Source organism: Coregonus clupeaformis, chromosome 6 (assembly GCF_020615455.1).
Source record: "Coregonus clupeaformis isolate EN_2021a chromosome 6, ASM2061545v1, whole genome shotgun sequence".
In the NCBI taxonomy this organism is placed as follows: domain Eukaryota; kingdom Metazoa; phylum Chordata; class Actinopteri; order Salmoniformes; family Salmonidae; genus Coregonus; species Coregonus clupeaformis.
In genome coordinates this window covers 14,134,709-14,206,797 of record NC_059197.1, presented here as the reverse complement: position 1 = coordinate 14,206,797, position 72,089 = coordinate 14,134,709, and the positions used below count along the sequence as shown (strand labels likewise).

At 42.2% G+C, this 72,089-nt stretch overlaps 2 protein-coding genes across 8 annotated transcripts; one reads left to right on the top strand and one right to left on the bottom strand.

Annotated features, from left to right (window-relative positions):
- Nucleotides 1-4,961: 4,961 nt before the first annotated feature.
- On the top strand, nucleotides 4,962-8,014 carry LOC121567771 (ATP-sensitive inward rectifier potassium channel 1-like). Its single transcript, XM_041878033.2, has one exon. It carries the CDS (start codon nucleotides 6,637-6,639, stop codon nucleotides 7,735-7,737), a length of 1,101 nt encoding a protein of 366 aa, XP_041733967.2. The 5' UTR covers nucleotides 4,962-6,636; the 3' UTR covers nucleotides 7,738-8,014.
- Nucleotides 8,015-36,618: 28,604 nt separating this feature from the next.
- Nucleotides 36,619-71,850, bottom strand: LOC121567772 (Friend leukemia integration 1 transcription factor). Of its 7 annotated transcripts, none has more exons than XM_041878035.2 (10): nucleotides 71,765-71,850; nucleotides 68,348-68,463; nucleotides 58,659-58,870; nucleotides 58,169-58,326; nucleotides 57,204-57,407; nucleotides 50,196-50,264; nucleotides 39,608-39,667; nucleotides 39,179-39,238; nucleotides 38,981-39,028; nucleotides 36,619-38,597 (listed from the first exon to the last, which is right to left on the bottom strand). In XM_041878035.2, the coding sequence occupies exons 2-10, from the start codon at nucleotides 68,417-68,419 to the stop codon at nucleotides 38,068-38,070; spliced, it is 1,413 nt and encodes a 470-aa protein (XP_041733969.2). In that variant the 5' UTR covers nucleotides 68,420-68,463; nucleotides 71,765-71,850; the 3' UTR covers nucleotides 36,619-38,067. The 7 variants fall into 7 exon arrangements, with proteins under 7 accessions (XP_041733969.2, XP_041733970.2, XP_041733972.1 ...); XM_041878036.2 differs by lacking the exon at nucleotides 71,765-71,850 and adding an exon at nucleotides 71,030-71,202 and having other exon boundaries at nucleotides 58,169-58,323; XM_041878038.2 differs by lacking the exon at nucleotides 71,765-71,850 and adding an exon at nucleotides 71,030-71,202 and having other exon boundaries at nucleotides 58,169-58,323; nucleotides 68,375-68,463.
- Between the last annotated feature and the right edge of the window lie 239 nt (nucleotides 71,851-72,089).

Below are 72,089 nucleotides of genomic sequence, written 5' to 3'. Positions count from 1 at the left end.
CAGCCACAGTGCGTCTGAGGAAAGCCTCCAAGCCACGTCAAGGTCTAACTGGAACAGCCTCACCCACCTCATCCACAAAAAGACATCATAACTGTATGCCCCTGTCCTAGAATCATGTTGATAAAAGCTTGCTTTGCTGAACGTTTTCATTTTTCTCATCTGTCAGTGAAATGTGTGCACCGATGCATTCAGACAATGAGGCAGCTACATGCCAAACAAATCATTTTAAAAGTGAAGGACTATTTGTATGATCAAAAGCAGCCAATAATTTCTTAGTGCGACCCAATTTTCCATGTCAGACAATGCTTTGTATTTGAGAGCGTAGCAGCCTACCATTTCTACCAGAGACTCTGCGGGGCAGACATGTTTGAGGAATATGAATGTCCCTCAATGTGATAACTCTGCATAAAGCTTCCCTGTAGAAAAACTGAACTATTCAGAGCAAATCAAGCATAGCATGCATACTTACACTCATTGCTGAAACCATCATGTGTGACAACAGATTTTTTTAATCATAAATGAAAAAGGAAATAATTTGTTATGAAAAAGCCTAAATTATCCTCTAACTTCAATTAATTGCAAGTCTTTGTGGAGCGCTTGAGGCCAAATTTTGCAGTTAGTTTTGATTGTAGGCTACATTAAACGGATTCTGCTCTGCTGAACGTTGTAACTTAGTATTTGCTCTGACCTGCTTTTCTGACCAAAACTTCTAAACATTCCATGAAAAAGAGCTGGAAATATCATTGATTGAGTGATATTACAGAATGGGACAGCCGAGTGCTAAAGCGCGTAGCGCATAAACATTGTCTGTCCTTGGTTGCAACACTCACTACCGAGTTCCAAACTGCCTCTGGAAGCAACGTTAGAACAATAACTGTTCTTCGGGAGCTTCATGAAATGGGTTTCCATGGCCGAGCAGCCACAAACAAGCCTGAGATACCCACGTGCAATGCCAAGCGTCGGCTGGAGTGGTGTAAAGCTCGCTGCCATTGGACTCTCGAGCAGTGGAAACGCGTTCTCTGGAGTGATGAATCACGCTTCACCATCTGGCAGTCCGACGGACGAATCTGGGTTTGGCGGATGCCAGGAGAATGCTACCTGCCCGAATGCATAGTGCCAACTGTAAAATTTGGTGGAGGAGGAATAATGGTCTGATGCTGTTTTTCATGGTCCGGGCTAGGCGGTTCGACGAGCAGATGTCCACATACTTTTGGTCATGTAGTGTATTATTAACCTTATATCAAGATCATACTGGCTCATACATGCTTATAACAGGTAATAACGAATTATAGCTTATACAGGTTCAGGAGTAATGCTGGGAAAGGTACTTTCTTGTATATTGGAGCCTCAGAGTGGAATGAGTTGCCTCTTCCCATAAAAACAACGTCCTCTCTGGGCAGCTTTAAAAATAAAGTAAAAAACTGTTTGATGCTTTCTGTGCCCATATGAATGTACCTTACAATGTAACTGCAATGATTATATATATGTTCTCCATTGTTTTAATGTTTTATTATCTCAATGCCAGACTGTGTTCAAACGTGTTCGATCTTGCCTAGCCATCTATGAAATATGGTCCCAGACTTTATTGAGTGTTATCCTCGATGATTTTACTCATGTGCATGTATGGCTTTTTCAAGTTTTATGTGCGCTTGTTTTTTTAAATGGTCGAATTAATAAACTAAACAAAAAAATACCTGGTCGTCACTAGTTACCACATCCACAAAGTCATAAACCCCGCCTATTTCTTCAATTTCTCTTCTTAAAATGTGATTTTAAACATAAACCTAACCTTAACCCTAGCCTTTACCACACCACTAACCTTACGCCTAACCCTAACTAGAAATGAAGACCAAAAAGCAGATATTTGTTTTAATTCATTTTTACGATATAGCCAATTTTTTGGCTGTGGTAACTAGTGGAAACCATTATACAGTGGGGGAAAAAAAGTATTTAGTCAACCACCAATTGTGCAAGTTCTCCCACTTAAAAATATGAGAGAGGCCTGTAATTTTCATCATAGGTACACGTCAACTATGACAGACAAAATGAGAAAAAAGAATCCAGAAAATCACATTGTAGGATTTTTAATGAATTTATTTGCAAATTATGGTGGAAAATAAGTATTTGGTCAATAACAAAAGTTTCTCAATACTTTGTTATATACCCTTTGTTGGCAATGACACAGGTCAAACTTTTTCTGTAAGTCTTCACAAGGTTTTCACACACTTTCGCTGGTATTTTGACCCATTCCTCCATGCAGATCTCCTCTAGAGCAGTGATGTTTTGGGGCTGTCGCTGGGCAACACAGACTTTCAACTCGCTCCAAAGATTTTCTATGGGGTTGAGATCTGGAGACTGGCTAGGCCACTCCAGGACCTTGAAATGCTTCTTACGAAGCCACTCCTTCTTTGCCCGGGTGGTGTGTTTGGGATCATTGTCATGCTGAAAGACCCAGCCACGTTTCATCTTCAATGCCCTTGCTGATGGAAGGAGGTTTTCACTCAAAATCTCACGATACATGGCCCCATTCATTCTTTCCTTTACACGGAAAAGTCGTCCTGGTCCCTTTGCAGAAAAACAGCCCCAAAGCATGATGTTTCCACCCCCATGCTTCACAGTAGGTATGGTGTTCTTTGGATGCAACTCAGCATTCTTTGTCCTCCAAACACGACAAGTTGAGTTTTTACCAAAAAGTTTTATTTTGGTTTCATCTGACCATATGACATTCTCCCAATCCTCTTCTGGATCATCCAAATGCACTCTAGCAAACTTCAGACGGGCCTGGACATGTACTGGCTTAAGCAGGGGGACACTGCAGGATTTGAGTCCCTGGCGGCGTAGTGTGTTACTGATGGTAGGCTTTGTTACTTTGGTCCCAGCTCTCTGCAGGTCATTCACTAGTGGTTCTGGGATTTTTGCTCACCGTTCTTGTGATCATTTTGACCCCATGGGGTGAGATCTTGCGTGGAGCCCCAGATCGAGGGAGATTATCAGTGGTCTTGTATATCTTCCATTTCCTAATAATTGCTCCCACGGTTGATTTCTTCAAACCAAGCTGCTTACCTATTGCAGATTCAGTCTTCCCAGCCTGGTGCAGGTCTACAATTTTGTTTCTGGTGTCCTTTGACAGCTCTTTGGTCTTGGCCATAGTGGAGTTTGGAGTGTGACTGTTTGAGGTTGTGGACAGGTGTCTTTTATACTGATAACAAGTTCAAACAGGTGCCATTAATACAGGTAACGAGTGGAGGACAGAGGAGCCTCTTAAAGAAGAAGTTACAGGTCTGTGAGAGCCAGAAATCTTGCTTGTTTGTAGGTGACCAAATACTTATTTTCCACCATAATTTGCAAATAAATTCATTAAAAATCCTACAATGTGATTTTCTGGAATCTTTTTTTCTCAATTTGTCTGTCATAGTTGACGTGTACCTATGATGAAATTTACAGGCCTCTCATCTTTTTAAGTGGGAGAAGTTGCACAATTGTTGGCTGACTAAATACTTTTTTCCCCCACTGTACCTAGGATGATTATGTAATAATTTCAGTCAGCCATGATCCTTTCTTGTGTTTCAACAGACATGTAGACTGGCTCTCTAGGAAACACATATGTATATAAAGGGGAATATTTATTGGAGCTTTCTGGAAGATAAAAACGCCACTTTTTTCTGGAAACAATACGAGGTGAAAGACGAGACAAACAGCAATTCACACCACGTCTACCCCCTACCCCACGAATTCACACATCTCCTCCACGCACCATGAATAAAGATAATACCAGTCTTACCCAAGAGGGCTATCTGTTTTGATCTAGGACATCGTCTCTTTCTTTCATCTCCTTTCTCTTTCAGTCTAACCTATGCATGTTGCTAGCTTTACTTTTCATTCACAATGGGGATGAGCTCACCAGGCCTTAGAAATATTACAGTAATCTGTGAATAAGGAAATGCGAATGTGCAGTCACAACACTTCAGGAGCTGTGAGCTACGGGTAGATCAGGGGAATGGGACTGTGCATCATAAATGCTGCATCACTGTTTGACGCAGGTTGACAATTCAATAGCAGATACAGCTCATATCCTATGTCACACGTATTATCACAAAACCTGGCTACAAACCAAGATCTTTATTTCCCCCATTGTGTGTGTCTGTGCATGTGTGGGTACTGTAAACAGTGGCACACAGCTTCCTCTTGATCTAGACATTGAGAGCCCAGACCCAGACATGGGTGGTGTAGCAGGGGGCAGTCAGGCTGGACCTGGGAACCAGCACTGTGTGGGCTAAACACATGCCCACTCAACAGCCCTGCTGGAGGGCTGTACGGGTAGCCTACTTTATGTTTGTGTGTGTGTAAACACAGTGATTCCAATCCCATCAGTACAAGGCTTTATAAAAGCACACACAGCTGTAGCACTGAGATACTACAGTTCAGAGGGCACACCATCAGAGACTGGGATCCAGGGTGCAACACAACTTTAGATTTCCACAGTTTCCACACTGACAGGTAAGCTCAGTTTGAGTGAGAATTTCATCTTCTGTAGTTGGGCCATTATCATCCAGTGAGTCACTTGGTATTCTCCTGTTATAACAACAGTGTAATGATGATATTTATCATGTTTAAATGCACCCACTTTGAGCATAGGGTGAGCTTGTCGTGTTACAGCTACTCTCTCCTACAAATATGTGATGCATATATTTTTTAATTGGCATTCCGCTAATGTTCTTCTTGCTTCCAAGAAGCACTGCTTCCCAAAACACTATGAGTGAAAAGTGGCATGTCTGCCAGTAAGCATATTATATGTAGTATGATTGATCTGACTCCACTCCAAACTTTGTGTGCAGGTGCATGTATAGGCTAGTTTGTGGTCTTGTATATTGTTGAGGCTGTTAACATTAAAAGGAAATGGTCTTGGGAGAAATATATATTTTTATTGTTATGGTTATTTGAGATATTTACATTAGCCACAGTCTCTCTCACAAAAGGTAAAATAATTTGCAACCTTTCTTACCTCTTGTTTTAGAAGCAAATTATACAACAGGTGCTTATCAGTGTAAATATTGAGTGAAGTATTTAATTGGCTCAAACATTAAAATGTGAATAAGTGTAGTCATAACATTGCAATTAATCACAAACTGATGATTACAAGGGTGGAAATGGTCCCTATTACCTTGGCATTGGTTGCAGAACAGTGTGTAATATGCCTAAATAAATGATTTAAAGATTTTCCTGAGGAAATCATTCATTGTTGAAGAGTTAATACTGACAATGACAACTGAACCATACAATACTCATAAAAGTATCACTATTTCAAAAGTATATAATTGAAAAGCATCAGCCAAGCATCGTATCAAAGTAAACCTCAAATGATCTCAGCATTCATTACATCACGTTACAGTAATAATGGGGAAGAAATCATTATTAGGTGTGAAAGGCTTTGTGAGATCCAAAGGGAAAAGCTTCACAACAAAGCATAGTGTGTGATTATCTGATTTGTGTTTGTGAAATACAGTACAAGACGTTTCAAAGCTTTGAGCGAAGAAACCAACACACTAGCTTTACTGCACTGGTCATTTTGAACACATCCCTCCCTAACAAGCGCACCACCATCCAACTCACTATTTGGCATAGCTTAGCAGCAACACAGGACAGATTTATTCAGAAAACTCCTATGCCTTTAATCTTGCCAAGGACCAACCATCCATCAAATACATCTGTGCTGTACCCTACCAGTGATTACTATGAGAGGGCCAGTTTATATGCAGTTATATGGTTGTAGTTGGCTAGATGATGATGGTTTTAGGGAGGTTATAGTGTTCTGACTGATTTGGGCCAGTGGAGTGATATATTTCAACAATAACTTTCTTTCTGTAATTACTTGGGGTCTTAACTATGGCATGTGCCCAGGATTACAGGATTTAAGTGTGGATTAAAATGTGCAAGTGATGCATAGCAACTGCTAGTAACTAGAGCAACACTTTACAGTTAAGTTATAAGACTGATGGTTGGGGCAGGTGAAATCATTTCATTGATCATAGACTGGCTGAGGTGTTTGTGCTACTAAATTGTTTCATATAATGATATTTTGATGGGAATTAAGGTCAGTGGGACTTTTACCTTGTGTTTTACCTAATTAGTTCAATAACGATGTGTGAAGTCAAGTATTAAAGGAGGTAAAACATTAACTATTTCACAAGTCTGGATCCAAGAGTGAATGTTACACAACTCCATTCTCAACTCCATTCTCTCTTACAGCCTCATTATCGCTTTTAGAAAGTTGTGAAGGGCAGCAATTTCATCCGAAGACCAATGATTTTGAAAGATAAGAACGTTATTAATCATTGAATTCTAGTTCATAATATTTGTTCCATTCAATTCAAAGCATCCAAGAGCCTTGAACAAAATATGAATATTTAATCTGCAGTTTTAAGACACATTGAATTTCATGACTGGCATTGAGGGAAGGATAGGTTATAGGGTGGGATGAAGACTTATCTTGGAAGATTAAACATATTCATTCTGTATTAATAGTATTCAGTCTGTATATATCTAGCAGTTCTTGGATGACAAGGATATTTATTTATTTGTCTGGGTGTGTACTAAATGTAAACAACATATTCTCTAACAGACGACAGGACCTAGAAAATGGTGTTTGGCATCCGGAAGCGCATCCAGGACTACCAGGTGGAGCGAAGAATCCGCAGAACCCGGCTGGTGACCAAAGATGGCCGCTGTAACATTGAATTCGGCAATGTGAAGTACGGCAACCACTTTGCCTTCCTCGTGGACTTCTGGACGACCTTCGTGGAGTTCCGCTGGCGCTTTGTCCTCTTCTTCTTCATCGCCTCCTTCACCCTGAGCTGGTTCATCTTCAGCCTGCTGTGGTTCTGGATCGCCCGGAACAATGGGGACCTGAAGTGGCAGAACCCCTCAAACGACCACACCCCCTGTGTGTGGAACGTGTACAGTCTCACTACAGCCTTCCTCTTCTCCCTGGAGACCCAGACCACCATCGGGTATGGTGTACGCGCTATTACCCCTCACTGTCCTGGTGCTGTAGCCCTCATCATTATCCAGACTCTCATAGGGGCCCTCATACACTGCTTCATATGCGGAGTCATCGTGTCCAAGATATCCCTCCCTAAGAAAAGGGCCAAGACCATCACATTCAGTGAGATGGCTGTCATCTGTCCTAAGAAGGACTTCCTTTGCCTCATGATAAGAGTGGCCAACTTACGCAAGACCTTGATGATCGGGAGCCAGATCTACGGCAAGCTGTTGAGGACAACCGTCAAACCCGACGGGGAGACAATCATCATGGACCAGGTGAACATTGAGTTCATGATGGACGCTGGGAAGGACAACCTCTTCTTTGTGTGCCCTCTCACACTCTACCATGTGATTGATAAGGCTAGCCCTTTCTTTGAGATGGCAGTGGACACGCTCCATAAGCAGGAGTTTGAGCTGGTGGTCTTTCTGGACGGCACAGCCGAGACCACCAGCTCAGCCTGCCAGGTCAGGACTTCCTTCATCCCTCAGGAGATCATGTGGGGTTACAACTTCCTGCCTATTATCTCCCGCAACAAAGAGGGCAAGTACAGAGTGGACTTCTCCAACTTCTCCAAGGTGGTGGCCGTGGCCACTGCACACTGTGCCTACTGCTTCCACAACATGATGGGACACCACCTCCCCTCAATTAACGGAATCGACAACGGAGGATTTGAAGTGATTGGTATCCTAGAATAACCTAATATGACCAAGATGTGAACTTTTGGAGGTAATATGTGATATTGTAATATTTATATATAAAGTAGGATCCGAAATTAAACATACCCTTGATAAAGATGAGCAATAATGACTGTATAAAATAATTCAAATACTGTGCTATATTGCATACAATGTTTTGGGGGGAAAATTATAATATTATTTCCGATACAACTGCTCAGAGAAAGAGATTTTGTTCAACAAGTAATGTATTTTTTCTCAATAAGGTACGGGTCAAAATGATTGACACCCCTAAGATTCTTATAAATAAAGTAGTCCAAAGTTGAGTATTTGGTCCCATATTCCTAGCACGCAATGACTACATCAAGCTTGTGACTCTACAAACTTGATGGATGCATTTGCAGTTTGTTTTGGTTGTGTTTGAGATTATTTTGAGCACAATAGAAATGAATAGTAAATAATGTATTGTGTCATTTTGGAGTGACGTTTATTGTAAATAACAATAGAATATGTTTCCAAACACATCTACATTAATGTGGATGCTACCATGATTACGGATAATCCTGAATGAATCGTGAATAATGATGAGTGAGAACGTTACAGAGGGTCAAAGATCATACCCCCAAGACATGCTAACCTCTCACCATTACCATCTTTGACCCTCTGACGCTCTCCTTCTTTCGAGAGACTTAAAAAGCTGCAATATTACATGCCTTGCAGAGACCTGGCTGGATGACTCTATGTACATAGGACTCCATGCACTGGCACAATCAGACGAAGGCGGCCTCGGGCTAGTCCAAAGGGGGAGGGGTGTGTCTCTTCATGAACAACAACTGGCGCGCTGCATCCAGTGTGAAGCAAATCTCGAACTTTTGCTCACCTGATATAGAATACCTATAATAATATAATATAACATGCCATTTAGCAGACGCTTTTATCCAAAGCGACTTACAGTCACGTGTGCATACATATTTATGTATGGGTGGTCCTGGGGATCGAACCCACTACCCTGGCGTTACAAGCGCCATGCTCTACCAATTGAGCTACAGAGGACCACATATCTCATAGTAAGCTGCAGACACTTTTATCTACCAAGACAGTTCTCATCTGTAGTCATCACGGCTGTATACATCCCTTCACAAGCCAACACCACTCTGGCACTCAACGAACTGTATGAGGCCATAAACAAACAAGAAACCGCTCACCAACTGATAGATGCATACCTCCCTCTGTAATTGGATCCTGGACATCCTGACGGGACGGCCCCAGGTGGTGAAGGTAGGCAACAACACCTCCGCTACATGACGGTGGTAGGCCTGATCACCAACGCCGATGAGACAGCCTACATGGAGGAGGTCAGAGACTTGGCAGTGTGGTGCCAGACAACAACCTCTCCCTCACTGTCAGTAAGACCAAGGAGCTGATCGTGAACTACAGGAGAAAGAGCACACAGTGGTGGAAAAAGTACCCAATTGTCATACTTGAGTAAAAGTATAGATACCTAATAGAAACTTACTCAAGTAAAAGTGAAAGTCACCCAGTAAAATATGACTTGAGTAAAAGTCTAAAAGTATTTGGTTCTAAATATAGTTAAGTATCAAAAGTCAATGTAATTGCTAAAATATACTTAAGTATCAAAAGTAAAAGTAAAAGTATAAATTCTTTCAAATCACCTTATATTAAGCAAAGCAGACGGCACCATTTTCTTGTTTCGAAAATGTGCGGATAGCCAGGGGTACACTCCAACACTCAGACATAATTTACAAACTATGCATTTGTGTTTAGTGAGCGCCAGATCAGAGGCAGTAGGGATGACCACGTGTTCTCTTGATAAGTTTGTGAATTGGACCATTTTCCTGTCCTGCTAAGCATTCAAAATGTAACAAGTACTTTTGGGTGTCAGGGAAAATGTAGGGAGTAAAAAGTACATTATTTTCTTTAGGAATGTAGTGAAGTAAAAGTAAAAGTAGTAGAAAAAATATATAAATAGTAAAGTACAGATACCCCCAAAAACGACTTAAGTAGTACTTTAAAGTATGGAGCGGGTAGACAGCTTCAAGTTCCTTGGCGTCCAGATCACTAAGAACTTAACATGGTCCACACACACCTGCACAGTCGTAAAGAGGGCACGACAGCTCCTCTTACCCCTCAGGAGGGTGAAATGATTTGGCATGGACCCTTGGATCCTCAAAAATGTATACAGCTGCACCATCGAAAGCATCTTGACTGGCTGCATCACCGCTTGATATGGCAAATGCACCACCCTCGACTGAAAAGCGCTACAGAGAGTGGTGCGGACAGCCCAGTACATCACAGGGGCCGAGCTCCCTGCCATACAGGACCTCTATATCAGGCGGTGTCAGAGAATGGCCCGAAAAAATTGCCAAAGACTCCAGCCACCCAAGCCATAGACTGTTCATTCTGCTACTGTCTGGTTAACGGTACCGGAGCATAGGCTCTTGGACCAACAGGTTCTGAGACAGCTTCTACCCCCAAGCCATAAGACTGCGGGTCACAAAATTTCATCAGCCGGTGATTGTCAAGCAAATAACTGTCAGTCTCATGGTAATTGACCGTTAATTAACATAAACATATTTAGCATCTCCTGGCTTCCATACATAGCCTACAAGCCACTGATGCAGACCTTTGGAATATCTACATTTGAAAAGTCTAATAAATCCATGTAATATAGCCTACACCTTCACAATAAATCAATTACTAATTTTAGACAGGTCTAAAGAAGCATGATATAAAGAAAATGTAGTCCATTTCAGAAGAACAGAATAGCATACTCTGAGTTGTCCTTATGTTAGCTCCTGATCTGGCTATGCCAAATGGCTGTGAGCTACACTAGTTCATTTACCAGACAAGATTTGCATAGAATTCAATTTTATTTTATGGTATGAAGAATACTATTGAACAAAGCTGAATAAAATAGAAAGGATATTTTCTCCAAATAATTTGAGGGAGTGCGTACATGCGGCTATCTGTGTTGAGCGGTAAACAGGAAGCAATTATTCCTATATGCTTAATTTCGAGTTATTAATGTAACTTTAGTTGTTCTACAAACGTTGGGCTGTGTGTTTAGATGTTTTAATACATTGTAAGGCTGCATGATGCAACTCTAATGATGATTTGAAAAAAGTCACTTGAACGGCATGAGCTCTGCTTTGTTTCTTGCGCAGGCTGTACACACTTCATAAGCCTCTCATTCACAATTTGAAAAGCACTTGATAATGCCGCAAAATTCATGGTGGCATCCCCTTTGTGTGGCCGTAATGCACCCTAAAAAAATCAATGCCTTTTGCGGCCAGTGGCCATTGTGCCCTTGGCCCGGAGTGCTGCTTTGTGCCCTTCTCCCTGAGTGCTGCGCACTCCGAAGCACCTCTCACTCACATGGCTGTCCATGATCGGGTCTTTCTCACAGGCTACAAGTGAAGACAGACACATCGGGGACGCAAATGCTTGCATCCTTATCCAATTCCGAGGTGCATATTGAAGATATTGGAAGAACTGTCCACATTTACTTTTCATCAGCCAACAATATGAGTAGGCCTAATGAACAGCAAAAGCACGAGCCTACAGTGGCTTGCGAAAGTATTCACTCCCCTTGGCATTTTTTCTATTTTGTTGCCTTACAACCTGGAATTAAAATAGATTTTTGTGGGGTTTGTATCATTTGACAACATGCCTACCACTTTGAAGATGCAAAATATATTTTATTGTGAAACAAACAAGAAATAAGACAAAAAAACAGAAACCTTGAGCATGCATAACTATTCACCCCCCCCAAAGTCAATACTTTGTAGAGCCACCTTTTGCAGCAATTACAGCTGCAAGTCTCTTGGGGTATGTCTCTATAAGCTTGGCACATCTATCCACTGGGATTTTTGCCCATTCTTCAAGGCAAAACTGCTCCAGCTCCTTCAAGTTGGATGGGTTCTGCTGGTGTACAGCAATTTTCATAAGTCATACCACAGATTCTCAATTAGATTGAGGTCTGGGCTTTGACTAGGCCATTCCAAGACATTTAAATGTTTCCCCTTAAACCACTCAAGTGTTGCTTTAGCAGTATGCTTAGGGTCATTGTCCTGCTGGAAGGTGAACCTCTGTCCCAGTCTCAAATCTCTGGAAGACTGAAACAGGTTTCCCTCAAGAATGTCCCTGTATTTAGTGCCATCCCATCATTCCATCAATTCTGACCCATTTCCCAGTCATGCCGAAGAAAAACATCCCCACAGCATGATGCTGCCACCACCATGCTTCACTGTGGGGATGGTGTTCTCGGGGTGATGAGAGGTGTTGGGTTTGTGCCAGACATAGCGTTTTCCTTGATGGCCAAAAAGCTCAATTTTAGTCTCATCTGACCAGAGTACCTTCTTCCATATGTTTGGGGAGTCTCCCACATGGCTTTTGGCGAAAACCAAACGTGTTTGCTTATTTTTTTATTTAAGCAATGGCTTTTTTCTGGCCACTCTTCCGTAAAGCCCAGCTCTGTGGAGTGTATGGCTTAAAGTGGTCCTATGGACAGATACACCAATCTCTGCTGTGGAGCTTTGCAGCTCCTTCAGGGTTATCTTTGGTCTCTTTGTTGCCTCTCTGATTAATGCCCTCCTTGCCTGGTCCGTGAGTTTTGGTAGGCGGCCCTCTCTTGGCAGGTTTGTTGTGGTGCCATATTCTTTCCATTTTTTAATAATTTAATAGGGCTCCATGGGATGTTAAAAGTTTCGTATATTTTTTTATAACCCAACCCTGATCTGTACTTCTCCATAACTTTGTCCCTGACATGTTTGGAGAGCTCCTTGGTCTTCATAATGCCGCTTGCTTGGTGGTGCCCCTTGCTTAGTGGTGTTGCAGACTCTGGGGCCTTTCAGAACAGGTGTATACATACTGAGATCATATGACATATCATGTGACACTTAGATTGCACACAGGGGGACTTTATTTAACTAACTATGTGACTTCAGAAGGTAATTGGTTGCACCTGATCTTATTTAGGGGCTTCATAGCAAAGGGGGTGAATACATATGCACGCACCACTTTTCAGTTATTAATTTTTTAGCATTTTTTGAAACAAGTAATTTTTTTCATTTCTCTTCACCAATTTGGACTATTTTGTGCATGTCCATTACATGAAATCCAAATAAAAATCAATTTAAATTACAGGTTGTAATGCAACAAAATAGGAAAAACGCCAAGGGGGATGAATACTTTTGCAAGGCACTGTGTGTCAAACTACTATTCCCCATAGTACAAAAGTTGACCTATTCTATTCTGTGTGAGAAATAAATATTCCAAATAAAGTCTGGGACAGTTGTGGGATGTGATAGATCCCAAATTAATACAACCACTAGCATCAAAATACCTTTTTTACGCAATGTGGCTAACGCAACAGATCAGAACGTTTAGCTTAAAATGTTGATAAATTATTAGGCTATTTCTTCACATTATAAGTGCAGCAATGTGCACATGACAGTAGGCTATAAGCACGAATATTCCATTAGCGGGAAAACACCATTATCAAAAGTGACCGCAAATGCAATTATGCATTAATGCTTTTATTATAAAGGTGCATTTTTATGGTGAAAATTATCTTCCCCAAACTTGAAACTCATGCGCTGCTTATGTATGTCAGTTAGGCTCTACACCCCTTGTAAAGCGGATTAATTTGGCTAATTTTAAGAAGTTATTTGTTGTGATACAAACCTTATCAAAACATATAGGCCTATGGGCTAGGCTAGGCTAGAAAAAGTCACAAAAAAAGGCATTGTTTCTTATGTTGGGCATCAGTCACAAGTGATAACAAGTGATAGGCTAATATTGTCACCCATAAGACTATTCTTGATTTAATCCTGTCTTTACATATGCTAAATAATATATGTGTGAAATTTGTTTTTAGTAGAGGCCATCACTCTGTTTTCTCAGCAATTGCATAGCCTATAGAAATGTTGCGCAACATGAGCTCATGGGCTCTCATTAAGTGTTTGATTAGATTTTCGATTCTATTTGCATTGATGTCAGAGTGATTAGAGGGACAATAGAGTGCTGAGTACCAGGCAGTTAGCAAGTTTGGTAGGCAACTGATGACCATCAGCAGCGTCAGAGCTTGGAGAAGCCTAATTACCGTGACTAAACGGTCACGTGGAATTTGACTGCCTTCATGACTCGTGTCTGTCGGTGTGGCGGTAATACCGTTAACGCAACAGTCCTAGCCATAAGACTGCTGAATCGTTAATTAATGGTTAATTAATGCTTACCCGGAATATCTGCACTGACCCTATCTTGAACTGACTCTATGCAGACTGACAATACTATTTATACACACTATATACACACTCACATACTACACTGACACTCACACAAAACCCAAACAAATTCACATACACTGAATACGCGTAGACACACACAAACACAGATACCAATACAACACAAACACACACATGCACACACACACACACACACACACCAATACAACACAAAACACACATACACAGGGTGTTATTTGTTGAAAAAGATAACACAACCCTCTGTATGTGTGTTTGTGTTGTGTTGGTATGTGTGTGTGTCTGTGTGTATGTGTGTTTGTGAAGTAACCAAAAATTGGGGGCAGGGCTACTGATGTAAAGGCTAATATGAAGAGGGTGCTGGCTAAGGCTACAACTGGCGAGTGTAGAGAGTATAGTCCCTCCTATAGCTCAGTTGGTAGAGCATGGTGCTTGCAATGCCAGAGTTGTGGGTTCGATTCCCATGGGGGGCCAGAATGAAAAATGTATGCACTCACTAACTGTAAGTTGCTCTGGATAAGAGCATCTGCTAAATGACTAAAATGTAAATATAGGGATATTGTTATCCACGTCGGGATCAACAATGTTAGGATGAAACAGTCAGAGGTCACCAAGCGCAACATAGCTTCATAGTGTAAATTAGCTAGAAAGATGTGTTGAGTAATTGTTTCTGGCCCAGTTAGGGGGAGTGATGAGCTCTACAGCAGAGCCCCCCAAAATATATAATTTGTACATAATTGGCGCTCTTTCTGGGATTCATCCACAAACAGGACCAAGCCTGACCTGCTGAGGAGTGATGGACTACATCCTAGCTGGAGGGGTGCGCTCATCTTATATATCAACATAGACAGGGCTCTAACTCCTCTACCTTCACAATGAGATAGGGTGCAGGCTGTTAGCCAGCCTTCTAGCTTAGTGGAGTCTGCCACTAGCACAGTCAGTGTAGTCAGCTCATTTATCCCCATTGAGACCGTGTCTGTGCCTCGATCTAGTTTGGTTAAAACTAAACATGGCGGTGTTCGCCTTTGCAATTTCACTGTAATAAAGACATTCCTGTCATTATTGAAAGAGATTGTAATATCTTACATCTCAAAATAGGGCTAGTTAATGTTAGATTCCTCACTTCCAAGGCGGTCATAGTCAATTAGCTAATCACTGATCATAACCTTGATGTGATTCGTCTTTTGAGTGTCTACAGTCGTGGTCAAAGGTTTTGAGAATGACACAAGTATTGGTCTTCACAAAGTTCGCTGCTTCATTGTTATGAGATATTTTTGTCAGATGTTACTATGGTATACTGAAGTATAATTACAAGCATTCCATAAGTGTCAAAGGCTTTTATTGACAATTACATTAAGTTTATGCAAAGAGTCAATATTTGCAGTGTTGACCCTTCTTTTTCAAGACCTCTGCAATCCGCCCTGGCATGCTGTCAATTAACTTCTGGGCCAGATCCTGACTGATGGCAGCCCATTCTTGCATAATCAATGCTTGGATTTTGTCAGAATTTGTGGGTTTTTGTTTGTCCACCCGCCTCTTGAGGATAGACCACAAGTTCTCAATGGGATTAAGGTCTGGGGAGTTTCCTGGCCATGGACCCAAAATGTCGATGTTTTGTTCCCAGAGCCACTTAGTTATCACTTTTGCCTTATGGCAACGTGCTCCATCATGCTGGAAAAGGCATTGGTCGTCATCAAACTGTTCTTGGATGGTTGGGAGAAGTTGCTCTCTTGGTACCATTCTTTATTCATGGCTGTGTTCTTAGGCAAAATTGTGAGTGAGCCCACTCCCTTGGCTGAGAAGCAACCCCACACATTAATGGTCTCAGGATGATTTACTGTTGGCATGACACAGGACTGATGGTAGCCCTCACCTTGTCTTCTCCGGACAAGGTGTTTTCCGGATGCCCCAAACAATAGGAAATGGGATTCATCAGAGAAAATGACTTTACCCCAGTCCTCAGCAGTCCAATCCCTGTACCTTTTGCAGAATATCAGTCTGTCCCTAATGTTTTTCCTGGAGAGAAGTCGCTTCTTTGCTGCCATTCTTGACACCAGGCCATCCTCCAAAAGTCTTCGCCTCACTGTGCATGCAGATGCACTCACACCTGCCTGCTGCCATTCCTGAGCTAGCTCTGCACTGGTGGTGCTCCGATCCCGCAGCTGAATCAACTTTAGGAGACGGTCCTGGCACTTGCTGGACTTTCTTGGGCGCCCTGACGCCATCTTCACAACAATTTAACCTCTCTCCTTGAAGTTCTTGATGATCCGATAAATGGTTGATTTAGGTGCAATCTTACTAGCAGCAATATCCTTGCCTGTGAAGCCCTTTTTGTGCAAAGCAATGATGACTGCACGTGTTTCCTTGCAAGTAACCATGGTTAACAGAGGAAGAACAATGATTTCAAGCACCACCCTCCTTTTAAAGCTTCTAGTCTGTTATTCTAACTCAATCACCATGACAGAGTGATCTCCAGCCTTGTCCTCGTCAACACTCTCACCTGTGTTAACGAGAGAATCACTGACATGATGGCAGCTGGTCCTTTTGTGGCAGGGCTGAAATGCAGTGGAAATGTTTTTGGGGGATTAAGTTCATTTTTATGGCAAAGAGGGACTTTGGAATTAATTGCAATTCATCTGATCACTCTTCATAACATTCTGGAGTATATGCAAATTGCCATCATCAAAACTGATGCAGCAGACTTTAGTCTGTAGTCATGAAATCTATGCAGCCTACTCAATCACTTTTTATAGCTACTGTTTACAGGCCTCCTGGACCGTATAAAGTTTTCCTCACTGACTTCCCTGAATTCTTATCGTAATATTCTACGTTTTGGTGACTTCAATATTCACATGGGAAACTCCACAGACCCACTCCAAAAGGCTTTCGGCTTCATTATCGACTCAGTGGGTTTTGTCCAGCATGTCTCTGGACCTACACATTGCCATAGCCATACCCTGGATCTAGTTTAGTCCCGTGGAATAAATATAGTGGATCTAAATGTTTTTCCTCATAATCCTGGACTATCGGACCACCATCATATTACGTTTACAATCGCAACAACCCTACCCAAGGATTATCAAAAGCTGCGCTTTAAATTTTCAGACAACCCAAAGATTCCTAGATGCCCTTCCAGACTCCCTCCACCTACCCAAGGACGTCTGAGGATCTAAATGTAACCTTGCGTAATACCCCACAAGCAGTCACACCCCAAACAACTAAAAACATTTGTCACAAGAAATGAGCTCCCTGGTATACAGAAAATACCCGAGCCCTGAAACAAGCTTCCAGAAAAGTGGAACGGAAATGGCGCTCCACCAAACTGGAAGTCTTCCAACTAGCTTGGAAAGACAGTACCGTGCAATATTGAAGCTAATTGTAGAGATTTTTTTTCTATTGATAATGTCAAATTAACAGCCACACAGAAAGACTCATGTGAAGGTGAAATTACAGAGGAGGAACTTCTGGATGCAATTAAAGACTTTAAGTCCGGGAAAACTCCAGGGTTGGATGGCATACCAATCGAGGTATACCAAACCTTTTTTGATATACTAAGAGGACCGTTATTAGCATGTTTTAACCACTCCTATGTAAATGGTAGATTATCTGACACTCAAGAAGAAGGTCTGATCTCATTATTACTGAAACAGGATACAAGTGGAAAATATAAAGATCCAGTCCATTTACAAAATTGGAGGCCCCTTACACTTCAGTGTTGTGATGCAAAAATCCTAGCAAAATGTATAGCGCATAGAATTAAAAAGGTATTGTCGGATATTATTCATTCTAATCAGACAGGTTTTTTTACATGGAAGATACATTGGAGATAATATAAGGCAAGTATTGGAAACAATAGAACACTATGGAAAATATGGGAAACCAGGCCTGCTATTCATAGCAGACTTCGAAAAGGCATTTGATAAAGTTCGACTGGAATTTATATATAAATGCCTGGAGCATTTCAATTTTGGAGAATCTCTTATAAAATGGGTCAAAATCATGTATAGTAACCCTATGTGTAAAATAGTAAATAATGGCTATTTCTCAGAAAGTTTTAAACTGTCAAGAGGAGTGAAACAAGGTTGTCCACTATCGGCATATCTATTTATTGTGGCCATCGAGATGTTAGCTATTAAAATCAGATCCAATAATAATATCAGAGGATTAGAAATACAGGGCTTAAAAACAAAGGTGTCATTGTACGCAGATGATTCATGTTTTCTTTTAGATCCACAACTAGAATCCCTCCACAGCCTCATAGAGGATCTAGATACATTTTCTAACCTCTCTGGATTAAAACCAAATTATGACAAATGTACTATAATACGTATTGGATCACTAAAAAATACAATTTTTACATTACCATGTAGTTTACCAATAAAATGGTCTGATGGTGATGTGGATATACTCGGAATACATATCCCAAAGGAAATAAATGATCTCACTTCAATAAATTTTAATAGAAAGTTAGCAAAAATAGATAAGATCTTACTACCATGGAAAGGAAAATACCTGTCAATTTGTGGAAAAATCACCCTGATTAACTCTTTAGTATTATCCCAGTTTACCTATTTGCTTATGGTCTTGCCTACGCCTAGCAAACAGTTTTTTAAATTATATGAGAAAAAAATATTCAATTTTATTTGGAACGGCAAGCCAGACAAAATTAAAAGAGCATATTTATATAATGAATATGAATTCGGAGGACAGAAATTATTAAATATTAAAGCATTAGACCTATCACTAAAATCTTCAGTCATCCAAAAGTTATACTTAAATCCGAACTTGTTCTCAAGCAAATTAGTAAGATTGTCTCACCCACTGTTCAAGAAAGGCCTTTTTTCCCTTTATTCAGATTACAACCTCTCACTTTCAGTTATTTGAAAAGGAAATAATCTCCCAAATGTCACTATTTCTAAAACAAGCCATAGAAAGTTGGTTGCAATTTCAATTTAATCCTCCAGAAACGACAGAACAAATAATGCAACAAATATTGTGGTTAAATTCAAATATACTAATTGACAAAAAACCTTTATTTTTTGACAGAATGTTTAAAAAAGGTATAATCTTCGTAAATGATATCATCTGTAGGACTGGTGGAGTTATGTCGCACATGCAGCTAACAAAAACATATGGAAATGTCTGCTCTACCCAAAATTACAACCAAATAATTGCAGCCTTACCGCAAAAGTGGAAGAGGAAAGTTGAAGGGGGAGAAAGTAAGGAACTTGTCTGTCGGCTTTGCATTAAAGAACATAATTGGTTAAGGAAAACTGTGATAAATAAAAAAGTATATCAGTTTCACTTAAGGACCAAAGGATTGACAGCCGTCCCATATAGATTGCAAAATAGTTGGGAAGAGATCTTTGACGTACCGATCCCATGGCATAGTGTTTTATGAACTGACACGCAAAACGACACCGGATTCAAAAATTAGAATCTTTCAATTTAAATTATTATATAAAATTCTTGCTACCAATAGAATGTTATTTATATGGGGGATACAATCTTCCCAGCTCTGCAGATTTTGCTGTGAAGAGATAGAATCATTAGATCATTTGTTTTGGTTCTGTCCATTTGTAGCTTGTTTTGGACACAGGTCCAGGAATGGCTAAAGGATTGCAATATTTACCTGGAACTAACCTTGCAGATAGCATTACTGGGTGATCTGAAAAGTCATAGTCAATCAATCAATAATATAATAATACTTTTAGCAAAAATTTTTATTTTTAATTCACAATCTGTAGAAGCAATGAGAATAGAAAGGTTCAGAACTTTTGTAAAACATCACAGTACGGTTGAAATATATATGGCAAATAGAAATCCTATATGGATGGTGTTAAGAGATAGATGGGAGGTATTGAATAGAGTTGAAGGATGGGACTAATAACAAATAACAACAAATAATAACAAAGATAGCTAATAATGTAAGCATACTGTGTCCATAATAAGTATATAGGTTGTATGTTGGGAGCTTTTGGGAAAGAGCACAGTTAGAAAGATATGGCATTTAGAAGCAAACCGGATGGACATCATGAAAATGATCGGAGAGGTTGAGAGTAGAAGAAGTTCAGGAGCAAAAAAAAAAAAAAAATATATATATATATATATATATATATATATATATATATATATATATATATATATATATATATATAATTATTGTAAAATTAACTCTGTCCATAAGGTGTAGATAGTAAGTATAGACCGGAAGTAGAGGCCTGGGCGTTGTTGTTCACTAATTTACTCCAAGTAGGGAAAGGATGGTGGGGTTGAAAAGTAATAAAGGGGAATATATATATAAAAAATAAAAAAAACATGGGGGATTGGAAGTGATGCAGACAATTACATTAATAGAGGATACAATCTATCTGCAATATTAAGCTGATCCATCCCCCCAAAAAAAATAATATATATATATATATATATATTGAAGAGCCCTCACTGCTGCTCGATCAGCCTATTTTTCCAACCTAACTGAGGAGAATAAGAACAATCCAAAATGTATTTTTGATACTGTCGCAAATTTAACTAAAAAGCAGCATTCCCCAAGAGAGGATGGCTTTCACTTCAGCAGTGATGAATTCATGAACTTCTTTGACGAAAAGATAATGATCATTAGAAAGCAAATTTCGGACTCCTCTTTGAATCTGAGTATCTCTCCAAAGCTCAGTTGTCCTGAGTCTGCACAGAACTGCCAGGACCTAGGATCAATGGAGACACTCAAGTTATTTTATCCTGTGTCTCTTGACACATTCATGAAAATGGTTATGGCCTCTAAACCTTCCAGCTGCATACTGGACCCTATTCCAACTAAACTACTGAAAGAGCTACTTCCTGTGCTTGGCACTCCTATGTTGTAAATAATAAACGTCTCCCTATCCTCCGGATGTGTACCAAACTCACTAAAAGTGGCAGTAATAAAGCCACTCTTGAAAAAGCCAAACCTTGAACCGGACAATTAAAAACATTATCGGCCTACAGTTGAAATCGGAAGTTTACATTCACCTTAGCCAAATACATTTAAACTCAGTTTTTCACAATTCCTGACATTTAATCCTTGTAAAAATTCCCTGTCTTAGGTCAGTTAGGATCACCACTTTATTTTAAGAATGTGAAATGTCAGAATAATAGTAGAGAGAATGACTTATTTCAGCTTTTATTTCTTTAATCACATTCCCAGTGGGTCAGAAGTTTACATACACTCAATTAGTATTTGGTAGCATTGCCTTTAAATTGTTTAACTTGGGTCAAAAAAAGCTTCCCACAATAAGTGGTGTAACTGAGTCAGGATTGTAGGCCTCCTTGCTCGCACGCGCATTTTCAGTTCTGCCCACAAATTTTCTATAGGATTGAGGTCAGGGCTTTGTGGGATGGTGTTCTTCAGCTTGCAAGCATCCCCCCTTTTCCTCCAAACATAACGATGGTCATTATGGCCAAACAGTTCTATTTTCGTTTCATCAGACCAGAGGACATTTCTCCAAAAAGTACGATCGTTGTCCCCATGTGCAGTTCCAAACCGTAGTCTGGCTTTTTTATGGCGGTTTTGGAGCAGTGGCATCTTCCTTGCTGAGCGGCCTTTCTGGTTATGTTGATATAGGACTCATTTTACTGTGGATATAGATAATTTTGTACCTGTTTCCTCCAGCATCTTCACAAGGTCCTTTGCTGTTGTTCTGGGATTGATTTGCACTTTTTGCACCAAAGTACGTTCATCTCTAGGAGACAGAACGCGTATCCTTCCTGAGCGGTATGACAGCTGCGTGGTCCCATCGTGTTTATACTTGCGTACTATTGTTTTTACAGATGAACGTGGTACCTTCAGGCGTTTGGAAATTGCTCCCAAGGATGAACCAGACATGTGAAGGTCTACAATATTTTTTCTGAGGTCTTGGCTGATTTCTTTTGATTTTCCCATGATGTGAAGCAAAGAGGCACTGAGTTTGAAGGTAGTCCTTGAAATACATCCACAGGTACACCTACAATTGACTCAAATTGTGTCAATTAGCCTATCAGAAGCTTCTAAAGCCATGACATCATTTTCTGGAATTTTCCAAGCTGTTTAAAGGCACCGTCAACTTAGTGTATGTCAACTTCTGACCCACTGGAATTGTGATACAGTGAATTATAAATGAAATAGTCTGTCTGGAAACAATTGTTGGAAAAATGACGTGTCATGCACAAAGTAGATGTCCTAACCGACTTGCCAAAACTATAGTTTGTTAACAAGTCATTTGTGGAGTGGTTGAAAAACGAGTTTTAATGACTAAGTGTATGTAAACTTCCGACTTCAACTGTATATCTAATCTCCCATTCCAGTAAAAAATAAAATAAAAAGCTCACTGCCTTCCTGAAGATAAATAATGTTTACGGAATGCTTCAGTCTGGATTTAGACCCCATCATAGTACTGAGACTGCAGTCATGAAGGTGGTAAATTACCTTTTAATGGCGTCAGACCAAGGATCTGCATCTGTCCTTGTGCTCCTAGACCTTAGTGCCGCTTTTGACACCATTGATCATCATATTCTTTTGGAGATATTGGAAACCCTAATTGGTCTACATGGACAAGTTCTTGCCTGGTTTAGATCTTATCTGTCAGAAAGATATCAGTTTGTGTCAGGTGTCAGTGTGCAGTGGTAGGACGGAGTCAGGTGCAGAACACAGAACTGAGTAAATAACGATCTTTACTCTGAAAACAACAAATCTAATTTCCACGCAGGGAAATACAACAGCTCACAGCAGTATACAACACCAAACAAAGAACAATCACGCACAACACCATGAGGGAACCAGAGGGTTAAATAGGGAAACAAATTAACGTGATGGGAACCAGGTGTGTACAATACAGACAAAACAAATCGGATCGGTGGCAGCTAGAAAGCCGGTGACGATGACCACCGATAGCCGCCCGCACAAGGAGAGGCACCAACTTTGGCGGAAGTCGTGACAGTTTGTCCCTGTGGATGGTTTGTCCTCTGACAAATCAGTTGTAAGTTTTGGTGTTTCTCAAGGTTCCATTTTAGGACCACTATTGTTTTCACTATATATTCTACCTCTTGGCGATGTCATTCGGAAGCACAATGCCAACTTTCACTGCTATGCGGACGACACACAGCTATACATTTCGATGAAACATGGTGAAGCCCCAAAATTGCCTACCCTGGAAGCCTGTGTTTCAGACATAAGCAAGTGGATGGCGGCAAATTTTTTACTTTTAAACTTGGACAAAACAGAGATGCTAGTTCTAGGTCCCAAGAAACAAAGAGATCTGCTGTTGGATCTGACAATTAATCTTGATGGTTGTACAGTCGTCTCATATAAAACTGTGAAGGACCTTGGCATTACTCTGGACCCTGATCTCTCTTTTGATGAACTTTTGAAGAATATTTCAAGTGCAGCTTTTTTCCATCTTCGTAATATTGCAAAAATCAGAAACTTTTTGTCCAAAAATTATGCAGAAAAGCTAGTCCGTGCTTTTGTCACTTCTAGATTTGACTAAATAAACTTCAGTTAGTGCTAAACTCGGCTGCTAGAATCTTGACTAGAACCAAAACATTTAATCATATTACTCCAGGTGCTAGCCTCTCTTAAGGCTTACTGTTAAGCTAGGGCTGATTTCAAGGTTTTACTGCTAACCTACAAAGCATTACATGGACTTGCTCCTACCTATCTCTCCGATTTGGTCCTGCCGTACATACCTACACATACACTACTGGTGAAAAGATTTAGAACACCTCCATCTTTCCATTTTTTATTGGAATTCACACAGCTTAATGTCTTAATGTACTCTGAAATTAAAGCATAGAAAAAATAAACAATTGGAGACAAAAATTAATGGAATCATTTTGTTTAACAAAATGTAATCTACTTTTTTGACTCCTTTTGCAGACATGACAGCCGAACACACTCGTGGCATTCTTTCTACAACGGAAATCAAATATTGTTCGGAAAGTTCTTCCCAACACCGTTGCAGAAGTTACCACAAATGTGTTGCACTTGTAGGTTGCTTTGCTTTCACCTTTCTGCCCAGTTCATCCCAAACCTGCTCGATAGGGTTTAAGTCTGGAGACTGTGCTGGCCATTCCATGATTTGAAGCCTACCGTCTTAGTTAGTTCTGACAGCCTGGAGGTATGTTCTGGGTCATTATCTTGCTGTAGGAACCCCTGACCAACTAGGCGGACACCAGATGGTATTGCATGGCGCCGCAAAATGCTGTGGTAGCCATTTTGGTTCAGGGTGCCACTCACTCTGTGCAAGTCGCCGACTCTGGATCCAGCAAAAGAGCCCCAGACCATCACGCTTCCTCCTCCACAGTTGGTGTCACACACAGAGGAGCCATCCTTTCGCCTACTCGACGGCATACAAAAACCCTGCGTGATGAACCTTAGATTTCAAGGCAAGCCTCTTTTTCTATTTTTTTCCATCTTAGCAATGGCTTTCTTACTGCCACTCGACCTGTCCAACCTGCAGCTCGAACTCTTCCCTTCACAGTTGAAACTGAGACTTGCTTACTTCGACCAGTGTTAAGCTGTGCTTGAAGATGTTGTCCTGTGAGCCGCCTATCACGCAAGCTTTTGACTCTCAGAAACTTGTCTTCTGATTCTGTTGTGGCTTTGAGTCTGCCAGACCTCCTGTCAAGAGTTTCCTCCAGTTTCTGTGCCTTTTGATGATGTAGGAGACTGTACTCACTGACACCTTGGCTTTCTTTGCAATTTCTCTAAAGGAAAGACCTACACTTTTAAGGGTTATAATGGTCTGTCTGTCTTCCTTTGTTAATTGCCTTTTTCTCGCCATTATGATAGCAATATACTACTTCCTGCAGTACAATACTGTCCAAATAATGCTTAAGAGGGTGTAATAACACAGTCTGTTCCAACACTGCTTTTATACAAACAGAGGGTTTGTAAGTAATCAACAAAAGTTGGGACACCTGTAGGAATTGTTAGCATCACCTTTCAAGGCTTAATTTCCTTGCATTGCTGCAGAACAGCTGTAAGTTGTTAACCCATTACTTGTTCCCTGAAAAAGGCCTCATTTTATAACTCTGAAACTTTCTTTTAAACCTCTGGCAGTTTATCACTTACCTTTGTACCATTTCAGGTTATTCACTGAACTTGAACTGCTTAAATTTCAATAACACCTGGAAAAATTGGGGTGTACACTACGGTCACAAGACGCAGGCCTCCTTATTGTACCAAAAACGGGGACCCAAACCAGCGACCTATCAGCCCCCGGCCCAAGCTCCCAACTGCCAGGCCACCAGCCCTCCAAGATCCCCCCCACAGTTCCCCGAGAGCTGCCCCTCAACCATCAGAGACCCCCCCCCCCCCAACCCCCACAGTCCCCACCCACCCACCCGAAAAAATACAAAACTCATAATAAAATAAAATAAAATAATTCCATTCCCCACCCATTTTACTTTTATCTTTGGATCGTCATTCTATCCCCCGCCCAGACACTCCACTCCCACTTGTCTCCAATTCCACATCCAAACCTCAGCCCATCCCTCCTACCTCTGCTGTCCACCCTCTTCGGATTTCTACGCGCCATATACCTGTATCTTTCAACTATGCTGTGATGTTTAACATACAATTTTAATCTATCTAATCGAATAGTATCCACAGATTGCGAGTTGAAGATAAATACTTTTACTAGGAGTATCTGTTGATATCCCTCTATTGGTGTGGGGGCTGTGCTTTGGCAAAGTGGGTGGGGTTATATCCTGCCTGGTTGGCCTTGTCCGGGGGTATCGTCGGATGGGGCCACAGTGTCCCCCGAACCCCCTGTCTCAGCCTCCGGTATCTATGCTGCAATAGTCTGTGCCAGGGGGCTAGGGTCAGTCTGCTATATCTGGTGTAATTCTCCTGACTTATTTGGTGTCCTGTGTGAATTGAATTATTATTATCCATCTCATTCTCTCTCTCTCTCCCTCTCTCCCTCCCCTCCCGGAGGACCAGAGCCCTAGGATCATGCCTCAGGTCTACCTAGCCTGATAACTCCTGGCTGTCCCCAGTCCACCTGGTCATGCTGCTGCTTCAGTTTCAACTGTTCTGCCTGCGGCTATGGAACCCTGACCTGTTCACTGGACGCGCTACCTTTTCCCAGACCTGCTGTTTTCATCTCTCTCTCTCTCTCTCTCTCTCTCTCTCTCTCTCTCTCTCTCTCTCTCTCTCTCTCTCTCTCTCTCTCTCTCTCTCTCTCTCTCTCTCTCTCTCTCGCTCTCTCGCTCTCTCTCTCTCAATTCAATTCAATTCAATTTAAGGGCTTTATTGGCATGGGAAACGTATGTTAACATTGCCAAAGCAAGTGAAGTAGATAGTAAACAAAAGTGAAATAAACAATCTCTCTCTCTCTCTCTCTCTCTCTCTCTCTCTCTCTCTCTCTCTCTCTCTCTCTCTCTCTCTCTCTCTCCTCTCTCTCTCTCTCTCCTCTCTCTCTCTCTCTCCTCTCTCTCTCTCTCTCTACCGCAACTGCTGTCTTGACGTCTGAATGCTCGGCTATGAAAAGCCAACTGACATTTACTCCTGAGGTACTGACCTGTTGCACCCTCTACAACCACTGTGATTATTATTTGACCCTGCTGGTCATCTATGAACATTTGAACATCTTGAAGAACATCTTGAAGAACAATCTGTCCTTAATGGCCATGTACTCTTATAATCTCCACCCAGCACAGCCAGAAGAGGACTGGCATCCCCTCAGAGCCTGGTTCTTCTCTAGGTTTTCCTAGCCACCATGATTCTACATATCCATTGCTTGCTGTTTGGGGTTTTAGGCTCGGTTTCTGTATAAGCACTTCGTGACAACTGCTGCTGTATGTAGAAATGGGCTTATAAATACATTTGATTGATTGATTGATTGATTGATTGATTGATCGTTTGTATATATCTCTCAGGGGAAATATATTAATCAAATAATATTTTATTTGTATTGAAATTAAAAGTAGACTCAGCAAAATGGCGTTGCCATGAGCAGCACCGTAGATATTGAGATGAGTGAGATGCAAGACTTCTCTCTCACACAGTCACACACAGTATCTGCGCAAGTGCATGGGTTCGCGTCACAGCGTGGTAGCCACTGAACCAAAACAGCGGAGAGGTTGAGCCTCATACTTCAACGTTTTTAGTGGTTGCAGAAATGTACCCTCTATGCTATTAACTTCCTGCATCTGCATCACATCTCTGAGTCTAGATTAGATGAGATAAAATTAGATTAGATTAGTTTATTAGTAACACGCATAGGGTCGCAGATGTAATTGCAGGGTACAGTGAAATTCTTATGCTCCGAGCTTCAACAGTGCAGGTAAAAAGGACACACCTACTCATTCAATGGTTTTTCTTTATTTTTTCTATTTTTTACATTGTAGAATAAAGGTGAAGACATCAAAACTATAAAATAACACATATGGAATCATGTACTAACCAAACAAGTCTTAAACAAATCAAAATATATTTTATATTTGAGATTCTTGAAATAGCCACAATTTGCCTTGATGACATCTTTGCACACTCTTGGAATTCTCTCAACCAGCTTCATGAGGTAGTCACCTGGAATGCATTTCATTTAACAGGTGTGCCTTCTTAAAAGTTAATTTGTGAATTTTCTTTCCTTCTGAATGCGTTTGAGCCAATCAGTTGTGTTGTGACAAGGTAGAGGGGGAATACAGAAGATAGCCCTATTTGGTAAAAGACCAAGTCCATATTATGGCAAGAACAGCTCAAATAAACAAAGAGAAACTACTTGTTGGCTGCTTTTCCTTCAGTCTGCGGTCCAACTCATCCCAAACATTCTCAGTTGGGTTGAGTTCAGGTGATTGTGGAGGCCAGGTCATCTGATGCAGCACTCCATCACTCTCCTTCTTGGTCAAATATCCCATACACAGCCTGGAGGTGTGTTTTGCATCATTGTCCTGTTGAAAAACAAATGATAGTCCCATTAAGTGCAAACCAGATGGGATGGCGTATCGCTGCAGCATGCTGTGGTAGCCATGCAGGTTAAGTGTGCCTTGAATTCTAAATAAATCACTGACAGTGTCACCAGCAAAGCACCCCCACACCATCACACCTCCTCCTCCGTGGTTCACGGTGGGAAACACACAGGTGGAGATCATCTGTTCACCTACTTTGCATCTCACAAAGGCACGGCGGTTGGAACCAAAAATCTCAAATTTGGACTAATCAGATCAAAGGACAGATTTCCACCGGTCTAATGTCCATTGCTCATGTTTCTTAGCCCAAGCAAGTCTCTTCTTCTTATTCGTGTCCTTTAGTAGTGGTTTCTTTGCAGCAATTCGACCATTTAGGCCTGATTCACGCAGTCTCCTCTGAACACTTGATGTTGAGATGTGTCTGTGACTTGAACTCTGTGAAGCATTTATTTGGGCTGCAATTTCTGAGGCTGGTAACTCTAATGAACTTATACTCTGCAGCAGAGGTAACTCTAGGTCTTCCTTTCCTGTGGCAGTCCTCATGAGAGCCAGTTTTATCATAGTGCTTGATGGTTTTTGCAACTGCACTTGAAGAAACTTTCAAAGATTGACTGACCTTCATGTCTTAAAGTAATGATGGACTGTCGTTTCTCTTTGCTTATTTGAGCTGTTCTTGCCATAATATGGACTTGGTCTTTTACCAAATAGGGATATCTTCTGTATACCACCCATACCTTGTCACAACACAACTGATTGGCTCAAACGCATTAAGAAGGAAAGAAATTCCACAAATTAACTTTTAACAAGGCACACCTGTTAATTGAAATGCATTCCAGGTGACTACCTCATGAAGCTGGTTGAGAGAATGCTAAGAGTGTGCAATGCTGTCATCAAGGCAAAGGGTGTTTACTTTGAAGAATCTCAAATATAAAATATATTTCTGGTTACTACATGATTCCATATGTGTTATTTCATAGTTTTGATGTCTTCACTACTATTCTACAATGTAGAAAATAGTAAAAATAAAGAAAAACCCTGGAATGAGTAGGTGTGTCCAAACTTTTGACTGGTACTGTATATAAAAAAGGGAATTTATTTGTGTTTATATGAATGTTGCCAGCAACAACAGAATAAGCTCATTTGAAATGACATACAGTAGAAAAGAGGGGAACATCTTCTTTCTAATGATAAACTTTTTTTCTCAACTCCTAATATTGAGCTCCTTACACTCACTGGAGTCTCTGACATACACTACCGTTCAAAAGTTTGGGGTCACTTTCAAAGAAAAAGCCATATCTCAGACTGGCCAATAAAAATAAAAGATTAAGATGGGCAGTCTGAGATATGGCTTTTTCTTTGCAACTCTGCCTAGAAGGTCAGCATCCCGGAGTCGCCTCTTCACTGTTGACGTTGACACTGGTGTTTTGCGGGTACTATTTAATGAAGCTGCCAGTTGAGGACCTGTGAGGCATCTGTTTCTCAAACTAGACACTCTAATGTATTTGTCCTCGTGCTCAGTTGTGCACTTCTGCCTAACACTCCTCTTTCTATTCTGGTTAGAGCCAGTTTGCGCTGTTCTGTGAAGGGAGTAGTACACGGCGTTGTACGAGATCTTCAGTTTTTGGCAATTTCTCACATGGAATAGCCTTCATTTCTCAGAACAAGAATAGACTGACGAGTTTCAGTTGAAAGTTCTGGCCATTTTGAGTCTGTAACGAACCCATAATTGCTGATGCTCAACTAGTCTCAAGAAGGGCAGTTTTATTGCTTCTTTAATCAGCACAACAGTTTTCAGCTGTGCTAACATAATTGACAAATGGTTTTCTAATGATCAATTAGCATTTTAAAATGATAAACTTGGATTAAACACAACGTGCCACTGGAACACAGGACTGATGGTTGCTGATAATGGGCCTCTGTACGCCTATGTAGATATTCCATAAAAAATCAGCCGTCTCCAGCTACAATAGCCATTTACAACATTAACAATGTCTACACTGTATTTCTGATCAATTTTATATTATGTTAATGGACCAAAACAATTGCTTTTCGAAAACGGGAAGTTTCTAACTGGAAATTTCTAACTGACCCCAAACTTTTGAACGGTAGTGTAGGCTTTGAAAAACCACCCGCGAGTACCAAGATGGCATAGCAGTGCGGTCGCTTTTATTCATTGTCCCTGTGTAAATATCCCGTTTCTTGTTTTTTTGTCTATTTTGTATATATTTCTCAATTTTTACTTTCATTCTTTAACTAAATATACTTTCCTGCAACCCGCCTCACCCAACGTGGAAAGGATTTAATTATTTCTTTATAACTTTCATCAAGAACCGTAAGCTGAAAATAGTGTAGCTGCAACTGAATGGCTACTTACTATTAGTCACCGTTAGCGTCTTCACCACTGTCCGTGGCCTACACTATCCACCAGCCAGCTCTAGCTCTAGCCTGGACAATTCGTCGGCCAGTCTGCACAGCGTGCTATCGACCCAGCGTGCTATTGACCCAGAGCTTATTGGACTTTCTGCCGGAATCACTGGACCCTAGCGCCGGATCATCGCAACCAGCTAGCTAGCTGCAACCTGTTGTTGGCTGATTACCATTGCCCTATAGCAAGCACCAGTTAGCCTTGAGCTAGCCTCAGGCCCATCTCCCGGCTATCTACCTCTCTGTCAACCGGACGGGACCTCCTAGTGTTGACACTGAGCCCCGCCGACCCAACACGACTGGTCTGCCGACGAAATAGTCTGATGTGGTTTCAACAGGCTTCCCGTTGCGACGACCATGAAGATCCATCTGCCAGCCCCGGCCCGCTAGCACACGCAAACTACAACTGTGCTCCCTGCTAGCTGTGCTGAAGCACCAATTTGAACTGCTCTCGGACTCACATATTGCTGCACAGCTGATGTCTGCTGGACTGTTCCTTTACACGGTACCCTGTCCTGTTTATTCTGTTTAGCCTTAGCCCAAACGTTATCGCTATTTCCAGTTGTTGTCTTAGCTCTCTCTAATAACACCTGTGACTGCTTTATGCCTCTCTCCCATGTCAATTATGCCTTGCCTATTGCTGTTTGGGTTAGTTCTTATTATACAATTTCACTGTAGAACCCCTAGTCCCTCTCAAACTGCCTCAAATAGTTCCTTTGTTCCACCCCCCATACACGCCGAGACCGGCTCAATCGGTGCCTCCAGTGACGCTATCTCTTTCATTGTTACCCAATGCTTAGGGTTACCTGAACTGTACTCATATCCTTCCATATCCTTTTCTGTACATAATGCCCTGAATCTTTTCTACAACACCCGGAGAACTGCCCCCTTTATTCTATGTACCCAACGCACTAGAAGACCAGTTCTTAAAGCCTTTAGTCGTATCCTTATTCTAGTCCTCCTCTGTTCCTCTGGTGATGTAGAGGCTAACCCAGGCCCTGCAGCCCCCAGTATCACTACTACTCCCCAGGAGCTATCATTTGTTGACTTCCGTAACCGTAAAAGTATTGGTTTTCTGCACGTAAATATCAGAAGCCTCCTTCCTAAGTTTGAGTTATTCACTGCGTTAGCACACTCCGCCAACCCTGATGTTCTAGCAGTGTTTGAATCCTGGCTTAGGAAGGCCACCAAAAATTCTGAAATTTCCATCCCCAAATATAACATTTTCCATCTAGATAGAACTGCCAAAGGGGGTGGAGTTGCAATCTACTGTAGAGATAGCCTGCAGAGCTCTATCATACTATCCAGGTCTGTGCCCAAACAGTTTGAGCTTCTACTTCTAAAAATCCACCTTTCCAGAAATAAATCTCTCACTGTTGCCGCTTGCTACAGACCCCCCTCAGCCCCCAGCTGTGCCCTGGACACCATATGTGAATTAATTGCCCCCCATCTATCCTCAGAGTTCGAATTGCTTGGTGACCTAAACTGGGATATGCTTAACACCCCGGCCATCCTACAATCTAAACTAGATGCCCTCAATCTCACACAAATTATCAACGAACATACCAGGTACAACCCTAAATCCGTAAACATGGGTACCCTCATAGATATCATCCTGACTAACTTACCCTCTAAATACACCTCCGCTGTCTTCAACCAGGATCTCAGCGATCACTGCCTTATTGCCTGCGTCCGTAACGGGTCCGCGGTCAAACGACCACCCCTCATCACTGTCAAACGCTCCCAAAAACACTTCAGCGAGCAGGCCTTCCTAATTGACCTGGCCCAGGTATCCTGGATGGATATAGATCTCATTCCGTCAGTAGAGGATGCCTGGTTGTTCTTTAAAAGTAATTTCCTCTCAATCTTAAATAAACATACCCCATTCAAAAAATACAGAACTAAGAACAGATATAGCCCCTGGTTCTCCTCAGACTTGACTGCCCTTGACCAGCACAAAAACATCCTGTGGCGTACTGCATTAGCATCAAATAGCCCCCGCGATATGCAACTTTTCAGGGAAGTTAGGAACCAATATACACAAGCAGTTAGGAAAGCAAAGGCTAATTTTTTCAAACAGAAATTTGCTTCCTGTAGCACTAACTCCAAAAAGTTTTGGGACACTGTAAAGTCCATGGAAAATAAGAGCACTTCCTCCCAGCTGCCCACTGCACTGAGGCTAGGAAACACTATCACCACCGATAAATCTACAATAATCGAGAATTTCAACAAGCATTTTGCTACGGCTGGCCATGCTTTCCACCTGGCTACCACTACCCTGGCCACCAGCTCTGCACCCTCCGCTGCAACTTGCCCATGCCCCCCGCTTCTCCTTCACACAAATCCAGACAGCTGATGTTCTGAAAGAGCTGCAAAATCTGGACCCCTACAAATCTTCTGGGCTAGACAATCTGGACCCTTTCTTTCTAAAACTAGCCGCCGAAATTGTCGCAACCCCTATTACTAGCCTGTTCAACCTCTCTTTCGTAACGTCTGAGATCCCCAGAGATTGGAAAGCTGCCGCGGTCATCCCCCCTCTTCAAAGGGGGTGACACTCTAGATCCAAACTGTTACAGACCCATATCCATCCTGCCCTGCCTTTCAAAAGTTTTTGAAAGCCAAGTCAACAAACAGATCACCGACCATTTCGAATCCCACCGTACCTTCTCCGCTATGCAATCCGGTTTCCGAGCTGGTCATGGGTGCACTTCAGCCACGCTCAAGGTCCTAAACGATATTATAACCGCGATCGATAATAGACAGTACTGTGCAGCCGTTTTCATTGACCTGGCCAAGGCTTTCGACTCTGTCAACCACCGCATTCTTATTGGCAGACTAAATAGCCTTGGTTTCTCAAATGACTGCCTCGCCTGGTTCACCAACTACTTCTCAGATAGAGTTCAATGTGTCAAATCGGAGGGCCTGTTGTCTGGACCTATGGCAGTCTCTATGGGGGTGCCACAGGGTTCAATTCTTGGGCCGACACTTTTCTCTGTGTATATCAATGACGTCGCTCTTGCTGCTGGTGACTCTCAGATCCACCTCTACGCAGACGACACCATTTTGTATACATCTGGCCCTTCATTGGACACTGTGTTAACAAACCTCCAAACGAGCTTCAATGCCATACAACACTCCTTCAGTAGCCTCCAACTGCTCTTAAACACTAGTAAAACTAAATGCATGCTCTTCAACCGAACGCTGCTTGCACCCGCCCACCCGACTAGAAACACTACTCTCGACGGGTCTGACCTAGAATATGTGGACAACTACAAATATCTAGGTGTCTGGTTAGACTGTAAACTCTCCTTCCAGACTCACATTAAGAATCTCCAATCCAAAGTTAAATCTAGAATCGGTTTCCTATTTTGCAACAAAGCCTCCTTCACTCATGCTGCCAAACATGCCCTCGTAAAACTGACTATCCTACCGATCCTTGACTTCGGCGATGTCATTTACAAAATAGCCTCCAACACTCTACTCAGCAAATTGGATGTAGTCTATCACAGTGCCATCTGTTTTGTCTCCAAAGCCCCATATAATACCCACCACTGTGACCTGTACGCTCTTGTTGGCTGGTCCTCACTACATATTCGTCGCCAAACCCACTGGCTCCAGGCCATCTATAAATCACTGCTAGGCAAATCCCCGCCTTATCTTAGCTCATTGGTCACCATAGCAACACCCACCCGTGGTCTGCGTTCCAGCAGGTATATCTCACTGGTCATCCCCAAAGCCAACACCTCCTTTGGCCGCAATTCCTTTCAGTTCTCTGCTGCCAATGACTGGAACAAATTGCAAAAATCTCTGAAGCTGGAGACACTTATCTCCCTCACTAACTTTAAGCATCAGTTGTCAGAGCACCTTACCGATCACTGCACCTGTACACAGCCCATCTGAAATTAGCCCGCCCAACTACCTCATCCCTATATTGTTATTTATTTTGCTAATTTGTACCCCAGTATCTCTATTTGCACATCTTCTCTTGCACATCTATCATTCCAGTGTTAATACTAATTGTAATTATTTTGCACTATAGCCTATTTATTGCCTTACCTCCATAACTTGCTACATTTGCACACACTGTATATATATGTATTTCTGTTGTATTTTTGACTTTGTTTTGTTTTACCCCATATGTAACTCTGTGTTGTTGTTTTTATCGCACTGCTTTGCTTTATCTTGGCCAGGTCGCAGTTGTAAATGAGAACTTGTTCTCAACTGGTTTACCTGGTTAAATAAAGGTGAAAAAAAATAAATAATAATAATTGTGTCACTGGCTGGTGGTAAGCTTTCTTGACTTGGACATACATTTTTGCCAACGCATGGCTAACCTTTGTTTAAGCAGCTAAACAGCTGCTTTTATCGAAAATGTGTTTGGAGTTACCTTTTTTTTCATGCTAATAGGCTATGTTAGAGCTTATACTGTACGTTCTCTTCCAATTACAATGTGGGGAGGTCAAAATAATGAAAAACTATCGACCAAATTTATTAATTTTAAAATGTTAATTACTTCTCCCTGCCATTATCATTAACGTGATGATAAGACAAGACATGTGAAAAAAACAACGTTGTTAACATATGGGCAAGAAAAGGTTGAAGACCCCTGATCTAGGGTGATTAACACAGTGAGGTCGTCAATCGCATTGAACAGTACCAGCCACACGGTGGCGACAGAGAAGCGCTTTTCCCCCTTGGCGATGTGCAGGACTGCAATTGTTGATATTAAAAGTGGTATGGGATGGACGGTATGGATGAGACCTCTGTTTAATGGGATACAATAAATGTTTTATCATGCCCAGGCTATTTCACAACCGTTTAAAATCCATGCAGATAATCAAGGCTTTCAATGGACATCACATAAAAAATTTGATATGGAAACTTATAGCCTGATGAGACCTGCATTGTTAGGCCGACTGACATGATACATCGATAAATGAGTATGACAGTATAGGATAGGAAAGTGTTTCTCTCTCCTCTCTCTCTCTCACACACGTGCACGCGCGCACACCCGCACGCTCTGTTATTTTGTACGACTCAATTGTATGTAGGCTAATGGCGGTATACTGAATACCTTTCTGTAAATAAACACACACCTGAATAATCTATAATAACAAGAAGACAAAGGGCTCTCCTCCCATCTATGTACCTCTCAAGTTGTGAAGAAATCACAACATACCCTTCTGAGGCTCTTACATAACACCCCATCATCCCCAGTAGTCATCTGACATTGTTAGCACAGGTACTGGGACTTGGGTCGATGGGTGGTGTCATTATAGAGTATATAATAAACATCAGAGAAACCTATAAAGTATTTCCTGTTACAATGTCTTCTCCAGAGGAAATGTATTTTCTCATCAAATAATTTTGTATAACACTGAAATGATCAAAATGAATGAAATTGGATTATAGGCCAGTTGAAATGGCTAGTAACGATGATTAAGTATTGATTGAAACAGGGCTACACATTAACTAGATTTCTTATAGTGATGCAGATAAAAGGAAAAATATGAAAATGATGGATTTCATGATGTTGTAACTTTGCCTAGTAGCTAAAGATCAGTATCCTACTTTCTGGCAGACAATGGACCAACAGAAGTAAATATGTTCAGAAGTAAAAACTTTTATTTTGTCCAATTTTTTTCCTATAAAAAAGCCCTTTTTCAAAAGTTAGTACTTAATACATGGCAGGAATTACAATAATAATAAAATGGTTAATTGCAAAATGACATTTATATGTTTAATATCCAAAATACATTGCATATACGAAGTAGCACAGTTCCCCTTTCATTGAACATTACTGTTAATGAGAGGTGGATGTAAAGGGTACATTTTAGATTATTACCTTCATGCTACATTTAACAAATTCCCTTTAGTTCACACCTCTAAAGCAATGGAGCTTCAAGAGATGCTTGCTGTGAATATTAGGGGTGTCTGTGCTCATTTGCATAATATACCTGGCCAATTTAAAGGCACAGACAAAAGCTGGCAATTTCTGGGCGGTTGGCTTAATGATATGAGACATTGCAAGTATTGTTGGCCTATTTTAGAATTGAAAGCAACCATAATCATGGTATATACAGAATAACAGATTTACTATAAGTATAGGATTATGATTCAAGCAGGCATTTGTGGTTTTTGGTAATAACTAGCTAGAACAAATATTGTGTTCACTGCAAGGCACTGAGGTCATTACAAATTGAATTTCAGAAAACTAAAAAAAAAACTGCCCAAATGTACAGATATAAAACGTAAAAAAATGTTGAACATACTACATATCAGTAACGGACTTAACAATGTTTGCATTTTTGACCGAGGTCAACTCGTATTAATTCTCTTGACTTTTTAAAACTGTGTCACATATGAAAATAACTCCGCATAATTTATACAGTAAGTTGCTTTAATGCCTAGTTGACCAATGTTTACAAAATAATAGAAAATAGGTCTGACGAACGCACAGCATTCGCGAATCTGAGGATTTCTCTGTTTTCATCCTTTCTTACTCTACTGGTTTTGTTCTTTATTTAGTAAACCATTTATTTTCATGAAGTACTGAGACAAGTCCAGATTCAGCTGTTTAAATACACTTGTTTCTTTCATACAATACATTTTAAACATCTGAAAATGCACGTTTTGAAATGGCAGTGCTGTATGAATGCACAGAGACAGATGAGGGTTGACATGACATGACATAGTGCTATGGTAAGTCACTCTGTGTCGACACTTGCCAAGGCCTGGACAGAAGAGGAAGAGACCACCATAAGACACGCAGCTCTTCTAGAAACATCTGTGATTGTCAAATTGAGAATGTGTTCCATGGACCAGAGGGCATTCACATTAATAATGACTTGGTCCAACAAAACATCTGGGAATGGAACGAACCAACGGCTGAAGAGGACAAACAGCATAGTTCCTATAACAACAGCCAACCGGTGTGTGGCACCCTGAAAACATAGCTACAGCGCTTCACTTCCAATTCTGGTCTCCAACTTACCTACTTCCAGTTTGGAGGATAAATTAAGTGTGAATCAATGGCGTATTCCAGTTGCCAACATTTCATTTTCATTCAGTGCTGAGAAGTCCTTTTATTTGGAGCCCTACCTCCACAGTTCCAGATGACTCTCCACACACTGTTAACAGAACATGAGACAGATGGACATGATGTTGATCTGAGACCCTCATACAGGACTGGAACGAGGAACAAGGCAGGAGCTTACCATATAAGGGAAATGTAGATTGAGACCCATAGAGAATGGGTCCATGTCTGTGATCAGGAACAAATTAGGTATGAGAGCCTCTATGGTCACTCAATAAGGCTGCATCTGTGTGGGTAACCGTGTCCAGATTTTGGGGGGCTCTGAACTGGCCCATGGGTGCTGCTTACAGGGGACAGAAAGGCAGAAAAAACACAGACGCACTGTTACGCACATCAAAAACACTAAACAAAACAAACATGGAAACACTCTTGTCTTGTAAATAAGTAGTACTCCATTTGGATCACAGCATCCAGTTTTTTTTTTTATCCTTCAAAGATTCCTTCAGTTAGCTTCCTTCATTTTGCCAGTTAAGAGCAGACTTTGGGTTGAGGCGGAGAATCCCCCTTTCTCTCAGTCTTAGTTGGTTTGGTTTCATTGTGGTTTCAGGTCAGCGCTGGTGGGTTTGGTTGGAGGAAGAGGAGGGAAGGTTGGGGGAAGACGTCACGGTGCAGTGGGGTTTAGTAGTAACTGCCCAGGTGGGAGGGCACGTGGGAGTTGGGGTGGCGGGGGACGCTGTGGTTGGGGTAGATGCCCCCTGTAGGGGAGCTCCAGTACGGAGCGGTGGGTCCAAAGAAGTTAGAAGAGGTGACGGGCATGGAGGGAGGGTGTGGGGACACGAAGTTGACCTTCTGCTGGTGGGCATGGTAGGAGGGCACGTATGCCAGGTCCGAGGGGTACTTGTACATGGAGGACTCGGTGGGGTGGGGCTGCAGGGCCTGGGCGATACCGTGGAAGTCAAACTTGTAGGCGTAGCGCTTGCCGTGCACCTTGGTCATGATGTTCTTGTCATAGTAGTAGCGCAGGGCGCGGCTCAGCTTGTCGTAGTTCATGTTGGGCTTGCTCTTCCTCTCGCCCCAGCGACGCGCCACCTCGTCCGGGTCCGTCATCTTGAACTCTCCGTTGGTGCCCTCCCAAGTGATGCAGCCGGCATTGGCGCTGTCTGACAGGAGCTCCAGCAGGAACTGCCACAGCTGGATCTGTCCTGAACCTGACCAGGAAACACACACACACACACACACACACACACACACACACACACACACACACACACACACACACACACACACACACACACACACACACACACACAGACACACACACACACACACAGACACACACACACAGGTCAAATCAACAGCTGTTCTATCCCTGAACAACTAACAGTCCATTGATCAAAGACCCATAACTCATTATGTACTTACTGAATACTGCAGTAAAGTAGAATGCCAATGTGCACAATTCTCAGCAGATAAAAAAAATTCTGTGACTATTTTACAGAGAAATCCACCAGGGCCATAATGAAGCAATGTAGGTTGAGAATGTAGTTTACATCTGATATATGATTGGTCTCATACATCCTCCTGAACCTACCTGGGTTGGCCAGTCGACTGCTGGTGGGCCCCAGGATCTGGTAAGGATCTGTGGAGAGAGAGAGAGAGGGGTCTGTTAGTCTGTAACTATCACTATACATTAGGCTGATACTCATCCAGATGGGTGTAACCCACCGTGGCTGTCTTAGGTGGAATGCACACACATGATGGAAGGAATGAGCAGGGTGAAATACATTACCTGGCTGAGGTCTGGGCTGTTCAGTGGATTTGGACACGTTCTGTGTGACCACAGGTGAGCCTGAAGAGGGAGAAGTTAGGAAGGGAAAGAAGGAAAGAAACAGGAGGGAGGAAAGCCAGTTGGGCGGTCATGGATAAATCACGGTACACATCTTAATGGCACTTCAGCCCCATTCCAAAGAAAACAGCCCAATAACTGGTGGCTAGGGTAAGTGCTTAAAGTTCACAGATTTCAGGGTTGACGACTGAGGATTTAATCATTGGTGGTCTGCCTTGCGTGCTTAGGTTGAGTGTGGGCTCTCACACGTATCACTATGAGCTAGGGAAGAATGTATGTGATGATGCGTGATGGGTAGGACCATATCCTAATTCCTTGTGTGGTTTGGCTACAAGTCTTTCTCCGACTCAGTAAAGCAAAAAGCATGCTTACCTTTCCCACTGTGCATGTTGTTCGACCATCCAGTCCGTCGTACAGCATCATATGAGGGGTCTGAGAAGTAGAGAGAGAGAGAGAAAGAGAGATTTGTCAACATTAAACACTCTACTGCACTTCCTAACATTTAATATTGGAGTATTGCATTTATTTTTCCTATAGACGGTTGACTGACATCGTCACGAAATTGATGCACACACGCATCGATGAGGCAGAAGGCCGTGTGGTGTTAAGACTCTGAATGGTCAGATAGCTAGCAACAATTACATGAAGGTGCTGTGTGGGGTATCGTAGGTGGCTCGTTTTAACTTGATGTATCTTGTTTTTAAAAAAATATATATATATATATATATATATTAAAACATACAATCTACCTGCAGTGAAGCCACTCAACATTTACATTACATTCAGTCATCTAACAGACTCCCATCCAGAGCGACCCACAGCAGCAAGGCCATCTGTATGCGTTTGAGTGCATGTGTGGCACTATTTACATGTGTGTATATGTGTGTCCGTGCGTGTGCACGTGTGCGTTTGAATGCGAGTGTGTGTATATGCATGTGTACACTCATACAAGCACATGTACGGCATCAGCCTCAGGAAAACAGGCATTGGATGTAACAGTGTTCCCCCTAAGTTTCATTCAAACATACTTTATTTTTGGTTTATTTTGACTTTATTTTTGACCGTCATTCTATCCCCCGTCCAGCAACTCCACTCCCACTTGTCTCCAGTTCCACATCCCAACCCTCAGTTTCCCTCAGCCCATCCCACCTATCTCTGCTGGCCACCCTCTTCGGATTTCTACGCGCCATATATCTTTCAACTATGCTGTGATGTTTAACATACAATTTGAATCTATCTAATCAAATAGAATCCACAGATTGCGAGTTGAAGATAAATAATTTTACTAAGAGTATTAGTATATTAGTAATTGACTGACCAGGTCTCTCCAGATCTCCCAACAATGCTATTTTAGATTAAAGTTATGCTTTTTCAGCCATTCCTGAACCTGAGACCAGAAACAGGCTACCTGTGGGCAATACCAGAACAAATGTTGTATCTTGTAATTGATACCATGTCTTGCTTTGAGGTGTTTTGACATGTCATGTCTATGCTAATATGGCTAAAACTAACTGTAACAATGTTTTTTGAGAGACAACGAGTGCTCATTGTACAAATGTATTTATGTTTTCAATAAACTTTGGAGACTAAATATAGTTGACATGTTGTCAACAATCTAGGCTAACCCAATCTATTTTGCCCCATGGTTGCGCACACATTGGTTTTGTTGCTAAACAACCAAGCAGCCTATACACGAGTGGGAAATAAACTGATTCTAGCTCGAGAACATGAACCCTCTACTTCATCTCATAATATACACTAGTCCTGAATTAAAAAGGGGTAGTGGCTCTTTTCGATATGTGGCTGTGTATGTTCTTGGCTGTACTCTCTACTTCCCCACCTGCAAGTGAACCCATCTCAGGAACACAACTTGGCTTTATACAAGCAACAAGATTGTCAAGGAAATAAGGCAGAGGAGTGATGCCAAGAGCCGGCTATAAAAAGGTTTGCCTGCCTATCCAAGCCCTGTCCAAGAAACCCTGTGCAGCAGGATATCTGGCCCAGGTGATGTGGGTTTATCTGGCATACAACTATGTCTCAAAACTAGAGGAACCAACAAGATGTCTTCGATAAAATGACAGTTTCACGTTTGCGAGGTTCCCAACTGATTGAATGCGGTCTGGGCACCTGGATTGCTACCAGTTGTAATCAATCTCCTTGAAGTGCAGATAAAACAGGATGTATATTTTCGCCATCAAGGCATCAAAAGCAGTACTGCACATTCCCATCTAAATTGAAAGTACATGCAATTTCACCTTCATTTGGCTGGCAACGACTATAGCACCCCTGACAGTTAGCTTTGTTACCAGCTAAGACTGTACCACATGCAGAGAGTCACCAGACAGGAGGAGATATAACAGCCAGTGAAGGAAGACACATATCTAACAGATATAATATCCCACTAGTCTTACATATAGCCGATGTAATGTCCTACTAATATAACATATAGCCGATGTAATGTCCTACTAATATAACATCTCACCGATATAATGTCCTACTAGTTTTACATCTAACCAATATAATGTCCCACTAGTTTTACATCTAACCGATATAATGTCCTGCTAATATAACATCTAACCGATATAATATCCCACTAGTCTTACATATAGCTGATGTAATGTCCTACTAATATTACATATAGCTGATGTAATGTCCTACTAATATTACATATAGCTGATGTAATGTCCTACTAATATTACATATAGCTGATGTAATGTCCTACTAATATTACATATAGCTGATGTAATGTCCTACTAATATTACATATAGCTGATGTAATGTCCTACTAATAATACATATAGCTGATGTAATGTCCTACTAATATTACATATAGCTGATGTAATGTCCTACTAATATTACATATAGCTGATGTAATGTCCTACTAATATTACATATAGCTGATGTAATGTCCTACTAATATTACATATAGCTGATGTAATGTCGTACTAGTCTTCCATCATGTTATAATGGCTATATTAATCCTTTTAATGTGTCAATTCTCATGATGTCACCACTGTTTTTATGTTTGGTCACATAAGTGGTGCTCATATAAGCCCCTGCTGAGCTCAACATGCAATTAAGAGACACAGCAGGTGTCTAACGTGAAGACGTAAGGCTCTAAATCGTAGTATGTGTGTGTGTGTGTCTGTGTGTCACGCTACATATACAGCCAAGGGACAGCTAGAACTTAACATGCTTCACTGTGGTGATACAGACACCCTTCTATTACAGGAGGTCTTGACACAACTAACCTTCCAACACCACATAATGTGGCTCCTTCTGACTCATCAGTAACCTCAGCATCTACAACTGGTTGAGATCCAGGTCATGGCTTCTCTAAACATTATCCAACACTGCCGTCTTGTGGTCAGAAACATGCCATTTCTTATAAAACAAACATTTGGAAATGCAGACCTTCCACTGGTTTACTTCAACCAACATTGAATAAATCAAAACGCATGTCCACTTTAGTGTTGAGTACTTCTCAAACCACAAACATGACTCAAAGCTGTAACAGAAAAAAAACACCCTGGCTTTGTAGGAAGCAATGTCACTAGAAAGTGTTTTATTGTCTAACATTAATTATACATCTACAATTACAATTGTAACTTATTTCCTTTTGCTCATGTGTGTTTGTGCTTTATAAAACCGTCCTTCAGCAGAAACTTGCATTTTAAACTATGAACCCCAGAGTTGGCTCAATGGGCCCGAACCTGGAAGAACTAAACAAAGAGTGGGCCTCTCTTTTCTCTCTCTGTCGGATGGACCTGGGGTGGGTAGGATGAAGGGAGCTGGGTGGAGTGGTAGAGAGAGAGGGGGAGGGAGAAGACAGAGAGAGAGAGAGAGAGAGAGAGGGATAATGAATTGAATTGAATTGAGATAGAAGAGAGTGAGAGAGAGACAGCGAGTGAGAGAGAGAGAGAGACAGAGAGCGAGCGAGCTAGGAATAACAGTTGGGCGGCCGGGGCTCAGTAGAGGCTGTCAGGTCCAATCTGCAGTGGGCTGGTGGTAGTCTAGGAGCAACGACTGGGGGAGAGTCCTAGGAGAGTTGCGTTTCCTGCCTGCCTCGCCTGCAGACAACCTCTCTTTGTTTTACTGCCTCTTTTTTCCCCTCTCCCGTCCCCCCTCCTCTGCGAAAAAACACACAGGGGCTACCTCCTTCCAAGAGAAGGGTCACAAACAGAAGGGGGAGAGAGAGAGAGAGAGAGAGAGAGAGAGAGAGAGAGAGAGAGAGAGAGAGAGAGAGAGAGAGAGAGAGAGAGAGAGAGAGAGAGAGAGAGAGAGAGAGAGAGAGAGAGAGAGAGAGAGAGAGAGAGAGAAACCCAAGATACCCAGGCAGACGAAACACAACGTTGGAATTTGAAAAGAAAACAATAGCGTTGTATCCCGCTACTGTCTGATTTGGAGCAGAGGACGTGGTTGGATAGACTACGCTCAGCTCCACTATGTAGCCTTTTGACATGAGAGAGGGTCACATCCCTGCAATATCCTCATATTAAGGGTTCACCACTATAGACAGTGGGGAAGTTCCTATTCCTGATTCGATTAGGGTCCGAGTCAGAACAGAGGGGCATGGGTGGACATGAGACGTAAGTGAGGCACCATTCAGCAGAGGACAGGAGAGGAGAAGTGAGGAGAAGAGAGGAGAGGAGAGGAGAGGAGAGGAGAGGAGAGGAGAGGAGAGGAGAGGAGAGGAGAGGAGAGGAGAGGAGAGGAGAGGAGAGGAGAGGAGAGGAGAGGAGAGGAGAGGAGAGGAGAATACTAGTCAGTTGCACAACTGAATGCATTCAACTGAAATGTGTCTTCCACATTTAACCCAAACCCCTCTGAATCGGAGAGTTGCAGGGGGCTGCCTTAATCGACATCCACGTCATTGGCGCCCGGGGAGCAGTTGCTGTGGGGGTTAACTGCCTTGCTCAAGGGCAGAAGAGGAGACGAGAGGGGAGGACAGGGTACGAAAGGAGAAGAGAGGAAAGGAGAAGAGATGATAGGAGAGGGGGCAGCCAGGCAGACAGACTGGGAAGGACGACCAGAGTCCAGATGAGCACACCAGGTCAGGGACACAGTCAGCCATGCAAACTCAACAGACACCACAAAAAGTATGGCACGTCAGAGCCCCTCTCCCTCTTTTTCCAGGCCCTCTCTGAGTGGAGCCAGTTTCCACTCTAGGCTGGGGTGTGGTGCAATGCTCGCTCCTGGGAGACTTGACTGCAGACCAGCTATTCAAAACAAGGGCTGGGCACCAGCGAGAGAGAAGTCTAGTCATGGACTGCTTTTAACCCAAAGTCTCAGCCAAAGACACAGACTCAGACAGAGCATGGCTTTTTATACTGTATGCAGGTGCTTTAAAAGCCATCTGTGTGAGAAAGGAAAAGAGCTGACAATATGAGGAAGAGGCAGCTGCCAAGCTTTAGCAGACACAATGGACATACAATGGATAGAGTACTGTACGTATGCCTGGCTATACAACCATTGTAAAGCAGCAGTCCTCCACTTGGGAGGCCATAGAAGGAAAGATAAAAGACAAAGAATTAAGCCCATCAATCTCTAAAGCTTCCCTCTCTGTGACCACTGAGGAGCCATGTGGTAAATCACTGAATCTCCAAACTATCTCCCTGTACCCTTTAGCTCAACACACATGCAAGCAAGCACATGAACACACACACACAAACGCACTCACACACACCCACACGTTTCATGGCTGCTGCATTCCATGTTTTATATGCTCACTTTTATTCATAACATTGCTTTTTACATCAGACAGTCTGGAAAAGATTTGGAGGTCTCCTGCTGAATAATGGTGCTTACTATACCCTGAGAGAGCTGAGATGGTATGTGACCCATTTCTACAGGCAATATGACTGTGAACATCTGGTGTTAGAAAGTTGATAGAAGTCTCAATGCTGGCATTTCTTGAAGCAAAAGGCTTTTATGGAATTTGGGCTGTGACTGAGTTTGTATTAGGAGAAGAAGGGGCACTGTTATTTGGTAGCCTATAATAGAAATCACTTCTCTGTGTTGGGGAAATGGTGTTGAGGGGAGTTGACCTGCTGGATCTGCCAGTCTAAATACCTGCCACTGAGAACCAGGAAGAAGGGGTCAGAAGTGACACTGCAGAATCTTATTGATCGTGTCTATTGTCTTTTGTCAATGTCTATTGTCTAAAAAAAACTAAATAAAATTGTACAAAAAAAAAAGAATGTTATCGAGCATGCCCATTGGCCTGATGATATGAACCAGGGTGAGAACAGTGTAACTCATCGGTGGAATAGAGGGGCATGTTGAACATTTATCAGCCTAGTTTCTTCCTCTCTCCCCAGCTAGATACGCCCTTTTCCTGTGAGCCAGACTATCAGTGTTATTGCAGCCTGTTCTCATGTACTGTATGTGGTGGTGACTTCACAGTCCACATGTAAAGGATATGTACCTCATCTCACAGGCACTAATACAGGCTTAGGCGGGTCTGACGCACCAAGTCTGGAACCAACAGGATCCTGAACAGCTTCTACCCCTAAGCCATAAGACTGATAAATGGTTAGTTAAATAGTTAACCAATCAGCTATCCGGACTATCTGCATTGACTCTTTTTGCACTTATTTTTTAAACTCATAACATACGCTAGTGCTACTGTTTACTATCTGTCACTTTATTCCTAGTTACAGTGCAATCGGAAAGTATTCAGACCCCTTGACTTTTTCCACATTTTGTTACGTTACAGCCTTATTCTAAAATTGATTAAATCGTTTTTTTTCTTCATTAATCTACACACAATACCCCATAATGACAAAGCAAAAACAGGTTTTTAGACATTTTAGCACATTTATAAAAAGAAAAACTGAAATATCACATTTACATTAGCATTCAGACCCTTTACTCAGTACTTTGTTGAAGCACCTTTGGCAGCGATTACAGCCTTGAGTCTTCTTGGATATGACTCTACAAGCTTGGCACATCTGTATTTGGGGAGCTTCTCCCATTCTACTCTGCAGATCCTCTCAAGCTCTGTCAGGTTGGATGGGGAGCGCCTCTGCACAGCTATTTTCAGGTCTCTCCAGAGATGTTCGATCGGGTTCAAGTCTGTGCTCTGGCTGGGCCACTCAAGGACATTCAGAGACTTTTCCTGAAGCCACTCCTGCATTGTCATGGCTGTGTGCTTAGGGTCGTTGTCCTATTGGAAGGTGAACCTTCGCCCCAGTCTGAGGTCCTGAGCACTCTTAAGCAGGTTTTCATCAAGGATCTCTCTGTACTTTGCTCCGTTCATCTTTCCCTCGATCCTGACTAGTCTCCCAGTCCCTGCTGCTGAAAAACATCCCCACAGCATGATGCTGCCACCACCATACTTCACCGTAGGGATGGTGCCAGGTTTCCTCCAAATGTGACACTTGGCATTCAGGCCAAAGAGTTCAATCTTGGTTTCAGCAGACCAGAGAATCTTGTTTCTCATGGTCTGAGAGTCCTTTAGGTGCCTTTTGGCAAACTCCAAGCGGGCTGTCATGTGCCTTTTACTGAGGAGTGGCTTCTGTCTGGCTACTCTACCATAAAGGCCTGATTGGTGGAGTGCTGCAGAGATGGAGCTCTGACAGAGTGACCATCGAGTTCTTGGTCATCTCCCTGACCAAGGCCCTTCTCCCCCGATTGCTTAGTTTGGCCGGGCTGCCAGCTCTACGAAGAGTCTTGTGGTTCCAAACTTCTTCCATTTAAGAATGATGGAGGCCACTGTGTTCTTGGGGACCTTTAATGCTGCAGAATTTTTTTGGTACTCTTCCCCAGATCTGTGCCTCGACACAATCCTGTCTCAGAGCTCTATGGACAATTCTTTCGACCTCATGGCTTGGTTTTTGCTCTGACATGCACTGTCAACTGTGGGACCTTATATAGACAGGTGTGTGCCTTTCCAAATCATGTCCAATCAATTGAATTTACCACAGGTGGACTCCAAACAAGTTGTAGGAACATCTGAAGGATGATAAATGGAAACAGGATGCACCTGAGCTCAATTTCGAGTCTCATAGCAAAGGGTCTGAATACTTATGTAAATAAGGTATTTCTGTTTTTTATTTTAATACATTTGCAAAAGTTTTTAAAAACCTGTTTTCGCTTTGTCATGATGGGGTATTGTGTGTAGATTGATGAGGATTTGTATTTATTTAATCCATTTTAGAATAAGGCTGTAACGTAACAAAACGTGGAAAAAGTCTACCTCAGTTACCTCGTACCCGTGCACATCGACTCGGTACTGGTACCCCTTGTATATAGCCAAGTTATCGTTACTCATTGTGTATCTATTATTACTTTTATTATTATTATGTGTTTTACTTTTCAATTATTTCTCTATTTTCTTTCCCTCTGCATTGTTGGGAAAGGCCGTAAGTAAGCATTTCACTGTTAGTCCACACCTGTTGTTTACGAAGCACGTGACAAAACAAATGTGATTTGATTTGACAAATGCCAGTGCAAATACTCATTAGCCAAGGTCTCCTCAGAAGACCTTAAAGACATTCAGAGATCTTTAGGGACCATAAAGTCACATTTTAGCTGTCTGCAAAAAACCCTATCCTCCAGACTGATCAGTTTATCTGATCGGAGAGAATGAACAAGCCTCATCAACACCAAACAACACAGAATGCTAACCTACATGCTATAACACTGAACAGTGCCCTTCACCGCTCAGTGTAACAGTTGCCCTCCCAAACCCACACAAATACACACATTAACCCCCCCAAAACCTTTCCTCCCCACCACCACGTGTTCCCTCTTAGATTGAGTCAAAGATTGAGTCAAAATTGTGACAACAAAAACAACTAATCTCCCTTTCTGTCTCCTTCTCTCTGTTTGCATTGTGGCTGAACCACCTGTCCTTTAAGTATTCCCCTCCACAAAAATGACCTTATTTAGACGTTCTATCTGAGCCCTCCACCCTATCCTCCTTTATCTCCTTCTGTGGATGGGGAGGTTAGCCACGGCATGCCTTTTGTTTTGCTAATTCCCTTCCATTCTAAGGTGGCCCTCGCTTTCCCCCATGTGCAGGTAGGCCATGAATAGCACAGACTGGGGTAGCGCTGCCTGGTATTATTCCCCTGTACAAAAGATGCACCTGTCAATAGCTGTGTCTCTGCTTGGTGCTGCCAGGACCTGGGCCTGTTGTCCTCTGTGGCAGCAGAGAGGGAACTGGCACTCACACTGAGACCGCCATGCGCTGAGGGGCTGGCAGACAGAGCGGAGCGTGCTACAGCTCTATTGTTTTGGCTAAATGATCATGCTAAATGAGAACTCTCTCTCTCTCTCTCTCTCTCTCAGCATATACAGTGAGGGAAAAAAGTATTTGATCCCCTGCTGATTTTGTACGTTTGCCCACTGACAAAGACATGATCAGTCTATAATTTTAATGGGAGGTTTATTTGAACAGTGAGACACAGAATAACAACAAAATAATCCAGAAAAACGCATGTCAAAAATGTTATAAATGTATTTGCATTTTAATGAGGGCAAAACCCTTTTTAGTATTCACAGAGGTCAGACGTTTCTTGTAGTTGGCCACCAGGTTTGCACTCATCTCAGGAGGGATTTTTTGTCCCACTCCTCTTTGCAGATCTTCTCCAAGACATTAAGGTTTCAAGGCTGACGTTTGGCAACTCTAACCTTCAGCTCCCTCCACAGATTTTCTACGGGATTAAGGTCTGGAGACTGGCTAGGCCACTCCAGGACCTTAATGTGCTTCTTCTTGAGCCACTCCTTTGTTGCCTTGGCCATGTGTTTTGGGTCATTGTCATGCTGGAACACCCATCCACGACCCATTTTCAATGCCCTGGCTGAGGGAAGGAGGTTCTCACCCAAGATTTGACGGTACATGGCCCCGTCCATCGTCCCTTTGATGCGGTGAAGTTGTCCTGTCCCCTTGGCAGAAAAACACCCCCAAAGCATAATGTTTCCACCTCCATGTTTGACGGTGGGGATGGTGTTCTTGGGGTCATAGGCAGCATTCCTCCTCCTCCAAACACGGCGAGTTGAGTTGATGCCAAAGAGCTCCATTTTGGTCTCATCTGACCACAACACTTTCACCCAGTTCTCCTCTGAATCATTCAGATGTTCATTGGAAAACTTCAGACGGGCCTCTATATGTGCTTTCTTGAGCAGGGGGACCTTGCGGGCGCTGCAGGATTTCAGTCCTTCACGGCGTAGTGTGTTACCAATTGTTTTCTTGGTGACTATGGTCCCAGCTGCCTTGAGATCATTGACAAGATCCTCCCGTGTAGTTCTGGGCTGATTCCTCACCGTTCTCATGATCATTGCAACTCCACGAGGTGAGATCTTGCATGGAGCTCCAGGCCGAGGGAGATTGACAGGTCTTTTGTGTTTCTTCCATTTGCGAATAATCACACCAACTGTTGTCACCTTCTCACCAAGCTGCTTGGCGATGGTCATGTAGCCCATTCCAGCCTTGTGTAGGTCTACAATCTTGTCCCTGACATCCTTGGAGAGCTCTTTGGTCTTGGCCATGGTGGAGAGTTTGGAATCTGATTAATTGATTGCTTCTGTGGACAGGTGTCTTTTATACTGGTAACAAGCTGAGATTGGGAGCACTCCCTTTAAGAGGGTGCTCCTAATTTCAGCTCGTTACCTGTATAAAAGACACCTGGGAGCCAGAAATCTTTCTGATTGAGATGGGGTCAAATACTTATTTCCCTCATTAAAATGCAAATCAATTCATAACATTTTTGACATGCGTTTTTCTGGATTCTTTTGTTGTTATTCTGTCTCTTACTGTTCAAATAAACCTACCATTAAAATCATAGACTGATCATTTCTTTGTCAGTGGTCAAATGTACAAAATCAGCAGGGGATCAAATACTTTTTTCCCTCACTGTTCCTGGCTCTTTTCAATTCAGGAAACATAGTCCCCTATAAAAACACCTCTGAAATAGAAAACAGTTGCCCATATTTAACATTAATGCTGTCCTACCTTCTTTGGCAGCCAGGCGTGCAGACTGGTCCGTGTGAGATGGAGTGTTGTAGGATGATGATGAACTACCTGCAACACGCCAGATGGGCACAACGTCAGAGCTGTATGATCTCAAAGTTTACAGTTATCTGTGCATAGGGCAAGACAAATTAAAAATACTGGCTAATAGGTTATATAGTATAGTAATTCAAGTAATTAATTCTAATGATTCATTATTCATTATAAACTGAGTGTACAAAACATTTCCATGACATAGACTGACCAGGTGAATCCATGTGAAAGCTTTGATCCCTTATTGATGTCACCTGTTAAATCCACTTCAATCAGTGTAGATGAAGGGGAGGAGACAGGTTAAAGAAGGATTTCTAAGGCTTGAGACAATTGAGACATGGATTGTGTATGTGTGCCATTCAGAGGGTAAGTGCCTTTGAACAGGGTATGGTAGTAGGTAGTAACACTGGCCAATAACCAGTAGGTGGCAGTAAGAAGATCTTTGATTACTGTAGATCTCGATTTCCTTTCATTTGAGATGCCTCTTAAAAGTATACCTAAAAACTGCCCATGGTACATGGTAAACAATCAATCCATTCTACCCAATAAAGAATTGACCCAGCAATATTTTAATATGTAATCCTTTAAACTCGGAATGCTGTGCTGAGTCAACAATTCCACCACAAACCTCCTGACTATTAAAGTCCAGAAACCAAGACTATTTATAATAGCATAATGGCTAGCTTTTCATTTTACCTTATGGAGCAGAACTGTGCTCTGCATTCCTCTGCTTACACAGGCACCCTGGGCGGCACCAAAACGCTCTCTTAACTTTAGCTGCAACTACGCATAAATCAGAGTGGAAAAACAGACCAAAAATGCACTGGGAAAATACCATTGCTACTACTACCACGGGGAGTGTACAATTTAAGACAAAGACTACTACTATGGGGAGTTGCTGGTTAGGAAGGAACTCTAGGAGCTTTTCTGAATGGGCAGGAGGAGATGGAGAGATGAATAACAGTATGGGCTACAGCTTGGGAATTGCCACAGCAAGGGGGGTGGCGGGAGGCGAGGGGCTCTACACACCTATCCCGCTCCACCCCACGCCACCCCCAAGGCTCTGGCCCTGGTTTGGACCTGGGGCCGGTGAACAGGGGAAGCATTATGTGAGGCAGGGTCCCTGCACAGCAATCAAACGCAGCTCCCCATACAAAAATCATTCCACACTCTCAGTGTAAGCGCACGGGGTAGGCACGGCACCGACCCATCCTCAGGGGGAGAGAGAGAGATGGGGTTAGGGTTAACTACTGCGTTCCACATGGGGGCCGCCCCAGACAGGCAGAGCTGCTGAGAAAACAGATTCAAAAGAGAACGCTGGGACCGCTATTCTAAGGAAGGGAGATAGAGAGAGCGAGAGAGAGAGAGAGAGAGAGAGGGAGTGAGAGAGAGCGAGGGAGAGAGGGAGAGCGAGGGAGAGAGGGAGAGCGAGGGAGAGAGGGAGAGCGAGGGAGATAGAGAGAGCGAGGGAGAGAGGGAGAGCGAGGGAGATAGAGAGAGCGAGGGAGAGAGAGAGAGCGAGGGACTGAGAGAGAGCGAGGGAGAGAGGGAGAGCGAGGGAGAGAGGGAGAGCGAGGGAGAGAGGGAGAGCGAGGGAGAGAGGGAGAGCGAGGGAGAGAGAGAGCGAGTGAGAGAGAGAGAGCGAGGGAGTGAGAGAGAGCGAGGGAGAGAGGGAGAGCGAGGGAGAGAGGGAGAGCGAGGGAGAGAGAGAGCGAGGGAGAGAGGGAGAGCGAGGGGGAGAGGGAGAGCGAGGGAGAGAGGGAGAGAGGGAGAAAGATAGAGAAAATGGGGAGCGCCAACACTGACACTTTGGGCGAGGGAGGCTTGGCCACACCGCCTATTTATTTGAACACTCTCTTCCCCCTCGAAAACACTTCCCAGTAATCTGACTGCGCAGTGGGATGACTGGCTAATGTTCAGCCTCCTTCAACCGAGCCACATCTGCCCAGAGCACTGTTTTCTTTTCTTTATTTTCTATGAATGATGACTCTTTAAAACGCCCCCTGCCCCTCCATCCTCCATCTTGACACACCATAATATTGACAGACATCCTTGTGAGATGGTTAGACGTCATTGACCTTTGCTGAGCCCTGGCCTGTTGTTGATCCTACCAAGCTAAAATCTGTACTACCCCCTCAAACATGTATACCCTTTTCTCCATCAACAAACCCATCTCAAGCCCCACACCCCCTCAAACATGTACATACCCTTCTTTCCATCAACAATCTGAGGGGCACCCACCCAGGAGGTGAGGCCACTGCCCCTTAAAGGAGTCCTCGGAGACCCCACTCATTAGACTACATTAGCTCAGTTCCCTGACCAACCCAAACCAACCAGAGGTGCTATGTAATGGTACCTAACAGCTAACAACAGAGGCAGCCAGGCCTCTGAGCCCCTCCACTGCAGTGCTAATCTGCCAATAGAAATAACTAATGCAGGGGGAGCTCCATAAAAACCTAAAAAGAAAAGGGGAGAGAGAGAGAGAGAGAGAGAGAGAGAGAGAGAGAGAGAGAGAGAGAGAGAGAGAGAGAGAGAGAGAGAGAGAGTAACTGGCTGCGAAGGAGAGAACTTCAGACCTCCTTTTCCTCTGCAGCCTTCAGCCCAGATGTTTATGGTCTGAATAAACTATTGAGGTCTTGAGAATGTCCCCACACTGGAGCGGGCTGCACCAGCAGCAGCAGTAGGATCAGCAGCAGAGGCAGCCCGGGAGGCTGGGAGCCCAGACTTATCACTCTGTAAATCCCTCCAGCCACAGTCAGCCACACAGAGCAGACCAGACCAGAGCAGGGACAGCTGGGAAAGAAAGCAATGCAGCTATTCTCCTATGGCACTCAATCAGAGCCACTTCAGGCTATTTCCACGCACTTCAATAAAAACTCCCACTCTTTCATTCCCTCTTTTTCTCTCTCTCCCCCCTTTCTCCTGTCTCTGTGTCTGAGGATACAATCTCTCCTTGTTGGAGGTTTCACTGTGCTGTGCTTGGTTCGTTCCAGCACATGTGGTATCAAACCGACCTACATGGGTGCAATAAAGCAAACAGTCCGCAGTCCCTCCCTGACAGACTAATTTGAACAAATTCTCAAATTGCGCCCCAAATTGAAAGCACATTGGAGAACAGGCGGCCATCGCGTATAAAATCTGGATAAGTGACCAACAATGGGGCCAAAATAATGCACAGGCAACCACCCTTATTACTGTTCGCAGCTGGAGACAGAGATTCAGATATGTGCAGAATGCCTTGCTGGCATGTGCATTTATATGATATTCCTCCCTGTGTATGACTAAGAGTAAGCAGACAGGCGTGTTGTTTCTGTTAGCATACAGCCGCAGGGAGGGGAAATGTCCCTGCCCTGCTCTGGCCTACAGTGAACAAGCTTAATGACACTGAAGAATGTTAATCAGAGTTTCAATAAACAGACCCTAAAGTAACACACAATGTACACAGATGTGTATGAAATGATTCCAGCTCGTCGAGGGCGGACCGTCGTCGGGTTGGGAGGAGAGTGGAGGACGGGAGAGGGTGAGGCATCACACGGCCTGTAATCACTAAATACTTCCAGGGCCTGCCTCTCCCTCTCCCTCTGTATGTGTGTCTGAGTCGGAACCGAGAGCTCGGCCCCGCTCCAGCTCTCCTCGTGAGTGAAGCCAGAGGTCTGCGTTCTGGACGGGCTAGCTCATTGTCTGTGATTGTGTTTGTTTGTGCTGCAGGGGGAAAAGATCAGCTTCAGTTTCAAATCTGTGGCCCTGAGGTCAGGATAAACCCTGCCCTCTTCCGACATCGTGCCTTTACTAACACAGTTCCTCCCACCTCAACCCGAGCTCACCGCCCCGCGTTAATATACGCCCTAGTGCTGCTTATTTCTCAAAAGGCCTGCCACTGGTCAGCTAGGCACGGGACGAAAAGAGAGCATTTTTCTCCTGGCTTGGGAAGGGGTCCAAAGCAATTTCAATAGCCGAGCGGAAGATTCCGAAACATCTCTTCTGTTTCCAAAACACACAACAACTAAATCAAAAGAATCATGGCGGGGGGAGAGCCGCAGTGCAGGACGCCTAAGCCAGGCTAAGTCCCGCGGCAACCGTTCCTAATGAAAACTGCTCTGCGGAGAGGGAGAGGGCCCGGAGGCGGTCAGTCAGGCACACAGAGCCTCCAGTCCATGCTGCATTGTAACACAATGGGGCTGTTATACTCACGGCAGTCATCCCCATTCCCTGAGCCCAGACGCCATGCACAGCACAGAGAAAACTGTTGTCACTCACAGAATAAAGTTCCCATTACATCACAGCAAGACCCATCACAATTTTTAGGAGAAACGTTAGAATTATTAACCATTAGGGGCTCCACCCAGCTCCATGTCATGACATTTTGTAGCTGCAGCTGCTATTCTTGCCATACAGTAGAGTGCAAACAGCAGAGGATAACCGTCATACATAGAGGGTGGGATATCCATGGAAATATTTACTGGTTTACTGAAATAACTGATTTTATGGATGGCCTCCAACATTTTGCTTAGTATGTTTTGTGATGGCCATCCACCAACTCCATAAAATGCAGTGGATGTCTATAAAACCTAAACTATACAGCACAGAACGGTACACAGTCCAGATGATCTGTACGCGATGCCAGATGCTGCCTGTTCTCCTGATATCTTGCTTATAGATGGCATTTGCATATTGGTGCAGAGAAACCTTGTTTCTTTACAGTCGTGTCTCGCTGCCAAAACATGCGAGGCCGTAATGTACAAAAGGCCTTGCAATGAATCAGCCAAGCTGCCTCCATTGTATATTACAGATAAACTTCCTGTTCTCTGCTGAACACATAGGCCTCACTCGCTCGCGTGATTCCTGAGGCAATGCACCTGGGCTTCATCTTACTGTGGCCTATGTGGAATAAGGCAATCCTAAATGGAGGGAGAGCGGGTTACAGTCCAGAGATGATGGTTATCTACAGGGAAAAAACTCTTAAGTCCTCATGGCTGCGATGGCTGTATGTGCCAAGGCCTGCAGGGCAGCCATTTTGGAGAAATGGGGTCCAGGTTTCCAGTAAGGCTGTATCATTGTCTGGCGACTGTAACATGATGACAATGGTGACAAAACACAGTGAGTCATGTTATTCCCCTTGGTTTGGCATTCTTACCCTCAGTTCACATCTAAAAGCAGGGGCGATGCGCTGAGAAACAGAGATGGAAATGTCTGTGCTATTTAAGCCTCCTCTACTCTTTATGAAAAAAACAATCCAGGCAAAAGACATAATGTAAAACATTACAAACGGGTAAACCACGTTTTCTGGCATTCTCACATAGCCGGGTGAACGAGATTGGATGTAAATTATGTCAATGTCAGACTGCAGTACAGACTGGCTAATGGAAGAATTTCTGTTTTGTCATCTTGTCACTGTTTGTTACCACATTGAGAATAAAGATCACTGAGAAACTAGAGTCCTACACATCCACAATCCATCACTGACATATACTGAAAAAATATATAAACACAACATGCAACAATTTCAAACATTTTACTAAGTTACAGTTCATATAAGGAAATCAGTCAATTTAATCTATGGATTTCACATGACTGGGAATAAAGATATGCATCTGTTGGTCAAAAATACTGTTGATACCTTTCAAAAAAAGGTAGGGGTGTGGATCAGAAAACCAGTCAGTATCTGGTGTGACCACCATTTGCCTCATGCAGCGCGACACATCTCCTTCGCATAGAGTTGATCAGGCTGTTGATTGTGGCCTATGGAATGTTGTCCCACTCCTCTTCAATGGCTGTGCGAAGTTGCTGGATATTGGCGGGAACTGGAACATGCTGTCGTACACGTCAATCCAGAGCATCCAAAACATGTTCAATGGGTGACATGTCTGGTGAGTATGCAGGCCATGGAAGAACTGGGACATTTTCAGCTTTCAGGAATTGTATACAGGGGGCTGTGCATTATCATGGTAAAATGAGGTGATGGCAGCGGATGAATGGCACGACAATGGGCCTCAGGATCTCGTCACGGTATCTCTGTGCATTCAAATTGCCATCGATAGAATGCAATTGTGTTCTTGTCCGTAGCTTATGCCTGCCCATACCATAACCCCACCGCCACCATGGGGCACTCTGTTCACAACGTTGACATCAGCAAAACGCTTGCCCACACGACGCCATACACATGGTCTGTGATTGTGAGGCCGGTTGGACTTACTGCCAAATTCTCTAAAACGATGGTATGGAAATTAACATTTAATTCTCTGGCAACAGCTCTGGTGGACATTCCTGCAGTCAGCATGCCAATTGCACCCTCCCTCAAAACTTGCGACATCTACAGCATTGTGTTGTGTGACAAGACGGCACATTTTAGAGTGGCCTTTTATTGTCCCCACCACAAGTTGCACCTGTGTAATGATCATGCTGTTTAATCAGCTTCTTGATATGCCTCACCTGTCAGGTGGATGGATTATCTTGGCAAAGGAGAAATGCTCGCTAACAGGGATGTAATCAAATTTAAGAAATGGAACACTTGTCACTTTAAAAATGTTTACATATCTTGCACTACTCATCTCATATGTATATACTGTATTCTATTCTATAATATTCTACTGTATCTTAGTCCATGCCGCTCTGTCATTGCTTGTCCATATATGTATATATTCTTAAATTCCATTCCTTACTAGATTTGTGTGTATTGGGTATATGTTGTGAAATTGTTAGATATTACTGCACTGTCAGAGCTAGAAGCACAAGCATTTCGCTACACCCGCAATAACATCTGCTAAACACGTGTATGTGACAAATAAAAATTGATTTGATTTGATTTGTGCACAACATTTGAGAGAAATACGTTTTTTATGCATGTGGAACATTTCTGGGATCTTTTATTTCAGCTCATGAAACATGGGACCAACACTTTACATGTTGCGTTTATATTTTGTTCAGTATAGATCAATTCAAATGGCTGCCAGAACTTACTTTCCCTGAGGTAATTGAGATGAGAGAGTAGGACTTCAGCGTTGTACATGGTGGTCAGTCGGAGGAAGTCGTCCTTGCTCATCTTACACAGCTCCTTGCCGTCTGTGTTCTGGAACATGGCCGTGTCCATCTCCAGCAGGCCGTACTCCTTGATGGCCCACTCTAGCCACTGGCGGACATGATCCTGAGACCACAGCGATGGATCTGGAGAAATACAAGGGTACAGAGGTAGTGTAAACAGCACAGGACAATCTACTCTTTTCACAGTGATTGAGAATGCATTTCAAGTTTTGGTCTCATAATTATTTCCAAATGATGGCTAATGTATACATCCGTTATTTTCACTTGTTTATTTATCTAGCTATTCATTCATCCATCTTTCAATTCATTTATGTGACTCATCCTTTCCCAGATTGTTTAGCCTATTTAATACGATTATAGAGTCAAATCATATGCCTACATTTATTCTAGAGTATATCTGATGTACCACACATCTCTTCCAAGACTGACAGAGAGAGAATGTTTCCTAAAGCATTTATCCCTCATAAATAATACTCTGTAATATGTGAATCAATTAGCCAATGTAAAGAGCTCTGGCTGAACAGACCTCTGTTGCCTGTATGTGTTTAGTCATGCTCCCATGAGTAAGCTAAAACATTACTAACAAAAGCATCAAAGAGCCTTCACCCGTGACCCAGCTAAATACATCCGGGGCTAATAAAAACATTTCTACAACATCGGAAAATGTATGCCAATTGAGAGCACGTTTATAGGCCCTCCATCTGACTATGAAGAAAAACGATTGAAAAGTAAACCTTTCTCACAGCCTGGAATGTAGAGTCATACTACTTATAGGTCTAGTTTATGAGCAATGAATAACATCGGAAATAAAATAAAAACAATATGTGATTTTCGTTAATTATAAAGAAATACCACGTGGTTTGTATCATAGAAGTCATCGTTACCTGCGGGGACGATGACTCTCCTCTCATTGGTGGTCATGTTGGGGGGCGGAGCGTTCTTCTCATCCATGTAGCTTCCATAACTCATCTGAGACGTGTCGTTGCCCCCCACCAGCTTATTGCATTTACCCCCCACACTGCAGTCCACTGGGGACTCCCTGCTGCACAGACACAAAGTGTCAGTGTCAGGGAGAGACATCTTTATATTGGCTCTAAGCATGTATTAAAGTGTGATGAAAATGGTTTGAAATATAGACCAACCACAGGGCCAATGGAGCAGATGAGTGAGTGGTAGATGAGCAGCTCACTTACTGCAGAAGGTGGCCAAAAATCATATCTAACTGTACACAAGCAATTGTTATGATCAAATATCCTTTTGAATATAGACTAATCTAGGAAACATCAACTCAAATCAGCAGAGACGAAGACATACAGGGACAAGACATAAGAGCTGGAGTCCAGTGAGATGGACTGTGTCTACTGCTGAATGTACCTGGATCCATTGATGTGGTCATACTCTCTCTTGACGTTGACTCGGACTGGCTGGTTAATCCACTCTTGCTGAGGGGGTAATGGGTTGATTTTATGGGGCTGGACGTAGTCCTGTGTGCCAGATGCAGTCATGTCTGTCTTGGGTAGAGGGGCAGCAGCAGCGTAAGGAGGCTCAAACAGGGACTGGTCTTCACTCACCACTGACAGTGCCTCCTGCAGGCCAGAGGAGGAACAGGTTATAGCGGGGCACCTCTAGAACAACAGAGAGAACCTGTGATCTCACAACTTCAATCTCTCACTTGTTGTAGACACATTTTGTTTACAGTAATTATGTGCAGTTATGTGTCATATCGCAATCTGTCATTCTAAGTGGTTTGTGTATACAGCGATTGAGCCTATGTAGCAACTACAGCTTCCTGTTGATGTTGCCATGACTTCAAACATGACTACAATTCTGATTACTACTACACACAACAAGATCTAGTCTGAGTTTTCCTTCCACAGAGAAGGAACGTTAGCTGAAGACTCAACAGAAACAGCGAGGGGGTCAGTTCTACATTGTCCCCAGAGCAGTGGCTCAACTGGAGCAATGTACATTTATTAAAGAAAACAAACAGCTCCACTGGAACACTCCTCTGTCTGTGTCCACGTGTTCCGTGTCATGTCTGGTAACTGATGCATGGAATACATATCAGCTCTATCCTTGCCAGATATGTATATGGGCTAATGGGAATACAATACTTGCTATTCCAATAATCCGACATACAATAACCTATACACAGAGCCAAAGAGATGTACAGTATGTATGAGAGATACAGGTAAACGGCTCTGCCTGTATAGACTATGGCAGCCTCTTAGTTAAATCAGTTTCAAACCCTCTGTTTACTATGGATTAAGGAGCTGGTGAGGCCTGCCTTGCCTCAGCTCTGTCAACAACATATTTTAGTGAAACAAAGCAGCAGCAACAGAGACAAACTGATCTAGAGTCATTACAGTTAAGCCATTTAAAGGATAAGGCTCATGTCTGACACACATCTGATCTGATAGCATCTGATGTCACAGATTAGACAGAGATATCTGTAATCCTGAGGAATTAAAGATATTTTCAAAGATAACATCCTAGATCAAGACAAATATGTGCGATTAGTGCATAGTTCTTTCCCCGTCGAACAACAAAGTATGTAGGCATCAAAACACGTCTGACTGTTCATGAAATAGCAAACATCGATAAAAAAAGGCTACTAGGGATACATTTTAATGAGCCCTAACAAGTGAAAAAGTGAAGCAGAGTTTGCCCTGTGGACTGGAGTTGCAGTGATACATGCAGTGGCCAGTCTGCTGTTTACAGCCTGTGTACTCATCTCCTGAGATGTCCAATCTTGGGATGGTGATTTCTATCTTCATCGCTAATCAGAATAATACAGTACATTCACGTACAGTGCATTCCAGCAAACTAACGCTGAATGTACAGTACCAGTCAAAAGTTTGTTTTTCTTTATTTTTACTATTTTCTACATTGTAGAATAATAGTGAAGACATCAAAACTATGAAATAACACATATGGCATCATGTAGTAACCAAAAACGTGTTAAACAAATCAAAATATATTTTATATTTGAGATTTTTCAATAGCCACCCTTTGCAATGATGACAGCTTTTCACACTCTTGGCATTCTCTCAACCAGCTTCACCTGGAATGCTTTTCCCAACAGTCTTGAAGGAGTTCCCACATATGCTGAGCACTTGTTGGCTGCTTTTCCTTCACTCTGCCATCCGACTTATCCCAAACCATCTCAAATGGGTTGAGGTCGGGGTATTGTAGAGGCCAGGTCATCTGATGCAGCACTCCATCACTCTCCTTCTTGGTCAAATAGCCCTTACACAACCTGGAGGTTTGTTGGGTCATTGTCCTGTTAAAAAACAAATGATAGTCCCACTAAACCCAAACCAGATGGGATGGCGTATCGCTGCAGAATACTGTGGTAGCCATGCTGGTGAAGTGTGCCTTGAATTCTAAATAAATCACAGACAGTGTCACCAGCAAAGCACCCCCACACCATAACACCTCTTTCTCCATGCTTTACGGTGGGAACTACACATGCGGAGATCATCCATTCACCCACTCCGCATCTCACAATAACACGGCGGTTGGAACCAAAAATCTCAAATTTGGACTCCAGACCAAAGGACAAATTTCCACCGGTCTAATGTCTATTGCTTGTGTTTCTTGGCCCAAGCAGGTCTCTTATTATTAATGGTGTGCTTTAGTAGTGGTTTCTTTGCAGGAATTTGACCATAAAGGCCTGATTCACACAGTCCCCTCTGAACAGCTGATGTTGAGATGTGTCTGTGACTTGAACTCTGGGAAGCATTTATTTGGGCTGCAATTTCTGAGGCTGGTAATTCTAATGAACGTATCCTCTTCAGCAGAGGTAACTCTGGGTCTTCCATTCCTGTGGTGGTCCTCATGAGAGCCAGTTCCAAAATAGCGCTTGATGGTGTTTGCGACTGCACTTGAAGAAACTTTCAAAGTTCTTGAAATGTTCCGTATTGAATGACATTCATGTCTTAAAGTAATGACTGTCGTTTCTCTTTGCTTATTTGAGCTGTTCTTGCCATAATATGGACTTGGTCTTTTACCAAATAGGGCTATCTTCTGTATACACCCCCCTCCCTACCTTGTCACAACACAACGGATTGGCTCAAACACATTTAGAAGGAAATACATTCCACAAATTAACTTTTAAGAAGGCACACCTGTTAATTGAAATACATTCCATGTGACTACCTCATGAAGCTGGTTGAGAGAATGCCAAGAGTGTGCAAAGCTGTCATCAAGGCAAAGGGTGGCTTTGAAGAATCTCAAATATAAAATATATTTAGATGTTTTTAACACTTTTTTGGTTACTATGTGATTACATATGTGTTATGTCATAGTTTGATGTCTGCACTATTATTTTACAATGTAAAAAATAGTAAAAATATAGAAAAACCCTTGAATGAGTAGGTGTGTCCAAACTTTTGACTGGTAGTTATGGGTCAGTGATGTGCCAAAGGTTCTAAACTGCCCAAAGTTACAGCTTTTGAGGCCATTCATTGGGAGGGCTGGATGGACGATACTTTGTGACAACATCTGATAATGTTCTCAGAGTTGGACAGACGTGCCGGTGATTTCATCAGTCAAACCATCATAGCTGCATACTGGCAGTCTGGCAGCCATATACCCTATCAGAGTGGTCTATACAGAAGCTAGCCTGGGCTGTGGATGATATGTTGAGAGCAGTGAGGGAAAGGGCAGCTGTGCTATTATGGCTGTTGCACGTTACATTTACACTGACATATCAGCCCCTGCCATCTAATTAATGATTGGCAAGTGGCATGTGCCTATCAAGATTACAGGTTTTAAAAATACTGTGTGTATGCACTTCCAAACAGACAGTCTAACACACCAGTCTGAGTCTATTTGGTATGTGTGTTCTGTATCAGTGTGGAACACACACACTGCCAATGGTAAGGGTGCAACAGAGATACAGTTCATTGATCTACATTCATTGATCTACATTCTTCTCTTCTGAACATCTTGTGCTAACATCCCTTCCCATGTAGGCTATTCAAGTAGCCTACAAAATAATATTCACAGGGAATAAAAAGAATGGCAGTCCAAGTCTTGCTTTCTCTAAATGATTTACAGTACTTATCAATAATTATATGGTACCATATGATGCCATTATCAACTCAACATAGGCTAATGTTGTTCACCACTCTCATTTATAAAGTAACAGGTCTTCCTAAGCTCTTCTTTGGAAACTGTGACAGTGAAAGTTGCCACCTGCCTGGGCCACCACAGATGCTTTACAGCCAAACGGCCTGGCTGCAAATGCCTCACAATGCGTTTTTTTTTTTGAAGGGTCTGTGCGCCAGTACCCAGTGCACCACTTCCATCCAGACTGCACACGTCTATTGTGTCGTCCACACACACCCATCAGCATCGTTGCGATTCAGGAGGCATTCCTGTCCTTTGTTTGAGGAGGAAAGGGAAACCTGTCAGGAAACCAGATTGTGTAGAACAGGAAGCTCTCATGGCTCGATAACCCACCCCTTTGATGAGTAAAGTCTGAATACAGTTAGTAGTCAATCAAATATACAAACAGATACATACACAGTCCTGATACATTCATAATAATATAGTCATTATTGTTGTTATATTATTGTCATCATTACATTATAATTTAGCAGAATGTAATCAATCATTTCACAAGGCCTAAATGTTTCTATTTTGCATGTTTGTGTATTAAACAATCACAAACCAGTCAGGTGAGAATAATGTAATATAAATTCAACTTTTCTGTGCAGTCAACGCCTATACTGTTCCAAAACTTACACCGCACCAAGCTGCCACTTCAACCACACAAACCCACTTATTTCAACATCCAAAGAAAACACACTGGCAGAACAATACTATTATAACGGTCCAGTTAGTTAGAAATAGGTGCAGAATAACTCTATTTGACAATCGGCTATGTCTACTCAAACTCAAGACACAATACCGTGGTGTGAAATGCTGGGACCTAACCATCAAACATCTGCATAGCCATGCATCTGGAATTTCAATACTGGAGGCTGCATGGAGGACCACGCTTGAATACCCCTCCCTCAAGACTAAAATATGCACTCCCCTATTATGAATTACTTTTTGTCTTCAATATAAATATAAATACCCAGGTAAGACTGTGAGCCTTTTGTTATTAGTGAATTACAAGAAGGAGATGCGCAGTTTTCGCTTCTAAATCACTCCATGATATTTCCAAATGACATTTTGGCCATTGATAAGGCTACTAAAAATGGCAAGTGTTCAACACTCGTTTTACAACCGAAAATATGCGTTAAAAAGCTATGGTTTTACGCATGGATTCTACTTCCTTGTATAGCCTGCATAATAAACGCCATGAACCACCAAAACACCATCATTAACGTTTTGAACCATGAACTGTGAGAGGATCCCCGAGCACAGTGCCACCACTATTGCGCAGCCACATCTTTGACACATCATACTTTACAAAGAAACGCACGTTCATCTAATGGCACAGCCATATATTGCTTAATCCCTCGCCAACACTATTTCAACTGGAGAAATATAATTGCTCTCTATTTTGTTATATAATACAGACTTTTCACTGAATAAAATAAGCACTTTGTTTAATTCCAGATGTGCGTCTACGCGCTCGTTCCAACATTGAAAACATATATCGAGTCTAAACATTTCTTTTCCAACCAAAGCTTCTTTTCACTTTCAGAGTTTCCTAAAGGAAAATGAAACTTCTGGATAAAGAGGAAAAGAGAAGGAAATCTGGTTACCGCTTTAGGAGCAAAATAAAAAGCCGTTCATTGATCAACATTGTAGGCTACTGCTCACAGACATAGCAACTCATGCTAAAAGGAGGCGCAACTCCGAAAAGCAAAGCTCTCACAAACTCGTCCACCCCGTCCTCTACCCTTACCTTAATAGTTCCGTCCATTTTGGGCAATTTTCAGCGGACCCCAACAATATTCCAAACATGACACGCTCCTGAATTAATTCCAGCCCCCGATATGTCGCAGAGAGAACGAGACAGTTAACCGGATGGTTTTTTTCCTCTACATTTGGGAAGTGAAGTCACCGCTTTTGAGAAGGAAGCTATGAGTGTCACTGCAAGCCCTGCCTTCATTGCAGCTCCAAAAAGCAGGATACTTGTCCCAAAGAGATAAGCAGGGAAAACAATTGCGTGTTCCCCCCGCTGTTAATGTTTTTACTCGGAAATATTTACAGAATGGTTGCCAGCGTTATGCATATATTGTTGTAGGCTACATTTGTATAATTTTTTATCCAAACGTCACAGACACTGGCGAATGAGTTTGTTTCAACAATTCCACCAATATACATTTATTATGTTAAATTAATTTGCCAATGAAAAGGTTATAATTTAAGCCGGTATAGACTGTTATGTGATTCCATAATGTTTTATAACTTCCTACTTGCTTAAATGCAATACGTAAAACATTTGTTTCCACAATTCAGATTTTACTGTAGCCTAAATCATCCCCTACTCCTTTAACGTCTTATATTCGCGTTTCCACTGCGAGACAGAGATATAAAATAGAGTTTCACTTTCAAAGCAGACAGATGTTCTCCTCGAGAGTGCTGATGAAATTAACTGTAAATCAAACCAAGAGGAATACGAACATGAACTACCTGTGGCAAGGGTTGATGCGATCTAGGCTACTCTTTGTTATAGCCTTCCAAGCCTCTGTGAAGTTTACCTGAAACACCATTAATAAAATCCAAGCACGCAGCGCCCCAGACGCATGTTATCATGATCTGCTCTACACGTGTGCATCTGCTATCCAACACAGTAGGGAATGATAATGGATTGTATATTTCCAAATATTGCAAAGGGGAACCCCCTCTCTTAATATGTTTGGAGTTTAGTAAATGTGTATGGTTTTCATTAATGTAATGATGAAGTATACCTACTCCCATGTGAAGTTATTACATTGCTATTACATGTTATTACATTATTATAGGCTTCTATTATTATTACTATTATTATTTTACTATTAGGACTAGGCTATAGTTGAACTACTTTTTTCCTTAGGCTACTGGAGCCATGGACAAAAATCTCCAGTCCCCACCCCCAACCATTTTTCCTCTACCTTTGAAAATTGCCCTCATCAATTCAGACAAAATTTCAGCGCAGATGCTAGACATGGAGCCAGTTCTGAACGTGACCAGACCAATAGGGCTCTGCCTGGGGAAGCGGCCAGGCCACAGAGCGGCCAAACCGAGCCTGCGCCACTGCGACTGACAGACGGGCCGGCCTGTCTGCTCTCGACTTGGGGGTCTGTTGCAGGAGAGGCCCCCTCGAGACCACCACATCTGGATCCTGCTTGGGGTCAAGGCTTCTCTTGCCTGAGGCCAGTTCAGCTTCGTGTAATTAAGGGAGACACCTTGTTTAACTATTTAGTGGCCGTTACTTTTTCTTATTCAACATTCCACTGTTTTGGTTTTGTATCGGATTTCGTTCATTTTCGTTCAAAAGGAAAGTAGGCTGAATTATGTTATGGTATACTATTATTATAGATTCCATCCAGTTTAGACCCGTTTACAATAGCAGAGGGCATTGGTATGGCTTAAGTTTTTGAAAATAATAGATGTGTATTATTTTAAATAGCCTATTGACTAGTAGGCCTAATAGTGAACAACTGTCATTTTATGGGCCATATAAGTAGGCCTATTTCAAATATGCCTAATAACCCATAGAACGCTAACACAATCTTGTGTGATTTGTTGACACCTGAGGTTACTTGAGGTATAATGTGACCAAACTCGGAAATCACCTGGCACTATTGATTGAGTTGGTCATAGAGCCACAGTAACCGAGGCAAACCACTAAAAAACTAAAGACTAAGTAAGAGCTAGGCTATAGCTAATCAAATTATTCACGCCATTACGCACGAAACATGCAGGTTTATGCAAAGAGAGAAAATATGTCCCGGGATCCGCCAAGGCCATAATGAATACAGTGGTAACAAACATTTTCGGAGGCCAATAAACAGATGCAAGTTGGTTTATACAGCGAACCACAGAACATCTGGCTTGAGGCTGAAACTTGACAGCCAGACATTTCCTACCACGAGCTGTGGGAAGCCATAGCTCCTCCATTGGACAATACAAGAAGTGGGTGGTTACCACTTAGGTTAGTTTAAGTTTTTAAATGGTTGCCCTTTTGCTCATCATGAATTTACAGCACTTCACAACTTCACTTGCTTACATGTGCGCAAGAATAGCCTATATAGGCCTAAACGTCTCCATAATGTTACCAAATGATTTAAGGGTAAATTATAACGGTGATGATTATGCTGGTATTATTATAGGTTTTCATCATAATTATTATACAAGATTAGTAGCCTACTGAAAGAGGCCTATGTTTCTTTTATTCGTGAACAAATATTAATTCATAAAAGATAAAACAAACTAACATTAGGCCTACTAAAAACCACTTCTATAAATTAATTTATGTGACAAACGTTTCAAGCCTATTATTCTAACCACTAGGCCTACATAGCCATAGATATGGATCGGCCATTTAAGTTCTGGTAAGCCCCTTCCATCTCTCGGCAAAAAGAAAAACAAAGTAAAAATACTCAGGCCAAACAGCGGAGACTGCAGCACACAAGACCTAACTGTCTGGTCCCTTGCTCCGGGCCATAATTAATTTGAGATTTATTTTTATTGGAGAGCTCGAGTCTCGCCTGGCCTTAACCAAACAAAACAAATGCTAGACCATGGATTCGCTTGAATGAAGCAGAATATTTCTTTAAAATGTGTCTTGAGGCGTGCCTGGTTCACATTCTAACCAATATCTTGCCCCAAAATGCAAAATAATTCAATGAAGGGTTCGATTAAAACGAGGGCAATGCGATATTCATTGACCTGACGAACTTTGTCTTAAATTTGGGTTGCTTAAGGAATCTTAAGCATTCAGTGGTTAACCAAAGAGTACTTTGTACAGGTTTTTGGATTGGTTTCTCCGTCATTGCCTTTTTGTCTTATTTAGGGAGCAAAAATTGTAATTTCAAAGCACATTTTCTCCTCAAACATTCCTTGCTGTCCAAGTCTCCCAAAACAAATCGGGAATTGTTCAAAGGACTCAAGCAATGTGGCCAGTGAAACTTAAGTCTTTCTGCAGAGCGCTACAAACGTTATGACTGTATGAAAAGAGCCCTTATATGCAAAGGGCAATAAGTCGCCAAAACATAACAACTCACTCTTGGAATATTATGATTATAAAGATATTATGAATGGCTTGACAAGCACAATTGTTCATTTTCAAAAGCATACAGGCTCCGCCTATATGCAATTGGTCTTCGACCAATGATCGATGTAAGATATGGCATCACATTTCCAATATTATTTTAAAACAGCCTGATTCACATAATAGCCTACCGAAATGTTGATGTATTATGATGAGCAATCAACAGGCAGCACAATGACAAGTAGGCATATATACTAACACAACACATTCCCATAATACATGACGACTGCACTTACACTGATAGTTTCCTAAACTCAGGTTATGGCATGTCCTGGATTGTGCCGTTTAATGTAGGATATAAGATTAACAATGGGAATTAATATTTCGTTTCAAACCAATTGTCCCAAGGCCTATAAATTGTCTGGTTGCAGGAATTACACGATGTACCATATGATTCAATGCACAGAGTTTTAAACGTGAAAACCAGATGTCCACTATTTGCTTTGTTTACATTCTTTGAGACTGTGGCGGAGAGAGAACAAAAACTGCGTGATGTCAAATATAATAATGTGCTATAACAGTCCCGCACTGAAGGCAAAGAAATTAAATGGATCTTGATGTCCAGACAGATGAACAGAATCACATTATACAGTAGGCTTCCATACAATGTTTGAATACAGGCCTATTCTTGCAGAACGGTTATAACATGATAACGACGATGGAATAGAGAGAGACACTTGTGCCAATTTATAGGATACCTATTCAATATACCTCTCATATTAGGTCTAGGGTAGGCATACCGATAGCGATTTAAAAATGACAAGCAGACACAAATTATTCACAAAGTATCATCATGAATATAAAATTAGGGAGGACCCAGACAGTCCACCAAAATTACCTGCTCGAAGAAACGATGTTGTCTTACCTTGACGTAAGACGAAGTGTCAGGCACGGTCTGAAACATGTTCATAGAACTGAGAGGGCCGAGAGGTGTTCAACAGTGTTCAACCGGCCCTGGGGAGAGGAGAGGAATATTAGCACAAAATAGGGGAAAAACGGAAAAAGCGAAATATATTCAAAAATAATAATGCAATAAAAGAATTATAACAACACAAGTAAATAGAATAGTAAAACATATTAGTAATGTACTAATAATGTGCATAATACTACTTCTAATAATAATGCGCATATTGATCAATTGTGGTTCAATGCAAATGAAAATAATTCAGTATGTAATAACAATGTCATGACAAATAAAGCCTATAGTGTGGGGAATAATGCATATTATGTCATGCCAATATGTAATGTCTAAATAGCTATGATAGCTATGTCTGATTTGTGGAAGAACGACTCTGCTTCCTATTGGTAAAAGAGCTACAGTAGGCTAGACGTAACACTGGGATAACAAACTCTCCCGCCCACTCCTTCAGTAATGCATTCGACCATCAACCTCTCTTCATAATGCACTAGCATCCACACAGACAGCATTCAAGCTTCATTCATCCATTAACTCATACTTCATTGACTCTTTTGTTAGCTATTTTATTTTATTTTAAATGAAATATCTTGTCTTTTTAAGGGCCCCATGCAAACTTTTGTGCATTTTCAATGGCAGTGATCTCCTGAAAATATTCCCTTCAGGCTAACAGTCCCGTTTTCTGCACTCTGGTTGTTATCAAATTAGTTTTGTTTGGATATTTTTTCTATTCGCCCTCAAGTGAAATTCTTTATTTATATAGACTTTTAGCCAAGTCTCCAAGCCTCAGGCCACATATTGTGGTTTCAATTAAATAAACAATTTGAAAACCTTTTTACTTTCGGAAGCCTTTTGCTATTGTTCATACTGTTGTGATATCAGGGTAAGTTATTGAAAAAGCAATCAATAACCACCACAGCTAGAGAGAGATCTCTGGAGCCCGCCACGAGCACCTTGCGGTTTTGTGAATTGCGATCCATTCCGTGCAACCACTTCCACCAAAATAAGGAATAGGTCAGATTTGGTTCATTGGCCCACTGTAAGTTATTGGACACAGACTTGACTCATTCAGACATATGACCGTCCTTGCCGTGTTGTTTCCTTCGTCACATATTTAGTGGCACAATGATAATCTAATAACCAATCACATATTCCCATGCATTATACCACTGTTCATGATGACCAGAACCACTACCATGGTTGAATGACTTTAACTTGCTCCATAGACAACTCATGTGGAGAGAGCAGGGCAGCAGAGCCCCAACCTCAACCCCCATCACGTTTCTCCCTAAAGCTTAGCACATATTGAAACACTTTTCGCTTTAATAAGTGCAGCTTACAAAGTCTAGGGTGAAAGGGCAGCTCGAGGACGGTGTCTTTAGCGGTTCCCTGTGTGCAATTATCAAGAAGGCTGGCACATTCAGCATTTAACATTCCTAACATCAAGCAAATTACACTGAGACAAACACTGGTCTCCAGAACGAGTGAATAATGAAAACGAACTTTTTATTGTCAGTGCAAAGATTGCAGCCATAGCCTAATTAATTTTGACACATCCGCTGACATGAGACATTCACTGTCATTGTGAAAACGGGGAATACCGAAAGGTAAAGTAGCACTTGTCACTATAGGCCTACAATACATGGTGCAGGGCTCCCAAAACAACAGCGGCATTATGTTAAAAATAACCACATTTCAGAAATACGACGAAAACTAAATCGACCACTACACATACAGAATTCATGTTATATCAATCTATAAATAAATACATATAAAACACACGGACTGACTAGTGTCTGATCAGATATTTTATAGGCCCACATTCACATATTTTATGGAATCCTTTCACGTTTGGCTGAAATGTTTTGGTTATTGAATTTCTGCCTCAGAACCGGCTACTGATACATTATCCAAGGGGCTTATGATCATGGCACGATTTATAATTGTAGGGGACCAATATTTTCGTATTTTCAGCTCCTGTAGGCAAACGTTAGGCTCGCCTCATAAAGTTTCCCAAATGCATCCAATTTCTAAATGGTAAAAGAGCATAGAATTCCGCATCTGTAGCCAATTAGCCGACTCGCGGCTCAGGAGGACTGTTGAAAAACTGCAGTGACTTTCCTCCGAGACAGCCCGTGGGCTGGAAGCCTCTAGTGTTACATTTTAAGCAAATTACCTTGCACGAGAGCTTGCTGTTATCCATCATACATGAGAACGTACTGATTTCCCCTAATCTATGCACTTTTTTCTAACCACAGTTTTCACTCATCTAGCAACCATGAAAGCGAGTTATATTAGGGCAAACTAAAATACATTTCGAAAACAAACATGACTTGTAAACGAAAAAGAAACAAAATGTCATTTTTCTCAGATGACAGCCTGCAAAACATTTGTTTAATCTAAATGGAAACCAGTTCCGACGACTGGCATTGAATCTTGATAAATTAGATAGTTTTATGAAAAGACAGGCTACATTAATTTAGAATTAGTAACAAAACAGTGAAATTGATTTATGGTCACCAAACACACAGCATGCACAGAGCTTTGTGGCTGGTTAGAATAGCCTACGAGTCGCAATCTTACAAATGCCATTTCCTCACTCACCTGTCGTTATGTTGTCAGTCGTCTATTCTTTCAGTTTAATTATTCCCCAATTTAAATAATTTGTCCCGTCTATTCAAAGTCGTTACCATGGATGACAGTAAGTTATTTTGAGAAGGTGTATGGAGCGCAGGGTGTATGAATGGGAATGTTACTGTGATGAGAGAGCCGCCAGCCGGCAACCAATGGGAAGTGAGTGAAAAACCTCCCCTTGCGTTTAGTGTGAGAGGGAGCCGGAGCTGCAAGTCAATTGAACCATGAAATAAGGGACATCTAGAAGACCTAGGAACAGCACCATAAAAAAGGCAAGTAGTGAGAGGTCCTTTTCAAATTGGAAAAAGACTAGGGCCTAATGTCCTTCCGCCACCCTTTCGTAGGCTATTGACTGTCACCAAGTGTTTTTAGGACAAAATAAATAGGCATTTCTACACACCTGTCCATGCAGGCTAGGCTTATGCTATGGATACACAGGAAATCGAATTAACTTTTTTACAAAACTTAATTAAAATGCTTTACCCAAATAAATATCATGCCAACTTTGAAACCACAAATGATATCTTATTGATATCAACCATATGAAACAGTTTCTGTTGTTAAACATCATGTGTTATTTTCACACACAGAAAGTGACAACATAATGTCTGATGGAATACGTTTTCTTTCCCTTTACGCATTTACAACAGTACAGTCAGCTTGAATTAAATGTCAAAAAAAAAGAAGGAATTTCTCAGATTTTACTTTGAAATGTATCTCCAACAAAGCAGGTATTCTTGTGATAGTTCCCGCAGGAATAATTGCAGCCATAGCAGGATCCGCGCTTCGTGGCCTCGTGACAGATACACGCGTCTCCAGTGAGTTAGTCTTTCCTGTTCAGTTGACCGCACTCAGTTCAGTAACTTCATTTCCTACACAGTGCCCTTATCCTCCACCCAAGAGTCCCTCAAAGGATGTTGGGCAATTCACAGTGAGAAAAGTTGCCCAAGCATAGGATTTTACAGCCTCATCAAGGTCGTCATTTAACGCAGGACAACCAACGTGAAATTGAGCTTTCAGTTATCTACAT

Coding starts and splice junctions, on each gene's coding strand:
- LOC121567771 (XM_041878033.2), top strand. CDS start 6,637: ATGGTGTTTGGCATCCGGAAGCGCATCCAGGACTACCAGGTGGAGCGA.
- LOC121567772 (XM_041878035.2), bottom strand. CDS start 68,419: ATGAACATGTTTCAGACCGTGCCTGACACTTCGTCTTACGTCAAGGTA. Junction 58,327..58,658: donor GACCACATCAATGGATCCAG/GTACATTCAGCA, acceptor GTGTCTGTGCAG/CAGGGAGTCCCCAGTGGACT. Junction 39,029..39,178: donor ACAGCCCAGACCTCAGCCAG/GTAATGTATTTC, acceptor CTCTCTCCACAG/ATCCTTACCAGATCCTGGGG.